The 72089-nt window shown below is 46.1% G+C and overlaps 2 protein-coding genes across 3 annotated transcripts in view; one reads left to right on the top strand and one right to left on the bottom strand.

Moving 5' to 3' along the window:
* The first annotated feature begins 4754 nt into the window (after positions 1–4754).
* On the top strand, positions 4755–42021 carry PDIA6 (protein disulfide isomerase family A member 6). The gene is made up of 13 exons (XM_040427465.1): positions 4755–4897; positions 6307–6448; positions 8083–8140; positions 9238–9364; positions 10268–10386; positions 22022–22149; positions 26915–27029; positions 36372–36512; positions 36814–36898; positions 37120–37192; positions 40435–40593; positions 40754–40850; positions 41419–42021. Exons 1-13 carry the CDS (start codon positions 4879–4881, stop codon positions 41485–41487), a joined length of 1332 nt encoding a protein of 443 aa, XP_040283399.1. The 5' UTR covers positions 4755–4878; the 3' UTR covers positions 41488–42021.
* A 6276-nt stretch (positions 42022–48297) lies between these two features.
* The window catches only part of ATP6V1C2 (ATPase H+ transporting V1 subunit C2), a 49056-nt gene continuing 25264 nt past the window's right edge, over positions 48298–72089 (bottom strand). For both annotated transcript variants that reach the window (XM_040430985.1, XM_040430986.1), the window contains exons 5-13: positions 66786–66880; positions 62677–62768; positions 59576–59674; positions 58234–58302; positions 56578–56670; positions 55240–55333; positions 53453–53550; positions 52074–52203; positions 48298–48673 (exon numbers count right to left, since the gene is read on the bottom strand). In XM_040430985.1, coding sequence (XP_040286919.1) covers positions 48575–48673; positions 52074–52203; positions 53453–53550; positions 55240–55333; positions 56578–56670; positions 58234–58302; positions 59576–59674; positions 62677–62768; positions 66786–66880 — 869 coding nt within the window. In that variant the 3' untranslated portion in view covers positions 48298–48574. The remainder of the gene's footprint in view (positions 48674–52073; positions 52204–53452; positions 53551–55239; positions 55334–56577; positions 56671–58233; positions 58303–59575; positions 59675–62676; positions 62769–66785; positions 66881–72089) is intronic.

Consider the following 72089-nt stretch of genomic DNA (forward strand, 5'->3'; position numbering starts at 1 on the left):
GCAAGTATTAAAAGTTCACAAGCAGCTCTGTATTGATCCATACAGACTGGAATGGAGAGGTAAGAGGAGGTCCTCCACTTTTCATCATTTACCCCCCCCCCCCTCCATGCCCTGTTTTTACTCATTGCTCACTCATGTATACTACTTCAGACAGTTACCACTACCTCATGTACCTCACAGTGACTATAATGCATAACTGACCACATATTTCTATAAACACTGCATCTACAGTATTATACCTTCTATGTGTCACATCAATACACTGCTCTGTATATATATATATATACACACACATACATGCACACACACTGCATATATTACACAGTATTATACATGCAATATGTACAGATATATAGTATATACCGCAGTGCACTGATATGTGAGGTATGAGGTATAATAGATGCTGTGTGTACAGATATCAGTACACTTCTGTATATACTATATATGTGAGGTACGAGGTATAATAGATGCAGTGTGTACAGATATATAGTATATACAGCAGTGTACTGATATGTAAGGTACGAGGTGTCAATACACTGCTGTATTTACTATATACCTGTACACACTGCATCTATTATACCTCGTACCTCACATATTACACTACTGTATATACTGTATACACTGCATATATTATACCCCGTACCTCACATATCAGTACACTGCTGTATATACTATATACCTGTACACACTGCATCTATTATACCCTGTACCTCACATATCAGAACACTAGGGAATATACTATATACCTGTACACACTGCATCTATTATACCGCGTACCTCACATAACTGTACACTGCTGTATATTATATACATCTGCATCTATTATAGCTCTTTTGTGTGCCAGGGCTGTTTTGTAATCCCATTCCGGCCCTGATGGCATAAATTATAAAACGCAGCAGCAAGAATAGTTCATGGAACAAAGGGAGGGGCTATAAAAGGGGAATGGGGGCCCAATTTAGATTCCTGCTATGGGGCCCAGTGATTTTTATGTACGCCCCTGGCTGCAGGCACTAGGCCGGCAGCCTATCAGAGGCCGGCGCAATGACATCATCGTGCCGCCTGAGCCTTACATTACAGCGTGGGACACAGGAAGAGGCTGCATCGCATCGCTGACACTTAGGTAAGTATAAGTGTTTTTTTTTTGTTTTTTTTTACAATAGTGTTACTGGCACATTGGGGGGGCTTATTACAAAACTGGCACATGATGATGGGGGGGACTTTATACTGGCACATGATGATGGGGGGGAACTTTATAGTGTCTGTGACTTTCAAAGTCCCACAGTCCTTTGTTCTATTGCTTTAAGTATATTCTTGTTTTGAAACAACATTGATTCTTTCTTAAAAACGGGGGGGGGGGGGGGGGGGGGCGCAGTTTGCCATCTTCGCCCTGGGCACCAAATGGCCTTGTCCCAGCCCTGCACCCACGGGATGGGGGCTACACAGAGTAAGCGTTCCTCTGAGAAGGGAGCAGAGAAATGGGTATCTACAATTGATATTATGCAATGCGCAAAGGGCACTGAAGCAACCAAAGACTGTAGACAAATGCTAAAGAGATTGGGAGCAGGTGTGAATGGAACATTGGATGAACCAGTATGGCAGAAATTTCAGCTTTTCTGAAAGTGGATATAAAATTCATTAGATGTTTTTCATTTTCTCTGTATATGTGATATAATGTGGTGACATTTGGAAAAGAACAAGCATAAGCCAAAAAACCTATAGAAGTGAACTGTGTGTGAAGATAAGATAAGATAAGGTTTGTACCTACTACTAACCAAAATCTGCATCTCTTGCTAAAACACCTAAACTCATCAGTTAACACATTTTTGCTAAAGTGAAACTGGTAAAATACTAACCAATCAATAGATGGATTCAAAAGCCATTATTTAAATGTCTGTAAACCAATCATGTTTTACTTTGAGGGGTTACACCCTTTGAACGGTGTATAAATAAAGGGTCCAGGACACTTTCATGTTGGGTTCCTGACAAGGTTTCGAACTAAACTCAGGCTTCTGTCATTTTCCTCCGTCTACGTCATTCACCTGAACACGAGGCAGCGATCATCACGTGGCTGACCCTTGGCCTGCCACAACAAGCGCCATTGTTTTGTGGCTGTGGACAGAAAATAATCTGGGAGTGCCCCTCCCGAGACCAGGCTCTGGATCCGCCACTGCACAGCTCCTGCGTTATTATACTTTCTGATAATGAATATGCCCCCCCCCCCCCTTCATTACATTCTCAGAAACAAGCAGAGCACGGATGTCCATAAAATTATGCCCCCCCTGGAAAAATTCTTGCGGACGCCCATGGTTACACATACAGTATGTTGCGCAGGATATGTTATTTTCTTTACAATGGAATCTATGGACAATGTATGTGGTACACAGGGATCTCAAGTCTCCCGGAAGTTCAGGGAGTCTCCCGCTATTAGATAGCGGCTCCCTGACACCCACATGTGAAAAATATATCCCGGAAAGGTTTACTGATAGCAGAGCAGAGAGATAAGGGCTCTTTCACACTTGCGTTCTTGTCTTCCGGCATAGAGTTCCGTCGTCGGGGCTCTATGCCGGAAGAATCCTGATCAGGATTATCCTAATGCATTCTGAATGGAGAGAAATCCGTTCAGGATGCATCAGGAGGTCTTCAGTTCCGGAACGGAACGTTTTTTTGGCCGGAGAAAATACCGCAGCATGCTGCGCTTTTTGCTCCGGCCAAAAATCCTGAACACTTGCCGCAAGGCCGGATCCGGAATTAATGCCCATTGAAAGGCATTGATCCGGATCCGGCCTTAAGCTAAACGTCGTTTCGGCGCATTACCGGATCCGACGTTTAGCTTTTTCTGAATGGTTACCATGGCTGCAAGGACGCTAAAGTCCTGTTTGCCATGGTAAAGTGTAGTGGGGAGCAGTATACTTACCGTCCGTGCGGCTCCCGGGGCGCTCCAGAGTGACGTCAGGGCGCCCCAAGCGCATGGATCACGTGATCGCATGGATCACGTCATCCATGCGCATGGGGCGCTCTGACGTCACTCTGGAGCGCCCCGGGAGCCGCACGGACTGTAAGTATACCGCTCCCCCGCTCCTACTATGGCAACCAGGACTTTAATAGCGTCCTGGGTGCCATAGTAACACTGAAAGCATTTTAAAGACGGATCCGTCTTCAAATGCTTTCAGTTCACTTGCGTTTTTCCGGATCCGGCGGGCACCTCCGGCAAATGGAGTACACGACGGATCCGGACAACGCAAGTGTGAAAGAGGCCTAAGAGAAGTGAAAGGACAGAGTTTAGATTACAGGTTGAATTAACCCTTTAGGGTCAAATTGGCTTCTCAAGGAGATATATATGTTAAAGGCATCCCTTCTGTCTCATTCAGTAGCTATAGAACTATTGAGAGAGATGCATTTTTTTTTAAATACATTTACACATTTAACCCTCCATTTTAATTATATTATTTACCCCAGTGTTAAATTCACCCCCCCCCCCCCCCCCCCCCCCCCCCCCACCGATGCTTGTTTTTTTCCTACAGTGGGGTAGATCATTACACACAGTTTTAAAGAATAAACTTCTGAATGGAAGCATCCGCGCATGCGCATTGTGCAACCTAAGCTTCGGTTCACTTGCTTCTTGTCAGCTCAGCGAATGAACCGAAGATTTGATTCATGATTCGGTTCATTTGAATGAACTGATTCAAATGAACCGATTCATGTGAAAGATCCGAACTTCCCATCTCTAGTTTACTCGCAGTAAACCTTTCCGGCAACCTGTAGCAGTGTCCGCTTCTCGACGTGTGCGCACAGTGCAAGAAGCCGATGCCAGCAGTCCGCAACGGCGCATCAGGCTGAGCCTGTGCGCGCGAGCGGGATCTCAAAGCGGGAGGAGGGGGAGAGGGAGAGGCGGCACTGAGGAGTAGAAGGTGGCGCTGGGCACGAACGGCGATGCGTGCGGCCGGGCACCATGCATCCACAGACCTCCCCTGCTTGGGCACCTTAATTCAGTGATTGACAGGTTAGTAAAACCTGTTTTTCCGCAGAATAAAGCCACAAATACCTTTTATAAGGCCACCTTAGAAATCAGAATGCTACCCTGGACATGAGCAGATGTTTAGCTCACAGGGCTTATAGGTGGTGACAGAATCCCTTTAATTATTTACATAAATAGGATAATTTGGGGCATGGTAATGAGCCCCGTCCTCCACACCATAGAGCAAAGTGTGCAGATACTGCAGATGTCTGGAAAATGTAATAAAAAGTTTGTGAAAGAAAAAAAAAGAAAACCTCCCTGAAATGAGTTTTTGCAGGTTGGGATGTCTGGGTACAGTACACCTTTATACGCCACAGCCTGAGGTATACATTCCAGGGTACATACACCAGCGCAGGGTGCAAGTGTGAACAGGCGCTTAGCCATGTCTCTGGCTTAGCCCCCAGTTTATCACCTCCCCGTATCTGCGGAGGCCATGTTTCTTTACACTAGGGCTGCCCTTTGCCAAGCAGCACACCCACAAGCCGATAAGAGGCTAATGACAGGTCTGAGATAAGAGGAAAGGGCAGGAGAACAACGCACAAAAGAAAAACGCAAGAAAACTTCTCAACTTCTGGCGCTCGGTGACGTCACGTTTCGTTCTGGAACATCACAAACCCCGCCCCCGCCCCAATCGGCCAGCCAATCAGATCCGCCCAGCTCGCCCCTGCTAGAGGAAGGCAGTGGGAGAGGCTCAAGCGGCTGCGCTACCCGGCCGCCGCTCATTGGCTATATTAACGGAGGAATCCTAGCAGCAGCCAATCGGCGGCGGACACGGCGGAAGGTGAGAGTGTAGCTCCGTAGTGCTGAGCCGAAGTCAGGCAGATAGTCCGCACACTGAGCCGAGGACGAGACGAGACGGGACCATGGCCAGGATTCTGCCGGGTAAGGACATCGGCGCTCGGCCGGTCGAGCCTGTCTTATCGATAGGTTATGTCTTGCGTTCTATGTGTAGACCTCTATTGTCTTCAGAGACCGTCTCCTGTGCCCCCTGTGACTGTCTCTATAGTGACATCTCCAGTGCATCTTCTCAGCCTTCCCCAGGCTCAGTCACGTGATCTGACTTCTGTGGGTTATAGACTTGGCAGGGGATCTGCAGCCACTGCTAACAACCATGCATGCCAACGACCTGGCACCTTCCAGGGTAGAATAGCAAATTTCTTCTGCTGTAATATGGATCCAGTCACCTAATTTAGATCTATGTAGACCCCTTGGGCTCCAGGTTCCGTTCACTACAACTGTTGGGGGTGGCTGGGTTGTGCAGATGGACGGAATTACTGCTCTGATGATTCGATCTTCTCCGCTCACCAGGGGGTGTTTACCCAAGGGCATGGAGGTCCAGAGTAGTCACCCGCTAGACACATTAGTCTTTAGTCAGCCGAACCTGCTGAGAACGGGTGCTCCCCCTCCTCACACATTAGGCTGTTGCCCAAACCCGCTGTTCTCGGTGGGTCTGATGTGTATGGGCAGCTTAGGACCTCAAACCTATTAGGAAGCTCTAAGAGCTCCTTTACACGAGTGACGTTCATAACCCGGGGTAGAGCGGACAGCACCGACCCATAATCTGAATGGGCTAGTCCACCGATGCGTACAGTGCATTGCCGGTTCTTGTTTCGCAGAGGACCTGCCCATTCAGGTCAATTCTAAGCGATTCCTGTGCGGTTTGGCAACCGAAATTTGGACCGGTTCTACGTTGCTCGGGTTTTGTGCACACAGGACGGATGCGCTGCAGGTTTTACACCAGGCGTTTGCAGGGAGTGAATCTGAAGTGTATTATAGCCGCTGTAAGGTGGGGGAGATGTTCGTAAGTCTCATCCACACACTGCAGGAAACGGATCTGGCGGCAGAAATTGACCCGCGGTGTGTGTTTTATCTCTGCAGCGCCTCGCTTTGTGCTGAGGATTTCATGGGCTGAAATCCGTGGCAGATCCACGTCGGGTCCCTGTATAACCCGCGTGGATTTGTTGCTAATTTTCCTACTCGATTTAGGCTTCGATCCGGCAGAGAGAGAGGGGATATGGCGTTACCGGATTCTGTAGTTCGTCTCCAAATCCCTATTGCTTTCCAGCATAAATGTCAGGTTTCGGCTGGAGTAAACAATTGATACGGTTGCTGTGACCTGTCAATCCGAATTCTCCACCCGCCATGTTTACTTTACACGGTGCCAGATGTGACACTTCCAAATGATGCAATGTCACAGGCACAGCCCCATATCTATCACATCATCGCGTGTGTCAGGATTTATCTTGCCCCTTTTTTCGTCCATTGTATTTACGTGAAATCTCCTTTTTCAGTTGCAGTCGTTTGCGCGCTCTTCGCCGCAGCGCAGGGCGTCTACTCTCCCAGCGATGATGTCGTGACGTTAACGCCCTCAAATTTCAACAAAGAAGTTTTGCAGAGCGATAGCTTGTGGCTGGTGGAGTTCTACGCTCCCTGGTGAGTACGACGTAGAGTTGTGTATCTCCGGCTTTTGTAGAACTACAACTCCCTGTAGGATGGGAGTTGTCATTCCACAACAGCTAGGTTGCAGGCCGCTGGGGTAACGCTAGTATCAGCGAAGCAATACTGTGAAGTATCCCTCTCCATTACTTAGCCATTTCTGCTCCCTTTGCATGTAAAGATTGGGGGGGCAGAGGTCGGGATCCCCAGGCAGTGGTCATTTTAACAAATCGGGTAGCCGGTAAGATCTAGTTCTTGTATTCACACGGGGCAGGTTTGTCACTGGTAATCTGTTCCCTACATCTGAATGGGGTTGTTTTTACAAGTCTCATTTAGATGAACAGGACAATTGCAAAAAAAAAGGAACAACTTGAGCATCTACTGACTCTGTACCCGGATGGTTTGGTAGAGGACCAAGATATGAGTCCTCCATGATCTCCTCTACCCCGTCCACAGGATCTGATCAGTGGAGATCCTGTTCCCCCATCTGAATGCTGCCAGTTCATCCATTCTGTATGGGTCTGCTGGAGATGCCGAGCGATGTGCGCCGCTGTCTCCAACCGTCCCATAGAGAATAATTGGAGAGGCAGCGTGCATGCTGAGCCTATCGGTTGGTAGGGGGTCCCAACGCTCAGACCCCCACCAATCAGATAGTTAGCCCCTATCCTGTGGGTTAAGTATTAAAGGGCTTGTGCAGGATAAGGGAAGATGTTTTTATCTTTAGGATATATCTGGTATTGCATTTTCTTTGTAGGCATTAGAAGTGTCAATGTAGTGGGCAACTTTAACCCCTTAAGGCCTGGGCCATTTTTCACCTTTAAGGACCAGACTGATTTTTGCAAATCTGACCAGTGTCACTTTATGTGGTGTTAACTTTAAAACGCTTTAACTTATCCCAGCCATTCTGAGATTATTTTCTCGTCACATATTGTACTTCATGACACTGGTAAATTTGAGTCAAAATATTTCATTTTTATTTATAAAAAAAAATACCAAATTTACCAAAAATTTGGAAAAATACAGATAGTGATACCTCCTATAATAGTTATTACTTTACATTCCCCATATGTCTACTTCATGTCTGGAACACTTTGTGAATGTGTGTTTTTTTTTTTTTTTTTGGGACGTTAGAAGGCTTAGAAGTTTAGAAGCAAGTCTTGAAATCTTTCAGAAAATATCCAAAACCCACTTTTTAAAGAGAACCTGTCATCAACTTCATGCTGACCTCACTAAGGACAGCATAAAGTAGTGACACTCATGAGCTAATAGTAAGTGGTTACCGAGAACCAGCATCATAATCATTGGAGCCCAGGCCTTGAAAAGAGTCAGATCTACCTGAGAAGAGTCCTGGTTCTTCCTAATCTCCTGCTCTCTCCCCCACCTGCTGATGATTGGCAGTTCTCTCCTAGAGATAAAGGGAGACAACTAGGTAGAAGACGGTCAGTCCATGGTTACGACCACCCTGCATACCTTTTTTTTTTTTTTTTAAATGCAATCACGGTCACCACTGCTGGATTGCAGGGTGGTCATAACCGTGGAAACGAGCAGTGTATAATGTGATGGAAAATGAATCCCCTTTAAGGAACTAGTTCAGTTCAGAGAAAATAACATATTGTGGTTTCCTTTGACAGGTGCGGCCATTGTCAGAGACTGACCCCCGAATGGAAGAAAGCTGCGACTGCTTTGAAGGTAAATGTCTGTGTGCGAGACAGTGTCTGATGGTTAAATGGGGAATATTCATAAGCCGTGCATTTCAAGCATTCTTGTGTAAAGCTTTGAAGGTGACTGGATGGGGTCCCACTGATCAATCTTGAGAACAAGGGTCCCCTTCCCCTGGTCTGATGGAGCCATAGGGTGATCATGCGCTCTGCCTGTCCATTCATTCTCTGAGACTGCTGAGGGTAGCTGAGTACAGCGCTTGGCTGTTTCCAGCAGTCCCATAGAGAATGAATGGGGGGCAGAGCACATGATCAACCTGCTGCTCCATCAGATCAGAGAAATGGGACCCCTGTTCTCCTGATCAGTGGGATTCCCTGAGGTCGGACCCAGTGATCAGTTATCTCCATCCTGTGGATAGGGGATAACGTCAAAGCTTGTTTTATTCAGGTGTTTTTGACGTCCTGTCCAGTAGCCTATGGGACAAACAGCAGAAAATCGCCATACCCAGACCATGCTGCATTTTAAAATAACGGATCGACCCAAAGAAATGCCAAAAAGCAAAGCGCTGTGCATGTAGACTTGACAATATTTTGCTATAGACTTTAAAGCGTCACTGAGCGTTCACAAAACTTTTGATAATGACTTATCAAAGGTTTTGGTTGGTGGGGTCTGAATGCTGAGACCCCTGAAGATCACTTGAACGAGGAGAGAGAAGCCCTCACATAGACTTTATATTGCTGTGAGCCCGTCTCCTGCAGTGAGGTGAGAGAGCGCCATGTGAGTGAGTGTTTCTCTCTCCTCGTTCTAACTATCGGTGAGGGTCTCAGCACTCAGACCCGCACCAACCAAAACCTTTTGATATATCACTATTTTATAAAGTTTAGTGAAGGCTCAGTGACCCTTTAAAGTTACATCTGGATGCAGAATGTAGAAACTAAAAAAAAAAAAAAAAAATGCCAAGAGATCCCAGTACTGAACCCTTGACTGGTTTTGCTGGATGATCTTTTGGGTCGATGTTGGGTTTTATCTTATGGGAACAGTCTGCTATTCACCACTTCTGTACAGGCACTTATACAAGCACTATAGATGCCACCTCTTACCTAGTGTCCATGCTTGTCGATTTTCAGGGAATAGTGAAGGTGGGAGCCGTGGACTGCGATCAGCACAAGGCGTTGGGTGGTCAGTTTGAGATACGAGGGTACCCTACAATCAAGGTATTTGGAGCAAACAAGAACAAGCCGGAGGAATATCAAGGCAAGTGTCTGCGTTTCCAGCTGAAGCCTCTGTTGCCAAATCTTTACCAGGGCTCAACACTGATTTTATATATGTATGTATGTGTATGTCTGGATGTTCTTTATGTGCGACCAAACGACTGTACCGATCTTTACCATATTTGGCACACAGGTACATCAGGTGTCTGGGAAGGCTCTCTAGGACGTACCGTTCCTGAGATTTCCCGAAAAATTACCCAGATTAGCCAATACAAGCCTGCAAGTCTTTCTTTTCAAATCCCAACTGCCATAAACCGTTTTACTCCAGTTTTCCATAACAACCCAGCCGTTTTTCTTTACTGCTTAAAGGGGCGGGCACAGTAGAGGTCAATGTTAAAGGGGCGGGTGCTGTAGAGTTCACTGTTATGGGGGATACTGTCGGTATCTTTTAACAACACATAGAAACTTTAAATGAAATAGATGAAATATACCCGTGCGAAGCCGGATCCTACTGCTAGTATATATATATACACCCCCACACCCTTATTCACTCACTGCCCTGGGACATGTGCATCTTCACTGGAATTGGTCCGCAATCAGAGATGCGGAACGGAGGCACGACTCGGAAGCGCACAGATGCTCTACGGAGTGCTTCCGTCGGTTAATGGGTTCAAGTTAATGGGTCCGCGATCCGCATGCGGCTGCCCCACGGTCGGTGCCCATGCATTGCGGACCGCAATTTGCAGTCCGCTGCACGGGCCCGGCCAGCACACGGTCGTGTGCATGAGCCCTAAGTATGATTCTCTTTTCAAAAGATGTAGATCTTCTCAGAAGGACAACTTTAAAGTAAACCTCTGAAGATTTCCGATCGGTAGCTGCAGACTTGGACAGGGAGCCACTTGTTTCATTGGTTTTGCTGAATGCATGTTCCTGTGATCTTTTGCAGGAGGAAGAACGAGTGAATCCATAGTTGATTCTGCATTAAATTCTATCCGGTCTCTGGTGAAGGACAGGCTTGGTGGAAGAGGAGGAGGAGGTGGTGGCGGCAGTGATTCCGGAAGAGAGGTAGGTATCCAAGCACCCACATGAGGAGTCCTCTTTGTTGCACTTGCTCAGCTAACATCATGCTTAAAGGTGAAGGCCTATCTCCTACATTGTGGGCATATTGCTAGGATATATCCCCAATATCCGATAGGTGCCGAACGGAGCCTGAAAAGTGAAGGCGAGTGGACTGCACATGTGCGGCCGCCCTCCATTCATTTCTATTGAACTGCTTAAATGACTGGAGCGCACTGCTCAACTGTGTTCGTCAGTCCCATAGAATTGAATGGAGGGCGGCCACGCATGGGCTCCGTTAGAGAGGTGGTTGCGGGTCCCACCTCTGGATATTGAGGACATATCCTAGCGATATGCCCCCTAGTGTATGAGATGGGCCAACCCCTAATACTGAGCGCTAGGTTGTGGTCCAGCCACTAAAGAGAACCCAGAATCACCAGTATGGGATGTTTCTCCTTGCAGACTCCTTTTTAAAGGGTTTTCTGCTTTTATGTAAATGAAAGTGATTGCATAACCGTTCATTATGTCCTGACCTCGTCCTTCAGAGACGATACACCAGCAATGTAAATCTCTTACTGTCCTGCTTGCTGCAAGGTATTTAGCCAACAAAGCAATCCTTGGACTGGACATCATTATAGCAAAACTTGAAGGATGTGTTTGATCTATTCTGGGTCTTTTTAAGCCAGACCAGCCCTGCTCTCCTGCCCTGCGCTATGGCAAAATGCACTATACTTGTTTGCACATAGTGTCCTTTTAAGCTTTATTTCCATAAAACCTGGAAACCCCTATTAAATGCATTGCTGCATTCATTGTAAAGCTGCAGCATCCAGAAACCTGCATACTCGTAGCGCTCAGATTACATCTGCTGGCGGTATTAGGCTGAGTTCACACGGGCGTGACGGATTTGTTCAGGATGCGTCCCGGGTGTACTGCGGCAAACCCGCGCGAGTAGGTACCCAATTGCAGTCAGTTTTGACTGCGATTGCCTTCCGTTGTTCAGTTTTTATCGCGCGGGTGCAATGCGTTTTTTGCACGCGCGTGATAAAAAAACTGACTGTGGTACCCAGACCCGAACTTCTTCACTGAAGTTCAGGTTTGGGTTAGGTGGTGTGTAGATGTTATTATTTTCCCTTATAACATGGTTATAAGGGAAAATAATAGCATTCTTTAATACAGAATGCATAGTAGGTGGTCAGTTCAGGGTTAAAAAATTAAAAATAATTAACTTACCTTCTCCTCTTGATCGCGTAGCTGGCGGTCTCTTCTTACTTCTTTAATCATGAGCTGCCGGCTAAAGGACCTGTGGTGACATCACATCACATGGTCCATCACCACGATGATGGACCATGTGATGTGATGTCACCACAGGTCCTTTAGCCGGCAGATCATGATTAAAGAAGTAAGAAGAGACCGCCAGCTACGCGATCAAGAGGAGAAGGTAAGTTAATTATTTTTAATTTTTTAACCCTGAATTGACCACCTACTAAGCATTCTGTATTAAAGAATGCTATTATTTTCCCTTATAACCATGTTATAAGGGAAAATAATACAGTGAATAGACTGTCATCTTGGCAACCATGCGTGAAAATCGCACCGCATCCGCACTTGATTGCAGATGCTTGCGATTTTCACTCAGCCCCATTCACTTCTATGGGGCCTGCGTTGCGTGATAAACGCACAATATAGACCATGCTACGATTTTCACGCAACGCACAAGTGATGTGTGAAAATCACCGCTCATGTGCACAGCCCCATAGAAGTGAAAGGGTCCGGATTCAGTGCGGGTGCAATGCGTTCACCTCACGCATTGCACCCGCACGGAAATCTCGCCCGTGTGAACTAAGCCTTAGACAAAGCCTCTCACTCATGGCAATACATATACAGTTGAAGGCTTAAAAGCTATGTACACCTTTTTGGGGGCTTTTTTTTTATTGCATTTCTCTGCAGCCTTGAGATTTTCTAGTAGCAGGCTCTGTATTGATGCTCTTTCCATCAGGCAGCTCAGCTGATGGCACCTGATCTCTGACCTGATAAGCACTCGTTGTAGCTCACTGATCTTATCTTGCTGATAAGAATGTGGCTTAAATAAGTGTAATTTAGAGATGAGGTTTATTAGATGACCCCCACAATTCACACAGCTAGATAAACAGGTAACCCTTTGTGACAGAATGGCTGAAAATGTTTTATAAGGACGAATTGAGAAAAAAAAAGTTAATTTTTTTTTTAGTTTTTTTATCTATATTGATTCTACTCCTTTTTGGAGAAAAATAATTTTTTCTATTGGTCTTTATTAAAAATGGTCAACAATTATTTATTTTTTTGTACAGCTTTCAGTTTTAGTGTATCTGCAGACTGCTTGCTTTCTGTTTTTAAAAGAACTGATTGAGCAGAACGGCTCTTGTGTAGCCCATATCTCTGAACTCCTGACAGCTCATAAACACTCATTCTAGCTAAATTCTTATCAAACTGAAAAGGATTTGATTTAAATGAGTGTTTGTCAGGAGTTCAGACATAAGGGCTACACATGAGCCGTTCTGCTCTGTTGGATCAGTGTGAAGCAAGGTCACCTGCAGATACACTGTAAGGCTGTAGAACGAAAACTGTTGACCACTTTTTAATAAAAAAAGGTAATTGAAAAAAAATTATTTTCAGCCCAAAATGAGTAGAATGTAATGATAAAAAAAAAAAAATTTGCCCCAAAGGGTGTTCTTGGCCTTTAATGACTATTCTGTTCATACACACAAAACATACTCCTGCGCATGTATTAATACTGATCTATCGCATGGAGCTCAATATGGCTTCATTCACATCTGAGTTGAAGGCCTCATTATATGTATTACGTAAAAAAAATAAAAAAAATAGTGACTGGCCAGGCTTCCTGGGGGAAACCTGCCAAATTCTGTTATAGTGAATGAGTTCTATCGGGTGCAATTTGGAGAAACTTGGCACAGGCGTGAACGAACCTCAAGTAAGGCTGGTTTCACACTAATGTTTAGCATCCCCAGCCGGCTGTTCTGGCAGGGAGCAACCTGTCGGATAGGGCTGCAGCTATCGATTATTTTAGTAATCAAGTATTCTACCGATTTTAATCCAGCAATTAATTGAGTACTCTAATAAGAAAAAGCTCATTAAAAGAACTTTTTCTATAAAAACTCATTAGCTCCCCTGCCATCAGTTCCCCCTTCAATGCAATTAGTTCCTCCAACACTGCCATAATTTCCCCCTCCAATGCCTCCAGATCCTCCCCCAGTGCCACCAGCTTCCCCGTATCATCAGTTGCTTCCCCCACTCTCCCTCCTAGCCATCAATGCCCAGCCGTAGCGCCAGTAAACTAAAATACTTACCTTTCCAGTAGGGGCGCTGCCGACACTCCAGAGATCTTCCACCCTCTTCACGCGCTGTACTAGGACCTGACTATGTGTGTACGTCAGGATCCAGTGCAGCACTGTGCGGGCAGGCGGGGGACCACGGAGAGTGAGTAATGGCAAGCTCTTCGCTCACATTCCATGGTCACATGGCACAAACGAATCATCAATGCAAAAAATTTGCATCGAGGATTTTCTGTGTGTCGAGTTAATCGATTAATTCGTTTCAGCCCTACTGCCGGAGATGTCTGGATCTGGAACTGCCAGATACAACCTGACACCCGCCGGCCCATTTACTACAATGGGGACTGGCGGAGATCCTGCCGCAACCCAGCAAACATGGCGAGAATCGGTCAGACGACAACCGCTCCAGGCATATTTGCAGGATCTCTGCCGGTCCCCGGACAAAACAACCTGCTGGATCTGTCAAATGCATATGTGAAAGAGGCCTAAGGTGTTCAGTAAAAACTCTCATTCCTTTCAATGCAGGTACACTAGAAAACTAAATGTGCCCCCAGATCTATAGGTGGCCATACACCTTAGAGAGCCATCAGCTGAATGAGTACTCGACCAAGAGCACTGTACAGCTACGTGCAAATATTATCTTCCTCCCATTCTCAAATCCCTAAAATCGCACCAGTACACACTTCTGTTCAGCAGTAGCCTCTTGCCTAGCCCGTGCCTCAGTCTCTGCGCCTACAAGTCTTCTCAGCCACCCGATGGGTAGTTTCTTAGGCTACTTTCACACCAGCGTTTTTTACTGGATCCAGCAGGGTTCAGCAAAACGCTTCCATTACTGATCATACAACCGTCTGCATCCGTTATGAACAGATCCGGTTGTATTATCTGTAACATTGCCAAGACGGATCCGTCATGAACTCCATTATAGTCAATGGGAGACGGATCCGTTTTCTATTGTGGCAGAGAAAACGGATCTGTCCCCATTGACTTGAATTGGGGGTCATGTCGGATCCGTCTTGCTCCGAATCCCACGACTGAAAGCAAACTACAACATGTTGCGGTTTGCTCTCTGGTATGGGAACGCAACTAAACGGAACGGAATGCATTTTGTTGGGGACAAAACTGAAGCCTTTCTTTTCTGGTATTGAGCCCCCTATGACGGATATCAATACCGTAAAAATAAAACGCTAGTGCAGCCAGTGTACTGTGCCATGTGCAGGAAGGGGGGGGCGGCTAGGAGCCCACCCTGGCTCAGGGGCTCACTAGGGGATTCCCCTGTTCCCTTTTGGGTCAGTCCAAGCCTGCTCTCCACTTGCAGCAAGTATCCCATGGACAGACGTTCTGGTCCCTAATACAAATCATGAATGTAAAACTTAGATGCCACATTAGTCGGTTACGTCTGCTCACACCAAATATCAGATCGGCCGGGGTCCCAGGAATCCTGACCCACCACCACCGATCTGATATTGATGTTCTGTCCTGAGGATAGGTCATCCATATTATGGTCTCTGAAAGCCTCTTTAATTTCCTCCTGATCCTTTGTGGCTGTCAGATGAGAGGATGGAGCTTCGTGTGCATGATTTCCCATTACAGGAGGCAGTGGGGCGGGGCTGCTGCTGCGCCAATTACAGGAGGCAGTGGGGCGGGGCTGCTGCGCCAATTACAGGAAGCAGTGGGGCGGGGCTGCTGCTGCGCCAATTACAGGAAGCAGTGGGGCGGGGCTGCTGCTGCGCCAATTACAGGAGGCAGTGGGGCAGGGCTGCTGCGCCAATTACAGGAGGCAGTGGGGCAGGGCTGCTGCTGCGCCAAATTGCCTCTGATCATAAGTTTGTGCAATCAATGGGGGAAATGACTGACTCTTAGGTACTCATGTGGAAGAAATGCTGAGACAGGATAGAAACAAAGGCACGGTGGATAATCAGTTCTGTTCAGTACCCAAATGGTGCCACCTACTAAACAAGTGAGGGAAGACAAAGCTGTTATTGCTACAGGTGGCTCATCATAGCAAATGAAAGGTTGATACTCTCACCACCTCTTTGAAGTTTTTTTGTTCCATCATTCCATCACATAAGACCCTTTTTAGCAATAGGGCTCCCTATCCAAGCTCCGACTGTTTCACATCACATGTGGCGCTTCATCCAGGTGCCCAGAATGGTTCCCCACAAACGCACACACAGACTGGTCTAAATCCATGTTTTACAGTCTGCATTACCACCACACATAGAACTGAATCCTTGGAGAGGGCAGTAGAGAAAATAGCAATGTCTAGATGGGCAATACAGCCATCTGAAAAGCCCACAGTGAAGTCTAGGAGGTATGAATGGGTGCCCACAAAGTTGGTAATGAAATGATGTCTCCCGATGTGACGAGGGTGTTGTAGGGTGCTGGTTGCTTAGCCCACCTTTCTGTGATGGGGTTATCATTGTGCAGCAAGAATACCGGCAGTACCTTCTAAGACAGCAGCAGATAATTCAGCAGCAGCAGCAGCAACAGCAACAAGAAGAACTACTACAACAGGACGGCTACCACCAGCACCGCAATCCACAGGATGAGCAGCAACGACCACGTAGAAAGCAAAAGCAGCAGCGTAATCCTTCTAAACAACGCGGGCAGCAGCAGGGGCAGCGGCGCCAACCGAACCGCCAGAAATGTCCCTTCCGGCAACAACAAGAAGACGAAGAATAAGAAGCAATATGGCCTCGACTCTAAACTTCTCTTAATTGATTGGCCTCTCGCCTGTGTGCTCTATCTATTACTTGAAGCGCCTGATCTAGTTGAATTATCCTCTAAAGATCATGTAACCTAGTAATCCACGTGACTACCCTATGTATTCTGTACTTCCACAACCCTGTCATGGTAAAATATAAATCACACTACACTTCTGCTCTTAAACTACGCGTTCTGGTATTCAGTCTTTGCGGTTGGATGGCGGCACTAGAGGTGGCTATGAAGTTTGGTGTGACTTCAAGATGAGCTTGAGGGCCAGGTTTACACCTATATGTCAGTGATTTATGTGTTTGGTGTTCAACCAAGTGGTGAAGAATTTAGGTCTGTGCAACGCAATCTCCCCTTGTGCACACTGTCTTTTCCATCATCTTAGGGAGCTCATTACCACAAAGCCAATGGATGTAGTATATAGAGCATTAATGATATGAATGGATGAAGCGATTACACCCATGAAGAACCCATTCTCTTGATCAAAAGAAGATGGCTGTCTAGAGGAACATAACGGTTCACCATATTAGTGATATAATCTTGAAGGTTTTATAAAAAAAAATAAAAAGCCAAGTGTCCATGGAACCAGATGACCTTTACATTTCTGTTGGATTGGATCCTTTTGCCCGCCTCCATATTCAGAGGCTAGACCCATGCTGCCCTTGTATATAATCCAGTCCTGCCCTCTATGGTGAGATTACACCGTTGGCCACAGTAGATTTATTTGGAGATAACCGTTGATATTGATACTGGATAACCAGTTTGCCAGTCAACTCTCTCAATAACCTACAGCCTGAAAAGGCCTCTGAACTTAAAAAGTGAAAGATTCATATATCAAAGTTGAGTTGGTGGGAATAATTTATGGAAAGGAAGGCTACATTTGGGAAAATCCTTCTCTACGTTGTCCGATGAGACGATTACCCTATAACCTGATCCTTGGATTTGCTGACCCCTTTTCCCTGTACTTCCATTTTTTTTAATGGATTGGATAAGCATAGCACTGGAGGAATGTTTCTGGTGTTACCTTGGCAGCTCTATTTTGGGCAGGCATGGTCGCTGCTCCACTCACCCTGTGTTTCTTCATTGACCCTCACCTCATAATGCAGTACTGCAAGGGTTAACCGCCTCCTTGGCCCTGTGTGCTGCTAGGCCTTTTCCAGTTTGCAAATTAGCTCCTCCTATATATGCTGTGCTGTTTGTTTCCCTCCTCGCCTGAGCAGTCTGGTTCCTAGCTTGCTAGTTCCTCGCTAAGGTGTTCTCTGTTGTGTGCCGACATCTGTCTGATTTCCGCACTCTGACCCTGCTTGACCCGACCTGTACACGTTTACCGTTGTGATTCTCTGCTGCCAGCCCTGAGTTTGGATCTGTTCCACGTATTCACATAACCTCTGCTTGTCAGTTAACAGGCCAAGGTCAGGACTATGAGTTTTGCCTGATCTTTTGGTGCTTCACATCAGAGTGTCTGACTCCTGTCGGTCAGCTGTTAACATTACCGGGACAACTCCAAGAGGTAGCGGCCTGGTTGCTCCCCTGCATCAAAGTCCAGATCCCTGTACAGGGGTTAGAGGGTGAATACCAGGGGACTGCCAGGATAACACCCTTAGGTTTAGCCCAGAGTCAAACCAGTTGGTTGACACCGCAGTTCCGCACCCACTGCCATAACATCTAGCACTGTAGGGTGGGTCAAATTTAGCTCTATAACTGATTTGTCACAATAACCTGGTCCTGCTGCTTGGTGAACTTATTCACAATTCAGATTGAAGATCCTGGCGCATGAATTTCCTTCGAGCAATGCTGTCCATGATTGGTCTCTTCTACCCAGTTGAGTTCAGTGCACCATGTAAAAATGCTGGGACAGGCCAGAAGTACTGTCGATCTCCTAATGGCTTTTGATCACTTAGACGTAGATTAGACTACCTACAATATTCTTCTCGCCCACGAGCAATGGAATAAGTTGATATATTATAATTTTTTATCTACAGTACAGACCAAAAGTTTGGACACCTTTTCATTCAAAGAGTTTTCTTAGTTTTGATGCCTTCATAGTCATGAAAATAATGAATTAACACATGTGGAATTATATACATAACAAACAAGTGTGAAACAACTGAAAATATGTCATATTCTAGGTTCTTCAAAGTAGCCACCTTTTGCTTTGATTACTGCTTTGCACACTCTTGGCATTCTCTTGATGAGCTTCAAGAGGTAGTCCCCTGAAATGGTCTTCCAACAGTCTTGAAGGAGTTCCCAGAGATGCTTAGCACTTGTTGGCCCTTTTGCCTTCACTCTGCGGTCCAGCTCACCCCAAACCATCTCGATTGGGTTCAGGTCCGGTGACTGTGGAGGCCAGGTCATCTGGCGCAGCACCCCATCACTCTCCTTCATGGTCAAATAGCCCTTACTTTCAAAGTTTTCCCAATTTTTCGGCTGACTGAATGACCTTTATTTCTTAAAGTAATGATGGCCACTCGTTTTTCTTTACTTAGCTGCTTTTTTCTTGCCCTAATACAAATTCTAACAGTCTATTCAGTAGGACTATCAGCTGTGTATCCACCTGACTTCTCCTCAACGCAACTGATGGTCCCAACCCCATTTATAAGGCAAGAAATCCCACTTATTAAACCTGACAGGGCACACCTGTGAAGTGAAAACCATTTCAGGGGACTACCTCTTGAAGCTCATCAAGAGAATGCCAAGAGTGTGCAAAGCAGTAATCAAAGCAAAAAGTGGCTACTTTGAAGAACCTAGAATATTACATATTTTCAGTTGTTTCACACTTGTTTGTTATGTATATAATTCCACATGTGTTAATTCATAGTTTTGATGCCTTCATAATCGTGAAAATAAAGAAAACTCTTTGAATGAGAAGGTGTGTCCAAACTTTTGGTCTGTACTGTATATATTTTTTTTTAAAGATGAGTCATCTGAAGAATACAACTTTTTGTATTAGTTCCTTTGATAGCGGATCGAAATGACGTCTTCAGACAAATGACATCACCTACCGATTTATTGGCCACAATATATCATGAGGCTAATATTGGAAATCAGTTTAGTCTGCGTTGGTGTGCTTTGTACCAAATTTATCAAAGGATGCAATGATACTGCACTCCCCTCCCGGTGGCTTTGGGCCCTTTTTTAATTTCTTTTTTTGTGACAAAAACTCAATGAACTTGAAATACAGCTAACCACACTCAATTCCCCACCCACTTTGCAAAACTAGAATGAGTGTTGTAAAAATGCAAAATTTTTGTGCAAGTGACCTCAAAAAGTCAACCTTTTTTATGGCTTTTTGAAGGTGTAATTCAGGAGTTGAAAGGGTGATTAATTCCCCTCGTAGAGTCTTGTCTCCTAAAGGCTCATGCACACAACTGTTGGATGTTTTGCAGTCCATAAATTGCGGATCCGCAAAACACGGATACCGGCCATGTGCATTCCATATTTTGCAGAGCAGAACAACCGGCCCCTATTAGAACAGCCCTATTCTTGTCTGTAACACGGACAATAATTGGACATGTTCTATTTAATTATTTTTTTTCCGGAACGGAAATACGGAAACGAAATGCACACAGAGTCATTTACATTTTTTGCGTCCCCGTTGAAGTGAATGGTTCTGCATACAACCGCAAAAAAAACAAAACGGAATGGACACCGAGAAAAAATAAAAAACACCTTCGTGTGCATGAGCTTTAACAGAGGGAACTGTAGTGGCTCCGGACAGTAATTTATAGGGGTCTGTTACAAAGTTTGCAAATGGACCTGTCAATCGAACCAAGGCAAACCACGCCCCAAAAGACTCCAGCAAATCGTGGTGCAGACATATGTGGACTCGGTATGTCTTGCCCATCCGCATAAAACAAATATGGTCGAAAAATTAGTCAAGCGGAACCTGCAAGAGGAGCCATAGGCTCCCCAACGCCGTATCCAGTACTGAACACGAGCAGCTGCCTGAAGAAGGGCGTATTACCACCTGAAACGTTGTGATGTGTTCATTTTAGGTGATGCCTGCATTAAAGGGAGTCTGTCACCTCCTTATGGCTATATACAGTGCTTACATGGCTCTGTAGCACACCTATACAGGATTGTAACGGTAACTTTGTTCTTTTCTTTAGACTTGCACAAGCAGGAAAAACGAAGTTTAATTCATATGCAAATGAGCGCTCGCAAGTGCCCAGGGGCGGCGTTCAGTGTGTAGGTGCCCAGGGGCGGCGTTCAGTGTGTAGGTGCCCAGGGGCGGCGTTCAGTGTGTAAGTGCCCAGGCTGCTCTGCCTCCTTTTCACTTTACTCCTCCCCAGCCTCTTCCTTTGCCCTATCGATGAGGCAAGAGACTTGGAGGGTGGGCAAAGGCAGAGACTAGGGAGGAGTAAAGTGAAAAGAAGGCAGGGCAGCCTTGGCACCTACACACTGAACGCCGCCCCTGGGCACCTACACACTGAACGCCGCCCCTGGGCACCTACACACTGAACGCCGCCCCTGGGCACCTACACACTGAACGCCGCCCCTGGGCACCTACACACTGAACGCCGCCCCTGGGCACCTACACACTGAACGCCGCCCCTGGGCACCTACACACTGAACGCTGCCCCTGGGCACTTGCGAGTGCTCATTTGCATATGAATTTAAACTTCATTTTTCCTGCTTGTGCAAGTCTAAAGAAAAGAACAAAGGTACCGTTACAATCCTGTATAGGTGGGCTACAGAGCCATGTAAGCACTGTATATGGCCATATGAAGGGGACAGACTCCCTTTAACTTCCTGAATTTTGCGAGGGAGCCATGCACATGCTGTCTGTAATTTTGGATTTACATGGTAGAAGACCCATGGCAGAGGGGTTAATGGAAGACTTTCCCTTAAGTATAGAGATTGTGCTGTCGTCCAGCCTCCTGAAGGGTTTATAAGTTGGGAGCTGCCAAGCGGACACTTCTCCCTGTCTGTATGACCGTATATTGTGGGTTTCAGCAGCAGGTACGGCTGGTTTATTGTATATTCACAGGGTCCATAAAGTAAAATAATCTTAATAATGTGCTTTTGTGGTGGGGGGCAGCTTTTTTACCTTTTTGATTGATCTGGACATCTTTCTGCCATTTTGGTTTTGAAACAATATGGGGCTAGTGCTCTGGGTTGCCCTACCTGTCCACCTGCATAATGACTTTTGAATTGCTGATCTACGAGGGTTATGAGCCCGATCTCGGAGGTATGCTTTCTCTAGTCCGTGTCGGCAAAATAAACTTTTTCAAGGGCTTTTCAATTTAGGCCACAAATTAGGTAAATTGTATTATTTTTATTTTTTGCAAATACTCTTTTAGGAATTCTCAGTTAGCCAGAGAGGAGAGGATTATGAAAAGCCTCTCTTGCTGTGGAGGACCATTCACATCCATTAGTTTCACGTGGAAACTCTGTAATGCTTTGTTTCTCCTGTGGTGGCGCTGCAGAGAAATCAAATACTTCCTCCCAAGTTTCATCTTGTCATGTGTGACTAAACTGCCGCCTACATCCATGCTACAGAGAAGTGCGGGATTTTTTTTTTTTTTAAAGTGAAATGAATGGACATATTTTTGGAAGAGGTGTGGCATTATTATTAATATTCATCTTAACTTTTCTTCCAGCAAAGGACAACTGGCAGCAAGAAGGAGGTCATTGAACTGACCGATGACAATTTCGACAAACTAGTATTGGACAGTGATGATGTTTGGTTTGTTGAGTTCTTCGCTCCATGGTGCGGCCACTGTAAGAAGTAAGTATATACTGGTGGGTCCGGTATAGGGTTGGGCGATATCAAAAATATTCCCACGATAACGATATTAATAAATTTATTGCGATACTGATATATATCACGATAAATACCCATTTAAAAAAAAAAACTTGTGGCCACAAGGTGATATTATGCAGTATGGGGGCCACAAGGAGACATTATACTGTATGGGGGCCACAAGGAGACCTTATATACTGCATGGGCTGGCTACTGAGCAGGCAGCGGGGCACAGGGAGACATTATATATTGTATGGTTTGGCCGCTGGGCAGACAGCGGGCTACAAGGAGACATTATATGCTGTATGGGCAGGCAGCGGGGCACAAGGAGACATTATATGCTGTATGGGCAGGCATCGGGGCACAAGGAGACATTATATACTGTATGGGCAGGCATCGGGGCACAAGGAGACATATACTGTATGGGCTGGCCGCTGGCAGACAGCAGACCACAAGGAGACATTATATACGGTATGGGCAGACAGCGGGCCACAAGGAGACATTATATACGATATGGGCTGGGCAGGCAGCGGGCCACAGGGAGACATTATATATTGTATGGTTTGGCCGCTGGGCAGACAGCGGGCTACAAGGAGACATATGCTGTATGCGCTGGCCGCTAGGCAGGCCGTGGGCTACAAGAGTCACTATACTGCATGGGGCCACCAGGAGACATTATACTGTCTGGACTCAGGAACTATACTGTAAGGGGGCCATAAGGTGACATTATACTGTATGGGACAACAGTTTGTAACCCCCCCATCAGTATAATAATGTCTTCTTGCTGCTCCTGTATGGGGGCAACAGGGAGACATTATACTGTATGAGGCTATTATACTGATGGGACTCATGATGACCTGTATATTATTCCCTAATGCCTGCTATGAGAGATCGAGTGCCATCACCATGTGCAGTGCGGCTTGCAGGCAGGGCCAGGGCCGTAGAAGACATAGACATAGACCGTATCTTCTCCCATCTTGGCTTGGACACGGACTGCAGACTGACTTTGCCCGCCTCACTCCTGTGCTGGACCAGTGGGTGGAGACTTGAATATGGGAGCGAGGAGGAGCCGGGGGCGGCCGCTGCAGGATTTAATATGTTATGTATGGTACGCATATGTGCGATGTAGGGGCTGGCTGACACAGATTTAGGAGCGGTCAGCGCGCATATGACCGCTCCTATGACGTCACAAAATACCACGGTTATTTGGAAACGGCAATATCACCATATCGCTGTTTCTTAATACTGCAGTATATCGTTGACACCGGTTTACCGCTCAACCCTACTCTGGTATGTAGGTTACCTTAAAGGGGTTTTCTCATTTCAGTAAGTTGCATTTATCATGTAGAGAAAGTTAATACAAGGCATTTACTAATGTACTGTGATTGTCCATATTGCCTCCTTTGCCAGATGGATTCATTTTTCCATCACATTATACACTGCTCGTTTCCATGGTTACGACCACCCTGCAATCCATCAGTGGTGGTCGTGCTTGCACACTATAGGAAAAAGCATCGGCCTCTCTGGCAGCCGGACCATGAGAGCTCACATAGGCTAGTGCTTTTTCCTATATTGTGCAAGTACGGCCACCACTGATGGATTGCAGGGTGGTCGTAACCATGGAAACGAGCAGTGTATAATGTGATGGAAAAATGAATCTAGCCAGCAAAGGAGGCAATATGGACATTCACAATACATTAGTAAGTGCCTCGTATTAACTTTCTCTACATGATAAATGCTATTTGCTGAAGTGAGACAACCCCTTTAATGCTGATGGTATTATGACCAGACATAACTGGTAATCGTGGGGTACTGAGGGATTGTCAAGTGATCGCATGTTCAAGTTCTACTAGAGAACTTAAATAATTAAAAAGAAAAAAGTATTTTAGAAACTTGTTAAAAATTTATAATAAATGTAATATATAATAGCTATGTATCATTGTAAAAAAAATATATATTAAAATTAAGCAAAATTAGTTTCGCCATGCCCATAAAAGTCCAACATGGTGACCACGATAAAAAATAAAAATAAAATTCAGCAGTTCTAAGAAAAACAGAAAAATGCAATCGAGTAATTGTATGTACCCCAAAAAAATTATTTTAAACTTTTTATTTCAACAGAACAATCTATATAATATACGGTAGTATATATTATTTGGTATCGGTGTAATCACACTGTCGCACAGTTTAAAATGAACATTTTTACCGAACTGTGAATGCAATAAAAATGAAACCCAAGAAAAAATGATAGGATTGCTGTTTTTTATTTTTTTGTTTTTTATTACTACCCCATAAAGTTTTTCAGGGAATCATATGGTACATTAATGGAAATGTGTTGCCCAATTATTTTTTTTTCTACCAGATACCCAAACACATCCTTTTTTCAGTTTTTTATTTTCAGTTTTTTTTTTGGTGGTTCCTGCATTGAGTTCCAGAATTTTGCAATCCACAGTAAATGGGGCTGAGCGGCAGTCCCAGGTACATACAGCCTATATGGACAGTGTTTGTTCTGCTGATCAATGGAGGTCCAAGTGGTGGGATCTTGGAAGATTACACACTGATAATGTGTCCTAAGAATACCGTATATACTCGAGTATAAGCCGACCCGAGTATAAGCCGAGCCCCTAATTTTACCCCAAAAAAATGGGAAAAATTATTGACTCGAGTATAAGACTAGGGTGGGAAATGCAGCTATAATGCAGAGTGTATGTGTATATAATGCACACACTCTACATTATATACACACATCTGCAAGAGGGTGACTCCCTGTATTTAATGCAGAGTGTGTGCATTATATACACACACACTCTGCATTAAATACAGGGAGCCATCCACAGATCTCCCCCCTAAACAGTGCCATCCACAGATCTCCCCCCTAAACAGTGCCATCCACAGATCTCCCCCCTAAACAGTGCCATCCACAGATCTCCCCCCTAAACAGTGCCATCCACAGATCTCCCCCCTAAACAGTGCCATCCACAGATCTCCCCCCTAAACAGTGCCATCCACAGATCTCCCCCCTAAACAGTGCCATCCACAGATCTCCCCCCTAAACAGTGCCATCCACAGATCTCCCCCCTAAACAGTGCCATCCACAGATCTCCCCCCTAAACAGTGCCATCCACAGATCTCCCCCCTAAACAGTGCCATCCACAGATCTCCCCCCTAAACAGTGCCATCCACAGATCTCCCCCCTAAACAGTGCCATCCACAGATCTCCCCCCTAAACAGTGCCATCCACAGATCTCCCCCCTAAACAGTGCCATCCACAGATCTCCCCCCTAAACAGTGCCATCCACAGATCTCCCCCCTAAACAGTGCCATCCACAGATCTCCCCCCTAAACAGTGCCATCCACAGATCTCCCCCCTAAACAGTGCCATCCACAGATCTCCCCCCTAAACAGTGCCATCCACAGATCTCCCCCCTAAACAGTGCCATCCACAGATCTCCCCCCTAAACAGTGCCATCCACAGATCTCCCCCCTAAACAGTGCCATCCACAGATCTCCCCCCTAAACAGTGCCATCCACAGATCTCCCCCCTAAACAGTGCCATCCACAGATCTCCCCCCTAAACAGTGCCATCCACAGATCTCCCCCCTAAACAGTGCCATCCACAGATCTCCCCCCTAAACAGTGCCATCCACAGATCTCCCCCCTAAACAGTGCCATCCACAGATCTCCCCCCTAAACAGTGCCATCCACAGATCTCCCCCCTAAACAGTGCCATCCACAGATCTCCCCCCTAAACAGTGCCATCCACAGATCTCCCCCCTAAACAGTGCCATCCACAGATCTCCCCCCTAAACAGTGCCATCCACAGATCTCCCCCCTAAACAGTGCCATCCACAGATCTCCCCCCTAAACAGTGCCATCCACAGATCCCCCCCTCCCCTAAACAGTGCAATGATGGCACTGTTTAGGGGAGGGGGGATCTGTGGATGGCACTGCCATCCACAGATCCCCCTACAGTGCCATCCACAGATCCCCCTACAGTGCCATCCACAGATCCCCCTACAGTGCCATCCACAGATCCCCCTACAGTGCCATCCACAGATCCCCCTACAGTGCCATCCACAGATCCCCCTACAGTGCCATCCACAGATCCCCCTCCCCGGCGCTCACAGCAGTATATTTAAACTAATTAATAACCTTTAACTGTGGTTATCTTACTTTGTCTTAGCTCCGGTAATAGCAGTCAGTGCGGGGAGCGGCGCTCGCTCACTGACGTCACGCGCCTTCTCCCACTAGGCGGTGCAGGCGCGTGACGTCAGTGAGTGAGCGCCGCCCCCCGCACTGCCTGTATTACCGGAGCTAAGACCTAGACTCGAGTATAAGACGAGGAGGCTTTTTGAGCACAAAAATATGTGCCAAAAAACTTGTCTTGTACTCGAGTATATACGGTAGGTGACAAGTGCCTGACCACTGGGAATGTCTCTGTGTTTGAATGGAGTGGTGGTGGAGCAAACTCCCATAGGATTACAGAAGATGGCAGAGTACAGCGCCCGTCTCTATCTACATCAGTCCCGTATAGTTAGAATGGAGCAGATTCTCAGCCATCACTGTATTCAAGCGGGGATACCTGGGACTGGTGGGGGGTCAAAGAAGCTTGAAAACCCGTCCTGTTGTTTATAGGAAAAATCTCCTTTAAGAGGTTATTGGAAAATAAATCAAAAGTAGTTTATGGAAGTCTGTGATCAGTGCAATTCTGTGCTTTATTCATGATGTCTCGTGTCCTGTCTGTCTTCAGCCTCGAGCCCGAGTGGGCAGCGGCCGCCAATGAAGTTGCTGAACAAACCAAAGGCAAAGTTAAACTGGGTGCAGTTGATGCCACCGTGCACCAAGGACTGTCCAGCCGTTACGGGGTGAGTAGTGACTGAAATGAACAGTATAGTAATAGGACAAAGGGATGGGCATGGAGACTGGTGTGATGTCCCGTTATGTACATCTGATCACCTCTCTTGTATTCTGTCTGGTCCCTTTCAATTGAATATACAGTCAGGTCAATAAATATTGGGACATCGACACAATTCTAACATTTCTGGCTCTATACACCACCACAATGGATTTGAAATGAAACGAACAGGATGTGCTTTACCTGCAGACTGTCAGCTTTAATTTCAGGGTATTTACATCCAAATCAGGTGAACGGTGTAGGAATTACAACAGTTTGCATATGTGCCTCCCACTTGTTAAGGGACCAAAAGTAATGGGACAATTGGCTTCTCAGCTGTTCCATGGCCAGGTGTGTGTTATTCCCTCATTATCCCAATTACAATGAGCAGATAAAAGGTCCAGAGTTAATTTCCAGTGTGCTATTTGCATTTGGAATCTGTTGCTGTCAACTCTCAAGATGAGATCCAAAGAGCTGTCGCTATCAGTGAAGCAAGCCATCATTAGGCTGAAAAAACACAACAAACCCATCAGAGAGATAGCAAAAACATTAGGCGTGGCCAAAACAACTGTTTGGAACATTCTTAAAAAGAAGGAACGCACCGGTGAGCTCAGCAACACCAAAAGACCCAGAAGACCACGGAAAACAACTGTGGTGGATGACCGAAGAATTCTTTCCCTGGTGAAGAAAACACCCTTCACAACAGTTGGCCCGATCAAGAACACTCTCCAGGAGGTAGGTGTATGTGTGTCAAAGTCAACAATCAAGAGAAGACTTCACCAGAGTGAATACAGAGGGTTCACCACAAAATGTAAACCATTGGTGAGTCTCAAAAACAGGAAGGCCAGATTAGAGTTTGCCAAACGACATCTAAAAAAGCCTTCACAGTTCTGGAACAACATCCTATGGACAGATGAGACCAAGATCAACTTGTACCAGAGTGATGGGAAGAGAAGAGTATGGAGAAGGAAAGGAACTGCTCATGATCCTAATCATACCACCTCATCAGTGAAGCATGGTGGTTGTAGTGTCATGGCGTGGGCATGTATGGCTGCCAATGGAACTGGTTCTCTTGTATTTATTGATGATGTGACTGCTGACAAAAGCAGCAGGATGAATTCTGAAGTGTTTCTGGCAATATTATCTGCTCATATTCAGCCAAATGCTTCAGAACTGACTGGACGGCGCTCCACAGTGCAGATGGACAATGACCCAAAGCATACTGCAAAAGCAACCAAAGAGTTTTTTAAGGGAAAGAAGTGGAATGTTATGCAATGGCCAAGTCAATCACCTGTCCTGAATCCGATTGAGCATGCATTTCACTTGCTGAAGACAAAACTGAAGGGAAAATGCCCCAAGAACAAGCAGGAACTGAAGACAGTTGCAGTAGAGGCCTGGCAGAGCCTCACCAGGGATGAAACCCAGAGTCTGGTGATGTCTATGCGTTCCAGACTTCAGGCTGTAATTGACTGCAAAGGATTTGCAACCAAGTATTAAAAAGTGAAAGTTTGATTTGTGATTATTATTCTGTCCTATTACTTTTGGTCCCTTAACAAGTGGGAGGCACATATGCAAACTGTTGTAATTCCTACACCGTTCACCTGATTTGGATGTAAATACCCTCAAATTAAAGCTGACAGTCTGCAGGTAAAGCACATCTTGTTTGTTTCATTTCAAATCCATTGTGGTGGTGTATAGAGCCAAAAATGTTAGATTTGTGTCAATGTCCCAATATTTATGGACCTGACTGTATACATCGATTTTAATGAACTCACTATTAGGTCACATTAAGCTACTTATCTAATAGCGAACGGCATTGAGGGTTATAATTAATCTAATGATTAGGCTACATTCATACGACACCCTGTCCGTTTTTCATGGCCATTCTGCTTCCACGTGTGCATCCATTTTTAATGGATATTTGACATCCGTTTTTTATGAGCGTTAAAAGCAGCTGTGAAAACATGGATGTTTTTTTTTTTTTTTTTGTTGTTTTTTTGGGAACATCGCAACCCCGGAAGTGTCCTCAACATATATTATACACCCCACACACACACAGGGCACCCAAAATAAAAAAAATAGCCACCGTATTGGCCCCAGTATTTATAATGGCTCCTTGTAGTGCCCCCTGTATATAAAATGTCCCCCCGGTATAAATAGTGCCCTCCATTCTACTGGTTCTAAAAATAACAAAAAAAAGAATTCCTTGTCCACTTGGAAGGGAGGGAACACTCGCTCTGCAATAAAGGGAGCAGGACCTGATGCTCCCAGCGTTATGACGTCACACGTTAGACGGGTGCACTCCTGTGTAAACGGCTGTTACAATACAGGCCCATTGATTTCAGTAGGGTCTGTCTGGCCATGAGAACGGGCAAAAATAGGACGTTTGTATTTTTTGACGGCTGCTATTCACTGGCCGTTAAATAAATGACTAGCCCCATAGACTTCTACTGGTTGTGTTTGTTTGAATGTAGCCTAAATGTGTATAATGTGTTCATCTGAGAACGGTTGAACTAATGTACCTTTTTCCTTTTCTCGCCCATATTCCTTGGGGGACACAGGAAACCATGGGTATAGCTCTGCTCCCTAGGAGGCGTGACACTAAGCGAAAGCTGTAAGCCCCTCCTCCATCAGCTATACCCTTCAGCCTGGAGAAGAGACTGCCAGTTTTTGCTTAGTGTCCAAGGAGGCAAGACACCCTCTGCTTATGCAGGGTTGTTATCCTATGATTTTTATTTTTACGTATTTGTTGTTTTTAACTCGGTTTTTTTCTACCTACAGGGACAACAGAGGCGCATTAGACCCCTCTGTTTCTCCCGGGGTTGAGTTGCGCCAGTGCCGGTAATTCCGCACTGCCGCCTCCCCCACAGAAGACAAGGTGGACCAGGGCAGCCTCGCTCCCCTGCGTCCCGCCAGCTCAGGGTCGCCCGCACGCCAAGTCCCTCCCCCGGCTTCCTGCCACCGCGGTGCCAGGAGCTGAAGGGGCGACCCCCGCTGGATGGACTGAGGGCGAAGACAGCGTATGGTGAGAGTGGCTGCTCCAGCCTCCCCTTCCTCCCTCCCACCGCTGCTACCAACATGGCCACTGTTACATGGCCACTGCTACAATCCCGGACAACCCACCCGGCCCCCGCCCCCCGCCACGGAATATCGGGACGTTACCGGGCTTAGTTGGAGGGCAGTCCTAGAACGCTGCCTTACAGGGACGGCTGCAGACATGCAAGCCGTCTGCTACATCTAGGCGCGGTGGGAGCCGTTTTTTCCTGGCATGAACGGCGCCATGTCATGGCCGGCACTTCAACATCCTTGGGGGTTAAAATCATTTTGCCGCGCGCGCGGCTCTGCTTCGGCTTCAGCGCGGCAGAGGGGGGGCGGAGCTTCCTTACACATTCAGCTCCGTGCTGCTGCGCTCCGCTACTTCCGGGTTCATCTCTCTGCCGTGCGATCCTGAAGCCATTCAGCTCCGTGCTGCTGCCTCTCCTCCACAGCCTCCTCAGTCTGTTCCCCTTACAGCTGCCGCTTGTATCTCCGGGTCTGGTAGGACTGTTTAACCCCATCCGTGCCACAGTACTGTTGCTTGGTTCTCACTTTTAAGTGCAACATCTTTCCACCATGTCAGACCCTTCTGCAGCCGCCAAGCCATGGTACCATGCCTGTACTGCTTGTAGGGAACCCTTTCCCCGGGGGCAGTCTGATCCGCACTGTACTGCATGCCGAGCTCCACCGCAGCCTCACTCGCCCGCTGTGTCGCTCCCTGCTTCCTCTGACCCGCCTGACTGGGCTAGATCCCTGTCCCAGGCCGTGGAAAGCCTCACTCATGTCGTGGGCCGCCTAATAGACAGGCCACCTACCCCGCAGGACGCCACTCTGACTGTCGCGCCCTCCGGGTCCACTGCTTCTGCCGCTGCAGCGGGTTCACCCTCTCCTAGTGACCCCTCCCGAGCTAGGCACTCTCAGAAGCGTATTAGAGTAGAGCGAGCCTCCTCCTCGGATGCCTCCCTCTCCCCGCCACGCGTGCGCACCCAGACGAGCCTCTCCTCTCCAAAGGATTCGCTCTCTGAAGGTGAATTGGCGGCTTCAGATTTGGAAATGGACTCGGCCCTGCCGTCCAAGCTAGCCTCAGCGATGGGTCAACTCATCTCTGATATACGTGACACCTTTAAGGTGCAGGATGACCCCCCTAGCTCGGACGCAGCTAGCGTCTCCTTTATCAGACCCAGGCAGGCCTCAAAAGTCTTTCCAATCCACTCTGATTTCTCCTCCGTGGTGTCTAAGGCTTGGGCTCGCCCGGACGCCCGTTTTGTCAACCCAAAGAAGCTGGACATTTGCTATCCTTTTCCAGCCGATGTCGTGGCCACCTGGTCTTCCCCACCCAAGGTGGACCCCCCTGTGGCCCGGCTGTCAAAGAACACGGCCATCCCTGTTCCCGACGGGTCCTCTCTTCAGTCAGCGGAGGACCGTCGCATGGAGACCCTGTCCAAGGGCATTTTTGCTGCCTCCGGTTCTGCCCTCAGACCGGTTTTTGCCTCTGCTTGGGCAGGGAAAGCAATCTCTGCTTGGGGTACGCAGCTGGAGCAGGAGTTGGACTCGGACATCCCCATCCAGGACCTACGTTCCTTGGCCCAGCTTATTATTCGGGCCGGGAATTTTGTCTGTGAGGCCTCCCTTGATGCGGGAGCCCTTATTGCACGCTCCTCCGCCCTGGCAGTTGCCGTCAGGAGGGAGCTCTGGCTGAAGGTCTGGAAAGCGGACGCTGCCTCCAAACGTTCCTTGGCGGGGCTACCGTTTGCGGGTTCCCGCCTTTTCGGGGTCCGCTTAGACGAACTTATTTCAGAGGCCACGGGTGGTAAAAGCACCCATCTTCCTCAACCCCAAGCCAGGGGCGCCCCCCGCGGACGCCCTGGTGCGTCTCGTTTTCGGTCCTCCCGCAGGGCCTCTGGGGCTCCCACCACAGCTGCCGCTTCGGCTCCTCCCCAGGACAAGCGTAGGAAGCCGTTTTTTCGGGCGCAGCCCTCCTGGCGCAAGCCGCAGGCTGCCCGCACACCCGCAGCAAAACAGTCCTCTGCCTGAAGGCGCGCCCCCACCCACCCGGGTGGGGGGCCGGCTCCTCCTTTTCAAGGACGTCTGGATGGCTCACGTCTCCGACGCCTGGGCCCTCGAAATTGTGTCCTCCGGATACAAAATCGAATTTGCATCCTTCCCTCCGGATCGGTTCTTTCGCTCCCGCCCCACGCGAGACCCGAAAGACGCGGCTGCGTTCTCCGCGGCCGTTCAAGCCTTACTGGACAGGGGGGTGATTACCCCCGTTCCTCTAGAGGAAAGATTCCAAGGGTTCTACTCGAACCTCTTTGTAGTTCCCAAGAAGGGAGGTTCGGTGCGGCCCATTTTGGACCTCAAAAAGCTCAACCGTTTTCTCCTCCTTCGACGGTTTCGGATGGAGTCCCTCCGCTCCGCGGTGGCTTCCCTGGAGCAGGGAGATTTCATGTCTTCCATCGATATACAGGATGCCTACCTCCATGTTCCGGTAGCCCAGTGTCACCATCGCTTCCTTCGATTCGCCGTGGGGGACCTCCACTTCCAATTTGTCGCCCTTCCCTTTGGACTGGCAACAGCCCCCCGGGTGTTCACCAAGGTCCTGGCCCCGGTTTTAGCCTTACTCCGTTCCAGGGGTGTTTTTCTGCTACCGTACTTGGACGATATCCTCATCAAGGCTCCGTCCCTTTCTCAAGCGGTTGCCAGCGTGGATCTCACTCTAGAGACTCTGGCGAGGTTCGGTTGGGTCATCAACTTCCCCAAGTCCTCTCTTCCCCCCTCCAGACAACTCGTCTTCCTGGGAATGCTTTTAGACACGGGAGCGGCGGAGGTACGTCTTCCCTCGGAAAAACGTCTGATCCTCCGTGGGGCGGTTCGGGGTCTCCTTCTCCACCGTCGACCGTCCTTCCGCTTCTGCATGCGGGTATTGGGGCAGATGGTTGCCTGCTTCGAGGCGATCCCATTTGCGCAGTTTCACTCCCGCCCTCTCCAACGGGCGATCCTCTCCTCCTGGGACAAATCGCCGCAGTCTCTGGATCATACCTTCCATCTTTCGCCTCCGGTGCGGTCATCTCTCCGCTGGTGGTTACAGTCCCCTCTTCTGGGCAGGTCCTTTCTGCCACTCAACTGGTTGGTGGTTACAACCGATGCCAGTCTCTCGGGCTGGGGAGGCGTGTTTCCTCCCCGATCCGTCCAGGGCATTTGGTCTCCATCGGAGTCCAAACTCTCGATCAATGTCCTGGAACTGAGAGCGGCCCTTCTGTCTCTACGACACTGGACTCATCTGCTGAAGGGTCATCCAGTTCGTGTACAATCAGACAACGCCACGGCCGTGGCGTACATAAACCACCAGGGGGGCACTCGCAGCGCTGCAGCGATGCGAGAGGTCACCAGCATTCTCCGTTGGGCGGAAGCCCACGTCCCGGCCCTATCTGCAATTTTTATTCCAGGGGTGGACAATTGGGCGGCGGACTTCCTCAGTCGCACCACCGTCGAACCCGGCGAGTGGTCTCTTCACCCGGAGGTATTCGAGGCCATTTGCCTTCGTTGGGGCATTCCGGACGTGGACCTCATGGCCTCAAAATTCAATCACAAGGTCCCCGCCTTTCTGTCCAGGGCCAGGGATCCGGGAGCTTGCGGAGCCGACGCCCTCGTTCTTCCTTGGCGAGGCTTCGCGCGCCCATACATATTCCCTCCCATCCCTCTCCTGCCCAAGGTCCTTCGGAAGATCGCGGCGGAAGGCGTCTCGGTGATTCTGGTCGCTCCGGACTGGCCCCGCCGGTCTTGGTATGCCGACCTCATGCTGCTCCTGGCAGACGCGCCCTGGCCACTGCCCGCCAGGGAGGATCTTCTCTCTCAGGGACCGATCTTCCACCCGCGTTTAGGGTCCCTACGTTTGACGGCGTGGTTGTTGAGACCACCGTCCTGACACGTAGGGGCTTTTCTGCGGACGTCGTCCGCACCATGATCCGCGCCCCTAAGCCGTCCTCTTCTAGGATCTATTATAGGACCTGGAGGACCTTTTTGGGGTTCTGTGCCGAGCTGGGGATTCCTCCGCTCCGCTTTTCTCTCCCCACCGTTTTGTCCTTCCTGCAGAGCGGACTGGCCCAAGGTCTAGGCCTTAGTTCTTTGAAGGGTCAGGTATCTGCGCTGTCCATTTTGTTTCAGCGCCCACTGGCCCCCCTTGGTCCTGTCAAGACCTTCCTTCAGGGCGTGGCTCACGCGGTTCCCCCGTATCGCCCTCCGGTACCGCCCTGGGACCTGAACCTGGTTCTCTCAGCGCTCCAGGCTTCTCCTTTCGAGCCTCTGCGGACGGTTTCCTTGCGACTTCTGTCCTGCAAGGTTATTTTCCTTGTAGCCATCACCTCTCTTCGGAGGGTGTCCGAATTGGCTGCACTCTCCTGTCTGGAACCTTTCCTAGTGTTCCACCAGGACAAGGTGGTTCTTCGTCCGGTCCCTTCCTTCCTTCCTAAGGTGGTCTCCGCCTTTCATCTGAACGAGGACATCGTTCTCCCCTCTTTGTGTCCTTCCCCTTCCCATCCGCGGGAGAGGAAGCTTCATCGCCTGGACGTTGTCAGGGCGCTCAAGATTTACCTGGAAGTAACCAGCTCTTTCAGGCATACTGACTCGCTCTTTGTGGTCCCGGAAGGGTCGCGCAGAGGGATGGCGGCATCCAAAGTTGCTATCGCTCGTTTTGTCAAGATGGCTGTTACTGAGGCTTATCTCGCCAAGGGCAGGGTTCCTCCCCTTGGTGTTACCGCTCACTCCACTAGAGCGGTCGGGGCTTCCTGGGCTCAGAGAAATCGGGCTTCTTCGGAGCAGATTTGCAAGGCGGCCACTTGGTCCTCCTTGCACACCTTCACCAAGTTCTACAGGGTGCATACTCATGCGTCGGCTGACGCTGCTTTAGGCCGTCTGGTGTTGCAGGCGGCAGTTGATTGATGCCTCTGGTGTTGGTTGAGTTTGTTCTGGTCCCTCCCTTCTGGGACTGCTCTGGAACGTCCCATGGTTTCCTGTGTCCCCCAAGGAATATGGGCGAGAAAAGGAGACTTTTGTATTACTTACCAGTAAAGTCTCTTTCTCGCTCTTCCTTGGGGGACACAGCACCCGCCCTTCATTGGGTTACAGTTGTGGTTCCGGCTTGGTTGCCCCCGTTGGGGCTCGACAGTTCTTTTTCCGGTTGGTGGTTATCTTTCACTACTTGGACACGCAACTGGCAGTCTCTTCTCCAGGCTGAAGGGTATAGCTGATGGAGGAGGGGCTTACAGCTTTCGCTTAGTGTCACGCCTCCTAGGGAGCAGAGCTATACCCATGGTTTCCTGTGTCCCCCAAGGAAGAGCGAGAAAGAGACTTTACTGGTAAGTAATACAAAAGTCTCCTTTTTTTTGTCTTTTTATTTTTATATATTTTTTTTTTTTTGGAGACAAATTTCCTTTGGCTGGCTTAAGGCTTAACACAACAAAAACACCGCAGTAATACAACAAATTTCATTAAAGTGACCACCCTGGAGCAGCTGGCGTCAATAACGCTGGCTACATCTGTATGTAAGGAGATGGTGTGCAGATAGATGGCCCTGTGACTGCAGTGCTCACATGAGCTCCACAGTCTCTCCAAACAGCTGATCGGCGGGGGTGCCGGGAGTCAGACCCCCCAATGATCTAATATAGGCCCCTAATATCCTTAGCCTGGAGACCCCTTTTTAAAGGGTTTTAACAGTTATTCCTATCTGGGACATTGATGGCATATTGCTAGTGTTTTCGGCGTTCTCCAGAACAGTGAACAGAGTGTCCGTGCATGCACAGCACCCTCCTCTCACTGTTATGCGAGTTTTGAAAATGGCCAAGAGCGCAGGTCTGCGATTTTAGGAACTCCCAAAGCAATGAATGGCGAGCATGCAGCACATGAACAGCCTGTTCTCTTCCACTTCCTGGGACCCTGTTCTCTATATAGGAGCAGGTCCCAGACATGGGATTCCCAACTATCTCACACTGATGGCATATCCTATGGAATACCCCCTTTTATTCCACAATTTCAGTCTACATAAAAAGTTGAGTATCTTTTTATTTAGTTTGCTTCACTTCTTTTGTATTTTATAGCCAGCCATGCATCTGAATAGCCACATGTGATACTGCATTTTCCCTGCTTGTTACATTAAACAGGTTCTACCATACTAGTGTGTATAGCCGTCAATGGGAAAGCAGAGAGGAGGCAAAGCCCCCTCCACAATCGCCCGTCTGCTTCAGAAACCACACTTTCTAAACTAGAATTCTACTTCTTTCAGGTCAGAGGATTTCCCACCATTAAAATCTTCCAGAAGGGAGAGAGCCCTGTTGACTATGAAGGTGGACGGACAAAGGCTGACATTGTGGCTCGGGCTCTTGACATGTTCTCGGCGAACGCACCTCCTCCCGAGATCCTTGAGGTTGGTTGGTCTTTATTTCTTGTTCTTATGATTACTGTATCTGCAGTGCCATCAAGTGTGTGTCTGGCCGAGCGAGTTTGTGAGGAACTAAGGTACAATCCCGCTTCCGAGAGACAGGTGATGGCAGCCACTTATTCTGCTGTGGCTGTGTCAGAGCAGAACTAAACCAGCGCTGCACCCCAAAAGTTGGACCCTAGTGATATGTCATCACTTTACAAGATGAGGTGGGGGTGACTCTCACCTTCCTTTACATCCTATTCTCAGACACGAATAACGAGTCTTTTATTCTGTCTCTTGACAGGTCCTGAATGAAGACGTTGTGAAGAAGACCTGCGAGGAACACCAGCTCTGCATAGTGGCCGTCCTGCCTCATATCCTCGACACAGGTAATAATATGTTCCCTCAGGCTCCTGGTAAAGGCACAATCAATGGCGTGTACGGTATTCTTCTAGGCATGTTAGTTCCGTTTTCCTCTTTTTTTATCTTTATCTGATATTCGGGCAAACTCTAGCAGACCACAATTTTTGACTAATCGCAGGAGCTTTGTTTTGCCCTATGTGTTGTGACTGCAATGACAGTGTCTCATTTGCTCTGGGATCTATTGCAGGGGCATCTGGAAGGAACGCCTATCTGGACGTCATGCTAAAAATGGCCGACAAGTACAAGAAGAAGATGTGGGGGTAAGTTTGTCCACAGGCATGGTGGAGCCTCATCGTTTTAAAAGAAACGCATGGATGCCTGAAAATGTTCTTTAACCCCACCCTGACATCTGATGCAACATGTCCTAAGCAGGATGTCATTCCTGAACGGTGCTGTTTGTGCATGTTGTGGTGTCTCTTGGGGAACAGCAGGGGTGTGGTTGTAATTAAAGGGGTTATCCAGTTTCCTATATTGAAGACTAGTGTGTGTAGTTTCAAGTTCGGCGTACAAGGTTCGGGTTATCCAAGAGTTCCGTTATGGATTCTGCTACCACGGACCATAGCTTATGGTCCGCGGTAGTGGAATCCATAATAAAATTCTTATATAACCCGAACCTTGTACGCCGAACTTGAAAACACAAGTTTGCTCAACACTATTGATGACCTGTCCTCGGGATAGGTCATCGATATCGGCGCCTCTGCCGATCAGTTGTTTGAAGAGAATGCAGCTCTCGTACAAGCACTGTGTTCTCCTCACTGTTTACCTGCTCGCTGTTGACATTGCAGCGACGAGCAGTGTAATTACAGGTCCTTCGGCTCATTCACCTTAATGGGACGGAGTGTAACTACAAGTGCACCTTCCCATTCAACTACATCGGACGGAGGAGCTGTAATTACACTTGTTCACCATCGACATTGCACTGCGGTCTCTTCAAACAGCAGATTGGCTGGGATGCCGGACCCCCATCGATCTGATATCTGTGACCTATCCTGAGGATTAGTCATCGGTATTGGAAACCCGGACAACCCCTTTAACAACCACACTCATGAACTGTAAGCCAATTCGTTACCCCATACTGATCTTAGCTGATAGAGAGGCAGCAGAAGGTTTATGGGGACAACCCCTTTTAGCATGCATTCAGCTAATGAACCCCGGGTCCCGCTAATAACACCCCTGGCAAACAGCTGACGGGGCAAGCCACAGCTAGCTATACATTTGACCTGCAGTAAATCTTGTAATACAAGAACGTCTTGAATCTTCCAGAATAGGATCCTATGGCTCATACAGGGGGGGTCTCTAATATGGCATATAGACAGGAATTATCATCATGGGACAACCCCTTCACTACTCATAGCCTTTGCCTTGCTGTGGCCCGAGAACTGTAAAAAAAATTCTGAATTGTTAATGCTTTCTTCAATTTATAGAAAATTAATGGAAAGCCATATACAAACCTCAAAAATGATGCCTAAAAATGTTGGCTCCTTCCCCAATAGTGCTTGCACATTATAAGAAAAAGCGCCGGCCCCTTTGGTGGATGGGACCGTGGGAGCACACATCGGCTATTGCTCTTTCCTATAGTGTGCAAGCATGACCACCGCTGCTGGATTGTAGGGTGGTCGTAACCATGGAAACGAGCAGTGTATAATGTATCTAGCCAGCAAAGGAGGCAATATGGACAATCACAGTACATTACAGGGAGTGCAGAATTATTAGGCAAGTTGTATTTTTGAGGATTAATTTTATTATTGAACAACAACCATGTTCTCAATGAACCCAAAAAACTCATTAATATCAAAGCTGAATATTTTTGGAAGTAGTTTTTAGTTTGTTTTTAGTTTTAGCTATTTTAGGGGGATATCTGTGTGTGCAGGTGACTATTACTGTGCATAATTATTAGGCAACTTAACAAAAAACAAATATATACCCATTTCAATTATTTATTTTTACCAGTGAAACCAATATAACATCTCAACATTCACAAATATACATTTCTGACATTCAAAAACAAATCAGTGACCAATATAGCCACCTTTCTTTGCAAGGACACTCAAAAGCCTGCCATCCATGGATTCTGTCAGTGTTTTGATCTGTTCACCATCAACATTGCGTGCAGCAGCAACCACAGCCTCCCAGACACTGTTCAGAGAGGTGTACTCTTTTCCCTCCTTGTAAATCTCACATTTGATGATGGACCACAGGTTCTCAATGGGGTTCAGATCAGGTGAACAAGGAGGCCATGTCATTAGATTTTCTTCTTTTATACCCTTTCTTGCCAGCCACGCTGTGGAGTACTTGGACGCGTGTGATGGAGCATTGTCCTGCATGAAAATCATGTTTTTCTTGAAGGATGCAGACTTCTTCCTGTACCACTGCTTGAAGAAGGTGTCTTCCAGAAACTGGCAGTAGGACTGGGAGTTGAGCTTGACTCCATCCTCAACCCGAAAAGGCCCCACAAGCTCATCTTTGATGATACCAGCCCAAACCAGTACTCCACCTCCACCTTGCTGGCGTCTGAGTCGGACTGGAGCTCTCTGCCCTTTACCAATCCAGCCACGGGCCCATCCATCTGGCCCATCAAGACTCACTCTCATTTCATCAGTCCATAAATCCTTAGAAAAATCAGTCTTGAGATATTTCTTGGCCCAGTCTTGACGTTTCAGCTTGTGTGTCTTGTTCAGTGGTGGTCGTCTTTCAGCCTTTCTTACCTTGGCCATGTCTCTGAGTATTGCACACCTTGTGCTTTTGGGCACTCCAGTGATGTTGCAGCTCTGAAATATGGCCGAACTGGTGGCAAGTGGCATCTTGGCAGCTGCACGCTTGACTTTTCTCAGTTCATGGGCAGTTATTTTGCGCCTTGGTTTTTCCACACGCTTCTTGCGACCCTGTTGACTATTTTGAATGAAACGCTTGATTGTTCGATGATCACGCTTCAGAAGCTTTGCAATTTTAAGAGTGCTGCATCCCTCTGCAAGATATCTCACTATTTTTGACTTTTCTGAGCCTGTCAAGTCCTTCTTTTGACCCATTTTGCCAAAGGAAAGGAAGTTGCCTAATAATTATGCACACCTAATATAGGGTGTTGATGTCATTAGACCACACCCCTTCTCATTACAGAGATGCACATCACCTAATATGCTTAATTGGTAGTAGGCTTTCGAGCCTATACAGCTTGGAGTAAGACAACATGCATAAAGAGGATGATGTGGTCAAAATACTCATTTGCCTAATAATTCTGCACGCAGTGTAGTAAGTGGCTTGTATAAACTTCTACATAATAAATGCTATTTACTGAAGTGAGACAACCCCTTTAAAAACACTGCAGTGGATGGGAATGTGAGGAGGCAAAATAAAAAAAATAAAAATCCCTGGTTCTTAGGGTGTTAGAAAGGAATATTTCATGTGAACTATAGCAGAAGGTCTCCCAACATTCCCACAGAGCCCCAGCTTGCAGACTACAGCCATAGGTTTTTAGATTTAGTAATTACTGCATGTTCTGTTACAGGTGGCTCTGGACTGAGGCCGGTGCACAGCTGGATCTGGAGACCTCCCTTGGTATCGGTGGCTTCGGTTACCCAGCCATGGCTGCTGTGAATGCACGGAAGATGAAGTTTGCACTACTGAAGGGCTCTTTTAGTGAGCAGGGAATCAATGAGTTCTTACGGTAAGGGTTAATTGCGTCAGTAGATCTGTACATCCGCACACAATTCTGCACTGTTCTTGATAAAGAACAGTAAATTGTAACTGCTTAATTTGCTCTGGAATTGTGACCTGCATCTTCCAGAAGATATCTGAATCACTTGGCTTTTCCTGTGTAATTCCAGAGAGTTGTCATTTGGCCGCGGTTCCACCTCACCCGTTGCTGGTGCCGTTATTCCCAAGATTAACACAGTTGAGGCTTGGGATGGCAAGGATGGAGAGGTAAGAATACATATGATTTTAGTTTCCATTAATAATTTTAAAGGAGTTGTCTGGTTCCTGACATCCCACCCCTGTGGATAAGGACTAACTTTGCATAACCGAAATCTGTCATCAGTTTTGACCATGCAAAACCTTTTTTGGAGCTGTTATAATCAGGAGTAGTGTGAATATGAACTTTTATTCTGTTATCCTCTGGCAAGTGCCCAGGAGGTGGAGCTTCACTGTGAAGTGCTCTCTGCATTGAGCTGCTTCACCTACCCCCTTATGCTCTGAGTGACGGCGGTCGTGGGCTATTGGTTGGATGCTAAAGCTGTCACTCAAACAAATCCACCACAAAAGGCATGTTTGTGCTGCTCTCCCCGGACACTACCTAGTGCTGTCAGCAGTTTTGCATGGTCAGAACTGCTGATGGACTCCTTTTTTTAATTTGTCCATTCAATGCTGAAAGTATCACTGTAGGGGTGCATCCTACTGACAGGCTTATTGATAACTGTCAATGTATTGATTTCCAAGAGGAGTAACGCCGATTCCTTACTAGTTCCATTCTGAATTTCTGTTACTTCTACAGCTGCCGGTAGAAGACGACATTGATCTCAGCGATGTGGAACTTGATGACATTGGAAAGGACGAACTGTGAAAAGAAGAAGCACATACCTCCTTGTTGTATTGTTACATCCTTCTTCTTGGAGGAACTTTTCAGCTGGTGGACATCCACTTGTCCAGAATGCCGGGGTGGTGGTAGCAATGACTTGTTTATCTGTAATCTGAGGCATACATGTGCATCTTAAGAGAAGGATTTCAATGACACAATGGACAGTTCCTCCCGGGAGAACTCTAAAAAAAATTCTATGAATTGTTGTAACCGTGATGAGTTCTATTGTTTGCTCTTTAGATTTTGCTGGAAACTGATGTTTTTGGGTTTTTCCTCCTTTTTTTTTTTTTTTTTTTTTTTTTTTTTTTTTTTTTTTGGTCTGGGGTTGGGAGAGCATACTGAAGGAGTTACTGGTAATGCCCCATTTTGGCTTTTTGGCCAGTCCGAAGCTGTCCCCGGAATGTTTTCTTGGCCGACACTGCGAATATTATTTTGTTTAATGTATTTTACGTTTTTGGCATTTTCATTGGCAAATTGATCAGCTCAATTCAAGTTCTGAATAAAATATTTTTTGACATATTTGTTTGTTCGACACGTGCTTAATTATCTGCAAAAGTGACTCTGGTTTCACAAGGTTTACATTTTTTATTTATTTTGGTAAAATATTTTATTTACAGTTTTGTGGTTATGGAGGCACAAACGCAATATATTTAAATTTTCCCAATGTGATTAGAATTTGTGTCACAACCGGTTCATTTTGTACCACTGGTTATGATGGTTTCTCTGAATATAAATTCTAGTTTACTGGCTCACCCCTAAGACACTTTGTCAGATAAAATGTCACATAAGCTGTAGTAATGGTTTCTACACAGTCAAGTCACATTATTATGACCACACCAGCTAATATCCAGAGTGACCGCCGTGTGCGGCATAGACAGTAGATAGACGTGCTGGGAGTGACTCAGTAAGGTCCTGGTAGGTTGTCACAGGTATCTGGAGCCATGCTGACTGCAGTGCATGGAGGAAGAGAAGAGGTCTGAGAACACAGACATTGAAATTCTGCCACCGGTATTGTTAATTCTAATGGTTGGTCCTTAAAGGGTTAAGGTTGTTTTCTTAGATATCGGTATATGTTTTCTCTATAGATGGCGCCTAAGAAGGTGGTGGCCAAGAGAAAAAATAAAGAATGCGCTATCTGCAAATGTCCGCTGTCATCTTCGTATACAAAGAAGCTCTGTCAGCAGTGTATTGAGAAAACAGTGGCGGAAGAAACACTGAGTTTTTTGAAGGATTTAAAATCCCTTATAAGATCCGAGGCCAAAGGGTCCCTAAAAGCTTGTAAAAAGCAGAAAAAAACAGTAGAGCAGGAGTCTGAAATGGAGTCATCTAATGATAGCGAGACTCCCTGTAGAGATGGGGACTCTGACGATTCCTCCTCTTCTGAGGAAGAAGGAAAAGAAGGGAAGTTTTTGTTCCTTGCAGAGGATACGGATAAATTATTGAAGGTTATTAGATCCACCCTAGAATTGGAGGACGTCAGGGAGGATAGATCAGTGGCGGACTCAGTATTTGAAAGTCTGCGAGAGAAAAACCGCTGATGTTTTCCGTTGCATAAAACTATTGCAACGGCAATCGAGAATGAATGGAAAAAACCTGATAAAAAGACGTTTATATCTAAAACCTTTAAAACAAAAGACCCGTTTGAGGAAGAGGCATTGACTTCCTGGGATAAAGCCCCAAGACTGGACGTGGCGATTTCGAAAATTTCCAAGAAGTCTTCTTTACCCTTTTGAGGACATGGGGTTCCTTTAAAGATCCCTTAGACAAAAGGATAGACTCTTCCCTTAAGACTACTTGGGAGGCTTCAGCTGCTTCTTTCAGGCCCAGTATTGCAGCCACCGTAGCCGCCAGATCCATGTCAGTGTGGTTGGATAGACTGGAAGGACAGATCAGAGACAAGTGTCCTAGGGAACAGTTGTTGGCCTCTATTCCTACCTTCCATAAGGCAGCGGATTTCATTGCAGATGCCTCCATGGATGCTGTAAGACTGGAGGACAGAGCAGCCTCCCTTTTCTAATTCTGCGCGCCGTGCTCTATGGCTGAAGAATTGGAGAGGTGCCCTCAAAATTAAGATTATGCAGCATTCCCTGTGAGGGTCAGTTTCTATTCGGGTCAGAGCTAGACACGTTGCTTGAAAAAGCTGCAGATAAGAAGAAAAAATTTCAACAAGAAACTTTTGTTCAATTTAAGCGGCCCTTTCGGACATCGTCCAGGTTCCAAAGTAAAAGGCAATCGGGAGTTAGAGAACAGGGAGCAAGGGCTAGACTTTGGAATAAAGTTTTTTTGTTCGGATCAGCCTCCGCGCGTCCGGATAAAAAATCCAAACAATGACGCCATGATCCCAGTAGGAGGAAGATTAAAATTCTTCCAACCTGCTTGGGAAAAAATTGCAGGAACATGGCTGGTAGGACTCCTGCGGGATGGAGTAAGGCTAGAGTTCAAGAGATATCCACCAGAAAGATTCATAATTTCAAACTCCTCTCATGTGTTAATGGAAGAAATAAAAAAATTGACAAGAAACAATGTGTTGATTCCAGTTCCGGGTTTAGAGAAAGAGAAGGGTTTCTATTCAACCCTGTTCCTGGTAAAGAAGCCGGATGGTTCGTATCGAACAATTCTAAATCTAAAGCATTTTAACAAATTTCTGAAGGTCAGGAGATTCAAGATGGAGACGATCAGGTCTGCAATTCATCTTTTGTCTCCAGGCTGTCATATGGCGGTTCTGGATCTAAAGGATGCTTATCACCATATTCCGATATATCCAGACCACCAGAAATTTCTCAGAGTAGCGATGAGGACAGAGTCCGGGATCATTCACCTTCAGTTTCAGGCATTGCCGTTCGGCCTCTCTATGGCACCGCACTTTTTTACCAAGGTGGTGGTGGAGATGGCCTCCTTCATCCGGAAGGAGGATGTAATGTTCCTACCTTACCTGGACGATTTCCTGGTAGTAGCCCAGTCTTCGGAAGCGTGTGTCAGAGGGGTAGAACATGTAGTGAAGATACTGAAGAAGCTGGGATGGTTATTGAATATTCAAAAGTCCAGAATGCAACCAGACAGGTGTTCTTAGGTCTAGTGCTGGATTCCATAGAGGAGAGGACTTTCCTTACACAGGAGAAGATGGTCCGGATTCAGCAGTGTATACACAGGGTGCAGTCAGGAGAATCCTTAACTATAAGAAAAGGGATGTCCCTGTTAGGAGTCCTAACGTCCTGTATACCAGCAGTACAGTGGGCTCAGAGGCACTCTCGCCAACTACAGATGGAGATTTTGACCACAATGAGACGGATAGGAACATCCCTAGAGTCAGTCTTGAACTTGTCGGGTCAAACATTGTTATCCCTGAGTTGGTGGAAGGACGCAAAGAATCTAGTTCAGGGAGTGCCCTGGTCCTATCCGGATCTAGTGATAGTGACTATGGACGCCAGTCCCTGGGGTTGGGGGGCTCACGTAGAAGACCAGATTTTTCAGGGAGAATGGTCCCAGGGTCAGAGATGGTTTTTCTTCCAACCGGAAAGAATTGTGAGCGGTCCTGATGGCACTAAGGGCAGTTTTACCAGAGGTCCAGAACAAACATGTCAGGATAATGTCCGACAATCTAACAGTAGTCTCGTACCTCAATCACCAAGGGGGTACCAGGTCAAGTTCCTTACTAAAAGAGACGGAGTGGATTTTCAAGGAGATAGAAGAGAAAATATTACATCTGTCAGCTCTCCACATAAAAGGAGTTGAGAATACTCGGGCGGATTTTTTGAGTCGACACAGGTTACGACAAGGAGAATGGACACTAAAATCCAGACATTTTTTCCCAGATAGTGGATCTGTGGGATGGCCCCACAGATCCACTATCTGTAGACCTGTTCGCCACAAGTGAGAACAGGAAAGTCGAGAAATTATTTTCCCTCAACCCAAGGGAGTGCCTATCTGGGGGTGGATGCATTTCTTCAGAAGTGGGACTTTCCTCTGGGGTATGCATTTCCCCCACTGGAGTTAATACCGCTAGTTTTAAAAAAGATCACGTACAAAGGGGCGAGGGTAATCCTGATAGCGCCTTTTTGGCTGAAAAGGGCATGGTTTTCACTGTTGAGAGACATGTCCATTTTGGACCCCTGGATTCTGCCAGAGATCCCAAACCTGTTATCGCAGGGTCCAGTGTTTCACCCGACAGTGAAATCCCTACATCTTTCGGCGTGGAGTTTGAGAGGTCATTTCTAGCCAGCCAGGGGTTTTCAAAAGAATTAGTTTCCACATTGATGAAAAGTAGGAAGGAAGTGACTAATGTCATTTATGCCAGAGTGTGGAGAGAGTTTCCTGGCCCTTGGAATTCTCAACGATGCAGGTGTTGGAATTCCTCCAGAGAGGATTATCCTTGGGGGTTGGCAGAAAGCACACTGAAGGTGCAAGTATCTGCACTTTTGGTATTGGGGGGGGGGGGGGAATTTGCTATGGACCCATGGATAATAAGATTCTTTAAAGCGGTTCGCAGGATGGTACCAGTGAAGGGCCCCAGATTCCCTCCTTGGGATCTGAACTTAGTTTTGAACGCCTTGACTAAACACCCCTTCGAGCCTTTGGAGTCCTGTTCAGGTAAACTGCTTACTCTAAGGCTGGTTTTGTTGGTGGCCTTAACATCAGCCAGGAGAGTTAGTGAGATCCAGGCTATCTCCATTAATCCTCCTTTCATGTCAATCAGAGAGGATAGAGTAGTATTGAGGCCAGATCCAGGGTTTTTGCCGAAAGTTTCATCTAGAGCAAAGAGGTCGCAGGAGATAGTTCTTCCAGCTTTCTTTCCAGATCCAAAGAATGAGAGAGAGGAGGAACTACATTCTCTTGACGTCAAAAGATGTATCCTACAGTATTTAGAGGTCACTAAAGACTGGAGAAAATCTTCTGCTCTATTTGTGCTCTTTGGTGGGGCTAAAAGAACTAATACGGCCTCAAAGGCATCTATTGCCCGCTCGATTAGAGAAGTCATTTCTTTGGCATATTCAGCGTCTGGTGTTTCTCCACCTGTCTCTTTGAGAGCCCATTCCACAAGAGCGGTGTCAACTTCCTGGGCTGAGAGAGCCAGTGTATCCAACAGATTTGTCGTGCGGCTACCTGGTCTTCTCCCTCTACTTTCTATAAGCACTACAGGCTTCAACTCGATTCTGTTTCTGATCTACTTTTTGGCACAAAGGTTTTGGAAGCTGTTTCCCACCCTTGAGTTATCTCTGTAATCTCTCTCTCTAAGGTGCTGTCGTGGGGAAAAATTATGATTACACTTACTGGTAATCGGATTTTCCTGACCCCACGACAGCACCTCTTTATTCCCTCCCTATGATGGTGGTTCTGTGTGTTCACGGGTGTCGCAAAAAAAATAAAAAAATATATGTATATATGCTTGTGAAATTAAAGGGAACCTGTCACCGGGATTTTGTGTATAGAGCTGAGGACATGGGTTGCTAGATGGCCGCTAGCGCATCCGCAATAACCAGTCCCCATAGCTCTGTGTGCTTTTATTGTGTGAAAAAACAGATTCGATACATATGCAAATTAACCTGAGATGAGTCCTGTATGTGAGATGAGTCAGGGACAGGACTCATCTCAGGTTAATTTGCATATGTATCAAATCAGTTTTTTTACACAATAAAAGCACACAGAGCTATGGGGACTGGGTATTGCGGATGTGCTAGCAGCCATCTAGCAACCCATGTTCTCAGCTCTATACACAAAATCCCGGTGACAGGTTCCCTTTAACCTAATATAAAGGGGAGTCCCTCTCATGCTCTGAAAACTCACTGAGGTGGGAGAGTGGCTCCACCTTTTTTTAAAGCTGCAGGTTTCCTGTCCTGGAGGCGGAGCCATCTCTCTAAGGTGCTGTCGTTGGGTTAGGAAAATCTGATTACCGGCAAGTGTAATCATCATTTTCATAGCAAAAGTCCCGAAGTCTATTATAAAGTAATTCACAGTATTTATAGCCTAAAAATATCATTGTCATCATGTGTGGAGGAGTGCTCTGAGCTGAATCAGTTTCCTTCCCCCTCTGGCAGCTAGGTCCTTTTCTTACTTCCAGTGGGGTCTTTTCCACTGTACTGCCATCCTTCTTTAGAGGTCCGGCGCCTGGCCTAACAAGCAGGGTAGAAAACGATTCCTATTGGCTGCTCTGCAGTGAACAGAGGATCACTGTGCATAGACCTCGCTGTAAGGCTACATGCACACGTCCGTATGTGTATTGCTGATCCGCAAACAAAAATGACATCCGTATGCCATCCGTTTTTTGTTTTGTTTTTTGCGGATCCATTGTAACAATGCCTAAAACGGACAAGAATAGGACATGTTCTATTTTTTTTTGTTGGGCTACGGAACGGACATACTGATGCAAACACACGGTGTGCTGTCCGCATTTTTTGCGGACCCATTGAAATGAATGGGTCCGCATCCTATCCACCAAAAAAACAGAGCGGACACGGAAACAAACAACGTTCGTGTGCATGTAGCCTAAGGAGAATGACAAAGTCTGACCACCAGCAGCTCATTATGTGGACATTGCTATATACTAACAGATGGTGGCGCCATACCATGTAAGCATATGTCAACTTCACTCGATTTTTCTGTTTATCAGCATCCAAATGGCAGATATTCTTTCTTTTTTTATGATTGATAAATATGAATATGAATATGATATTTGATGGTGGGACAACCCCTTAAAACAATAGACGTGGTTGAAATGGCCGAAGCAGCGTTCACATACTTTTGGGGCATGCATTGTATTTGAAGAGGGTACGACACACACAGAAAAGCGCTGCACCGATCTACATATATATATAATCTTTTATTGTAGGTGGTCTCTGGCCACCAGGCACAGGTCTATGATATAATTTACAAATATTACATCCTTCTGTGTGACATCCTCTTAGGACAGCGGCTCTGCTTTTAGCATGCACATTACTGGCTCATTCCATGGAGTTGCTTCTAGATACATATTAAGACGGCATCTGGTGTCTCTAGAAAAGACTAGGCAGCAATATCAGCACAGTGTTAAAGGACCGTTGGTCACTCTAGATTTCGCTATACGGTCTGTCTCTTACACCTAAGACTGAAAGTCTAAGCTATTCAGGTCAATCTTGAAGAAGACATATGGGTAATAGTCTTGGTTGTTCAGTTGTAAACCAGGAATATCCATACCAACCTACGATAGCAAGAAAAGTATGGTCAGCACAAGAAGAAATACCAGTATTACATGGTGATGTCAATTAAAAGGGGTCTTCCGGTTAGAACAAGGTATCCCCTATCCACTAGGTGCCCTCTCTGTGGGCACCCACACCCTGGAAAAAGTCTACGGTGTACTAATATGCCCAAGGCTACTTTCACACTGGTTTTTGGCTATCCACTAGGTAGGGGGATAAATGTTAGATTTGCTGCGGTTTCTGAACGCTGGGACCCTCACTGATCATGAGAAAGGGGATCTGATGTCCACGTTTAAATGGAGCAATGGTCGTGCATGCACGCAACCGCTCAATTCAAAATATATGGGACTGGCAGAGACAGCTGAGCATTGTACTCTGGTACATCTGGCAGCACCATAGAAAGGGCTGGAGCAGCAGTGCGCATGCTCGACCTTGCACACCATTGAAACAAGGGGCCTTACCAGTCTAGCAGTTATCCCCTAGCGCAGTGGTGGCGAACCTATGGCACTCAGAGCCCTCTCTGTGGGCACCCACACCCTGGAAAAAGTCTACGGTGTACTAATATGCCTAAGGCTGCTTTCACACTCGCGTTTTGGCTTTCTGTTTGTGAGATCCGTTCAGGGCTCTCACACGCGATCCAAAACGGATCAGTTTTGCCCTAATGCATTCTGAATGGAAAAGGATCCGCTCACAATGCATCAGTTTGCCTCCGTTCTGTCTCCATTCCGCTGCCTGCAGCGTTTTGCTGTCCGCTTGATGAAACTGAGACCAAACGGTCAATGGGGACGGATCCGTTTTCTCTGACACAATCTGGCACAATAGAAAACGGATCCGCCTCTCATGGACTTTCAATGGAGTTCATGACGGATCTGTCTTGGCTATGTTACAGATAATACAAATAGATGGATGGATGCATGCCGTTGTATTATTGTAACTGATCCGTTTTTGCAGATCCATGAGGGATCCGCCCAAAACGCGAGTGTGAAAGTAGCCTAATACTTTTCCTGCCATTCATCAGCGCAGGGCACGCTATGAAAATCGCACTGAATGTAGGCAGGCTGTTATAGCTAAATGATAAAGTACATCGAAGACATACTACATTGGACTGTAGTGTTCAGGGTAAAGGGGTTGTCTCACCACTGATGGATTGCAGTATGGTCTGTAACCATGGAAACGAGCAGTGTATAATGCCATGGAAAAATGAATCCAGCCAGCAAAGGAAGCAATGTGGACAATCACAATACATTAGTAAGTGTCTTGTATTAATTTTCTCTACATGATAAATGCCACTTACTGAAATGAGACCACGCCTTTAAATTGCCGTGTTGGCACTTCGCGATAAATAAGTGTTTTTTTGGGTTGCAGTTTGGCCACTCGGTCTCTCAAGGTTCACCCTCACTGCCCTAGCGGGTGGACAGGGGACAACTGGTTCTAACCATTATACCCCTTTTGAACAATTAAAGAGACATTCCAGCAGCCACATGAAATCATTCCCACTAACCTAGTCCTCCTGTATCATATCATTGTTCTTTCCCTCTTGCTAACTTGCTGTTTTGGAGTAGCACAGGCCTGCTATATTGACTGTAGAAATCACTATCTGCAGGCAGCAGCCCTGGTAACTGCATATCTCTCGATGCCTTCCACAGGCATCACATAGAGAAGTGTGGTCCGATCACATCTATCAGAAGCTATGGATAGACAGAGCATGCTGGAGAGCCATGGATGCAGGTCTAAGGCACACGAGAGGCTGCAGACTGTGCCGTATGCAGCAGCACGCATGTCGCAGGCCATGTGCGAACTGCATCCTTCTGCAGGGAATTGCGGAGATGATTAATGGACAGGAGCCTTACATCATCTACAGCAGGGATGCTCAACCTGCGGCCCTCCAGCTGTTGTAAAACTACAACTCCCACCATGCCCTGCTGTAGGCTGTCCGGAAATGATGGGAGTTGCAGTTTTGCAACAGCTGGAGGGCCACAGGTTGAGCATGCCTGATCTACAGGAAGCGGTCTGGAGGAGAGCGAAACAAAACTGCAGAATTCACAGGGCTGAGAAGATCTGAGGATGTCGCCTTATGGCTTATCTCTATGTGACAGCATGATGGGGGACCTGCTAGGATGGTGCAGAAAGGACAACCCCTTTAAGCCTACACTGACTTTGTGTTTCCTTTTTAGGGTGCAGCCACATGTTCAGGTTTTCTAATGAAGCCCAAATCTGGAGTGGATCATAAAAGCAGAGAAACTACTAAAGGGCATCTGTCGGCACATCATTTGCTATGGAACCATCTCACATGCCAAAAGCGTGCTTGTCAATACATTCTAATTGTGTTTGTCCTATTTCCATCGGTGGCCCCGTTGTGGAGAAATTAGTTTATTTTATTTTATGCCAATTAGCCACTGGGTGCAACAAGGGTGGTGCCGTTGCATCTAGAGGCTCCTTTTCCTTCTCGGCCGCACTCCGACCCCTTTGGCTCACAGGGCCAGGCAGACATACTTAAAGGGAACCTGTCACCAGGATTTTGTGTATAGAGCGGAGGACATGGGCTGCTAGATGGCCGCGAGCACATCCGCAATACCCAGTCCCCATAGCTCTGTGTGCTTATATTGTGTAAAAAAACCGATTTGATACATATGCAAATTAACATAAAAGAGTCATATCTTACTTGTGTGACCAGAGAAGAGTCATATTTTCAAGCTCTGACTCATCTCAGGTTAATTTGCATATGTATCAAATCGGTTTTTATACACAATAAAAGCACACAGAGCTATGGGGACTGGATATTGCGGATGTGCTAGCGGCCATCTAGCAACCCATGTCATCAGCTCTATACACAAAATCCCGGTGACAGGTTCCCTTTAAGCCTGACCCTGAAATCACCCGAAGGTTCACGATTGCTCCTTCACTTCACTGTTCAGCGCAGGCGCAGTACAGTACAGAAGCTCGATGGCTTCTGTACTGTGCTTTGCCAAACAGTGAAGCGAACGAGCAAATGCGAGACTTCAGGGTCAGGCGTGAGTGCGTCTTTACTGCCTGGCACGGTCAGTCAAAGTGGCGGCTGCGTGGCCAGGAAGAAAAGAGGCAGAGCCTTGAGTGCCACAGCACCACCCTGGTTGCACCCAGGGGCTAATTAGCATAAAATAAAAAGCCTAATTTCTCCACAACGGGGCCACCAATGGAAATAGGACAAACACCGTTAGAATGTATTGACAAGCACGCATCTGGCATGTAAGATAGTTTAATAGCGAGCTATGTGCTCACTGGTTCCCAGATATTACTTCTCTGTTTTTGAATCCACTCCTGGTTTTGGCTTCAAAAACAGCATCAAAGAACCTGAGTGTGTGACCATAGACTTATGGGAAGCACGATGAGAGCGGCTACGTGTTGCCTGTGCTTTGTACATACATCCTTCATGTTCGCAGCTGCAGCCTCATCCAGGTGTCTGAATATGGCATTCAACACATCTCGTAGTCTCTTCATAGACTTCTTGTAGGGGTGCAGAATCACTGCCTGGAAGTTCACCGGCAAGCCGTACCTAAAATAGAAAGGATATTAACTGCGCGGTATAAAATGTTTTGGCAATCTTTAAATAATAAATGTCTAAACTACTAATACAACTGGCTCCAGGGACCATGAGACCACGTCCAATGAAAATTGCAACAGAAAACTGAGATTTTTCTGAGATCAATATACCCTAGAATGATCACGAGAAATTTAGAATGTGGCCAATAGGGGGCGCTAATGCACACTTCGCATAGGCGTCTCTTCAGATCACACACACTCCACATGTGCCTATTTACAGGTCTTATGCTGTGTACACATCAGATTTTTGACCTAGTGATCCCTCAAGATACAATGGCCTTAGGATACAATATTTTCAACATACAATGCCTAAGACTCAGATCCAACCAATCATTTTCTCTTATCTTGGATGACATTTTGGGGCTTTGGAACCAATTACTAAACTTACAATGGTTTCAACATACAACGGTCATCCCGGAACCAATTAATATTGTAACTTGAGGGACCATTGTACATTAAACGGATGCATAAGACCAGGGATCAGCAACCTCTGGAACTCGAGCTGTTTTGAAACTACAACTCCCAGCATGCTCCATTCACTTCTATGGGAGATACAAGAACAGCCAAGCAAGCGTGCATGCTGGGAGTTGTAGTTTCACAGCAGCTGGAGTGCCGAAGGTTGCTGACCCCTGCATTAGACGGTCCCATACAGTGGCAGCCGTCACAATACGGTTCCATTGTAAAAAAAAAAAAAAAAAATACATACTTTTGTTAAACTCTGCAGGATTGAAAAGCGTAGTGTATTACGCTTTTGCATCTTATTTTTTTCCCCAAAGTATATGTTAAATGTCGGACAAAAAGTGAACAGCCCCTTACTTGCATTAGTCTGGCTGGACTTTACACAGTATCTTGACCAAGCTCCTCTGCTGCTTCAGGGTGCAGGTGCTAGAAAGTGCTACGCAGCTACCCCTCTCCACTGAGGTCCTCAGCTGCTTGATCCTCTCTAGGCCCTGTGCCAGTTTGCAAGCATCACCCACCTTTACTTGCTAGCTAGCTAGCTATCACCCAGAAGTTGTCTGGTTTCCATTTCATTTACGGAGCACACTGCCTTCCTGCATCCTCCTAGAGGATCCGCCCAGAGGTTGTATGTGGCCATATTATGCCTGTGTGCATGCGCCCTTCTTCACAGACATGCCTCGGACTTCTAGGGGCACCATTCCACCTAGGAGGAACTATTCTCACAAACTGGAACAACTACTCACCTTAGAACAGACTCCACGAAAACTCGCAAGGCTTTTATGTGAATCCAGGCAATGAATGCTTCACTGAAGTTCACTTTCAACCAGCGCAGGAGAGGCCCCTGTAGGATAAAACAGTACAGATGAACTTTTTATAGGAGAGTACAAGTTCTCTTCATGCATCATATGTACTGAACGTTTGTCATGGACGTTCCCACGACAGGTGGCAGGAGATCGGTGAGACTGGCAACACGTGGTTTGATCTGACATGTCTTCCGTTTGGATCAAATGACGTCTGTGTTGTTTCTGGTGCTTGTCACATCTTCTTTCCCCAGGTGTGGCTATTATGGTCATTTAACCTTCTCTATTTATTGTTGTTTCTCCCACTCTATGCTATGCGGTTTATAGCTTCAGTTGGAGTTGTGGATAGCTGGTGTGTGGATCTTGGCTGAGTTCCTGGTGGTGCCATAGCCACTTGAAGTTAAGTGTTTTCTTTCCCTTTTGTATTTTCTTTGGGTTCTGTGTGTTGCATTTCCCTGTCATTTGTATTAAGGCCTGAGGGAGACTCCTGTTCGTCCTTCTTGGAGGAACAGGTTGTCTCAGTCCTGACATTAGTACCAGGGTCCGATAGGGTGAGTTAGGACATTAGGTATTTCTGCGTATGAATTCACCTACCTCTGGGGTCTGTTCATACTGGTAGTTAGTCAGGACTTTGATTAGGGTTTTACTAGGAGGTGTCTTATTCCCTCACCCCTTTCCCTCCTATGTTCGGTATGGTGTTTCCCTCCCATACCCGAACGTGATGTTATTATTTACTTTCAGTGGTGTAACCCTTTCAACCATTCCACTATATGAATCATGAACCCCTCCATCAAAGGTTTTAATAGAAAATACATATGGAGTTTAAAGTTACAGTTTCTCTTAAAGTGAATGTCCACCTTTTAAGATCATGTCACTTTATATACAACATGTTGTGCCGGTTTATTTCTTAATATATCTTTATAGTGGAATAGAAGCTCTATTTTTTCTGAAATAAAGCTCTAAATAGAAAATTCTTGCTCTATGAAGCCACCACTAGAAAGAGTTTGGGAGCTTCTGTTTTATTACTGAGCTTATAGGAGCCGTATAATTGTGTATACTGTAAGCTCCCCCTAGTGGTAGCTTTAGGCAGCCAGAATATTACCAGATTAATTCTTGGTTATACAGGAGATTTGGAGCTCTTTTTCTGAAAAGGAAGCACCAAGCATTGTACAGACATATTATATAGAATATTACAAATTAAAGTCATGGGCTAAAGTTCTATGACTCGTATTATTTTTGCAAATGAAACCCTTATTTCCAAAGTGTCTATGATAAGGCTAGAAAATTACCTGACTTCATTGAATAAGGACATAGGGGGTCATTTATTAAGACCGTCGTTTTAGACGCCAGTCTTAATATCCCCTATTCCTGGCGATGGATTCATCAGAGTTTTATCCCTGAGCTCATTTGTGCCACTTAATGATACCTGGGTGCCCCTTTATAGTAGTATCTGTATATACAGTTAGCTCCATATATATTTGGACAGAGACAACATTTTTGTTCTGTACATTACCACAATAGATTTTGAACAAAACAATTCAGATGACGTTGAAGTTCAGACTTTCAGCTTTAATTCAGTGATTGCATAAAAATGTGAGGAACTAAAGCATTTTTTTAAACCCAATCTCTTCATTTCAAAATTTGCGTCAGTGTCCAAATATATATGGACCTAATTGTAGGACAGCATTTCTATGTGTTCAAACTTCATGAATGTCGTATTAAAGACTTACATACTGCTGCTTCTTATCTGCCTCCAGTTTAATCATTTCGTCTTTTTCTGACTGCAGCTCTTTCTCATTGAAGTAAAACTCTCGAACTATGAACCTAAAATGTACAGAAATGTCATCGTTACTCAGTACAGTACATGGCAGGCAGCGCTCATCTGTCTAAAGCTCTGTTCTCACTGCACATTCTCCCAACATATACCCCAAATGTATGGCCCGGACTCACGTAGCCGTGTGCCATAAAGTTCTATATGTCATAAATTGTATATCTCTACGTTTGACTGCCATTGTGGAGACTGTTCATAAAAGCTTTTGAAGACCCCACACTCCTCCATGTCCTTCAAGTTTCCCATAATCCAGAAAGGAACGCCTGCTAATTATACACTGATACATCCTGCCGCATAGGTAACTTTAGGAAAGCTGTGTGACCATCAACCCCGGTCTTTCAGAAACAGATGTAAATTAATTGAAAAAGGAAATTACCTATATTATTTTTTGCTCTTTGATATTTTATATGTATTATATACATTTCAGTTTTATTGCAGCCCAATGGGATAACAATGGAGGTTGCAGTTGCAACTTTTGCCGACATGTTCAAGCCCACTGTCTACACAGCTATAGAGAAGTATTAGAAAGTGGTGACCTGGTGTAATGATGTCTTCTTAAAGAGGATGTGCAGGCTCTGGATATTGATCACCTGTAATCAGATTGATGAGGATCCAACATCCAGCACCCTATCCGATTGGCTGTTCTCAACAGCCGCCAGCGCCGACAAAAACATAGTGGACTGAACCGGAAGCAGAAAGCTCAATACACCACGTAGTGGTTTTCAGACTATGAAATTGAATATATTTTATTATGTATACAGATTCTTACAGAGCCTGCCATCATTATATACAAAGGCATGTGAAGTCATTGCCTGTAGGTGGAGGGTGAAAACATGGGTAGCATTTGGTGTGTCAAGGCATGGCACCTTGCACTACTGAAGGGGGTGCTACTGGCTCTAGCAGTTATGTTACACGATGCTTGAAGCCCTGATCCCACATTTTATATAGGCAGCAGTCTGGCTATGTAATGTGGGCAACTTAAAGAGGACCTGTCACAGAACTAAAACTGGGTGAACTGCACACCCTTTTTCTTCTGCTCCTAGAAGCCCCCATTTGCCCAGAGTCGGTGATGTTACTTCCGTTGCCTGTTATCAGTGAATTGTCAGGTAAGTAATCACCAAGTGCCTAAACCATAAAAGGGTGGGCATCGATAGATGGTAGAAGGACCTCCTGGCCTCTTCTGTGAACCTCTCATTGGTATGGTCCATTTGACTACAGTGATATGTACAACTCTTACTTGATTTCCCGAGCTTTAGCTTTAAATTCATCGATCACTTTTCTGAACAGTGTGACTGTAAATAATCCTCCTTCTGAGTCCTCTGCGATCATCCTGCAAAGAAGCAACCAGACAACACAATGAACAAGGGTGCCCGTTCATGCCAGTCCCTGCCGACCGGGAGTGACACTGCCCTGCTTGTCTCTACAGCCGTTGGTGTCACTAAATATGTCCCTTCTCTGAATTCATCAGTGGTTCCTGGATTATGTATCCATTAATTTTCTCCTGCCTATTCCAATAGGTCTACTATCTGTCTTCTGTCGTTCTTGTTTGGGTATGGTTTTGTTTTGTATCGGTTGTGTATTATCAGTGAACGGTTGCATCAGTGCTCTCTAGAGCAGGGTGACTCCTGTCTCACCCGCTGTGGGCTTCTTGTCTCTCATCTGTGACTCCCTTGTGCATTTTCTATTACTATCAGGTCCTATTCTTCTGGTGGGCACCTGGCATAGACCCACCCTCTTTCAGGTTACCATTTAGGCTCAGGTGACTCTGTGGGGTCTCTGTATCACTTGCCCTCTTCTCTAGCAATTTCCACAGTCTAGACCCAATCTGCAGTACTTTCCTTCTGGGGAAGGCCCTGGACTAATAGTTTTGCCCTCCCTTGGTCATGATGCCCAAGGACGTTCTTCCCTGTCGTCATACCAAGGTGGAATGATAGCCAACTGCTACCTAGTCAACTAAGGGAAATCCCCATGTGCCCGCCAACTTAAACATGTATTCCTATCTAAGACATTGATGTGATCGCTAGGATGTGCCACAGATATCAGATAGGTGCGGATCCCACCTCTGAGACCTGCTACTATTTTCAGAACAGGGCCCCAAAGTGAAGGAGAGTGCACCATGCATGCATGGCTTGCTCTCTATTCACTGCTATAGGACTTCTGAAAATAGCCGAGCAAGCGCACTCTGCTATTATCAGGACTCCCATAATGGTGAACTGAGGGTAACCGCTCATGCTCGGCTGTTCTCCCTTAACTTTGAGAGGCTCCACCTGTTGATAGGAGTGGGTCCCAGAGGTGTGATCTGCACCTATCTGACATTGATGGCATATCCTAGCGATATGTCACTAGTGACAAAAATGGGGATACCCCTTTAAAATACAGCAACCATATTAATAGAACTATATACAATAAAGTCCTAAGCTGAAGAGAAGTTACAGGCATACTTGCCAACTCTCCAAGAAAAAGAGAAGACTTTCCAGATGGGCTAGCAAATCTCTCATGCAGTCTTCCATGAGCTTTAACTGCATGAGATGCTGCAGCCCTAGCACCCATACATGCTCTGAGGGGGGTGTGATGTATCATGAAAGGGGATGCAGCCTACATCAAAGGGGCAAGGTCTTCAAAAAGAGGTGTTTTCATGCGCAAACATTTTGGAGACGTGCTATACATGCTGCACTCTGCATTGTCCTGCAGGCCAGCAAGACACAGCAGTACAACAGCTCTGCCATGGGGATAAAAGCAGATCCACTATCTTAGAGCAGGTCCCACATGTACGTTTGTCAAGTCCTCCAACCATTCTAGTCACCCAAGTCCCACATCAAACAAAATGTATGTTTCTTCGTTCAGTTACCCTTCCCCTCTGAATTTCCAACCATTTTTACCCACTGAATCTTACTTGGTTGATCGAGGTACAACCATATCGGACAGTGATTCATAGGTCTTTTGCCAAGCGGTATAACTGGTCCTGTATGTGGAAAAATATAAAAGAATTATGGACCAGATGTGAGGACCACGTGCTATCATTCGTTCGTTCAGTACTAGTAAAACACATTATGCCTCCATAATCCCTCTTACTGAGGTTGAGTCCACGCCGTGATGCAGAGTTCACACAGCTGGTACACATGTTTAATGGATCGGTGGTTTGCGGTTGACGGGCACAACGGCACCACGGCCAAGTGAATGTAGCCTTCTAGATGCCATGAAAAGTTATAGAATTCTCCAATAACCTTTCTGTACCAATTCCTGGCAGTTTCAAGGTATCTGCCTATAGTAATTGAATTGAAACCTTTAATATTAATTTCCGGAAAATGAAAATCTGTCCTGGTGATGTGACAGACACACAGGCATACGGCTCGGTATAGGTGTCCTGTAACCTTAAAGGGGTTGGCCACTTTCTGGCTACTGTTGACCAGTGTATATGTAAGATGACTATATAACACTTACTAATATAGTATGTGTTGATATTCTGCTCTATATTTCATGAGGTATGTCCCCTTGGTAACCAAGTCTTTTGTGCTGTCCACACGGAGGTCCTGTCCATAAAATGGCTGCTGATGGTGGGTCATGTGACCAGGCAAAAATAACTCCAGACATAGCACTCAGCCTTCTCCATTCAGATACACTGCACCTGCCATCTGCACTTGTTCCACGTGTTGGAAGTTTATTGCGGTTGCAGTGCGTGTGAATAGAGAAGGCGGAGTAATGTATCTGGTCACATGACCCTCTATCAGCAGCCATCTTCTGGACAGGCCTCAATGCGGACAGTACAGAACATTTGCCCAACAAGGGCGCATGGCTTATGAAATATTGAAAACAGCACAGAATATCCACAAAGGCTATATTAGTGCTATATCGTCATCTTACACACACGTTGATCAACAGTAGCCAAGAAGTGGACAACCCCTTTAACAAACCATGCGCCTGTGTGTCTGCCCCATGTCACTTTAATCCTAGTAAACAATTAAAGGGGTTGTTGAGCCTTTTTCACGTAATGGCCTATCCTCAAGATAGGCCATCACTAGCTGATTGGCGGGGCTCCGGCACCGCGCAACTCAGCCGATCAGCTGTTCTGCATAGCTACGTTGTGGGAAGTCGGCAACGGTACTACACTCCAGCGCCAACATTGTAGTGGACAGCGCTCATCAACGCAGGGATGGTCCGATAGGCCTCCAATATTAAAATCTTGGACAACTCCTTTGCTTCTGGTGCAGCATGCTAGAAGTGTATTTTCTGCTTACTTTGGGACAACCACCAGAAGTGTGATGAGATATTCTGAGTTCAGCACAAAGTCTTCTTTATTCACAATGTCAGCTAAGGTTCTGGTCAGTAAGTTGCCCCTGTGGAATAAAGGAGAGGTCTATTACTGAATACTCTGGGGGAAGAGTTATCAAACTGGTGTAAAATAGAATTGTCTTAGTTGCCCATAGCAACCAATCAGAATCCACCTTTCATTTTTCACAACTCTTGTGTGAAATGAAAGGTGGAATCTGATTGGTTGCCATGGGCAACCAAGCCAGTTCTACTTTACACCAGTTTGATATTAATCTCCCCCTCTGTGTGCAGTCATTTTTATTATGGGCATTTTTATTATAAAGGAGACACAGGCAAACAATTGGTTTAAACATGTATTGTCCCCACACATGATTTTGGCACTTTTCTTTTACCAGTGCATGATTTTTTTTTTTCTTACACTTTTTTGTGGTGAACTTTGTGCGTTTTTTTGCATGCAATGTACCTTACCACTAGCCTTTCCTTCATGGCAATTTTTCCCCTATAGAGAAGGTGATGTGAAAAGGCCTGAAAAAAAAACTCAGAGCACTACAGCCTTAAAGGTGTGGTCTCATCACAGACAATGGGGGCATATCGCTAGGATATGCCCCCATTGTCTTATAGGTGCGGGTCCCACTGCACACCTATATCGAGAATGGAGCCCCGAAAGTGGTGGAGGACACACTGCGCACAGGTGCAGCCGCCCTCCATTCATTTTCTACGGGGCGCTGAAAATAGCCGGGCTCATAGAAGTGAATAGGAGTGTTGGCCGGTCATGTGCGGTGCGCTCCCTTTCACTTCTATGGACCCGCACCTATAAGACAATGGGGGCATATCCTAGTGATATGCCCCCATTGCCTGTGATGAGACAACCTCTTTAAAAAAATATTTTTTATCAAATGTCCGCAGCATGACCATGAAACAAAATATTTACTCTTACCTGCTCCATGCCACTCCGGTTCTCCGCTCTTCCGTTTTCGCCACTGTTAACATCCAGCTTTGTCACATGCACTGCTCCAGCCAATGACTGGCTTCAGAGGTGGAATTTTTTAATGGCGCTTTTCTGCACTGCTTTTTTGCACCTGATTTTTTTGGCGCATTTTTTTGCGGTAAAAACACCAAGCTCCAGATGTTAGCTGAAGGACTATAGGAAATATGAAACGCAGGACACACACGTTTCTGTTCTCCTGCCATTTATGTTCATTAGCTTGTTTTTGTTTTTTGTTTTTTGTCTTTCTGGCTTCTTTTCAAAAAACAGCTCCGTTTTTTTCAGGCATTTCTCTCTTCACCTTCTCTATAGGAGAAAAGCGCCATGAAGAAGTCGCTAGTGGTAATACACCTTGGGGAGATGTACTAAGACTGGTATTAAAAACACCATCCTTAGCATGAAGGCCTCTTAATAAACTCGGCACCTTGCCAGGAAGTTAATGCGCCAGATTTGCTATGAGCTGGTGTTGATTTGAACTATCATTTGTGCTGCTTTCTGTCGTAAATTATAGTACATCTGGCAAAAAACCCCAGCAAGAAATGCAGGTGGTAAAAAACTGGTGTTTTTTTGCCTCCTGCATTAAAAAAATAAAAAATCAGAGCTAAATTACCACCCTGAACCTCTACAAAGTGGTCACATAAAACACTACTTGCTGAAAAGCCCACTCTCCAGCATTGGGAACCAGGGTCAGATCTTCATCACTTGGAGTTCTGGTGGATGTGTGTTGGTGTACATCAAAAGGTGCCACCATCCCTTCTGTAGTATAGTGGGTGACACAACTAGTTCTCCACATACACAAGCACAGCCGATCCTGTCATGGATCGCTGCAATGCCTGTTGCTAAGCAACAGAATATAGGAAACTCTTTTCTTGTCAGTTTCTCAGTAAAATCTACCTCTAGTGATAAAGAAGTTTTCAGAAATGAATAGTACAGGTGAATATAGGAAACTTTGTAATATATCTTATTAAAGAATTATGCCTCCTCCTGGGCTGCTTTCCTCCTCTTTCCCTTTACTCAGCCTTTTATCGCTATGAGCTCAGCATGACGCACAAACGTCTATGGAGAGGGGAGGAGGCTGCTGCAGTTTGTGTGTAACATAGTAACATAGTACATAAGACAGAAAAAAGCCCTCTGTCCATCCAGTTCGGCCTGTTATCCTGCAAGTTGATCCAGGGAAATTTTATGGTGGGCCGATGCCCAGAGGGCCACTTGAGCCCTCCTCACTGCCGGCCAGTGGAAGTTTTTGGGGATGTACTTTGTGCTGCTCGCAGTATTTTGTGATGGACTGTGGTATTTGGCTCTGTTGAGGTGGTATAATGTGCCACAATATGGTATTGCTGGCCCTGCCTTCCATCAATTTGTACCCAACTACAAAACGGGGCCACTTTTAGTATTTTTTCTAGGGCCACTTTAAGCTCCCAGTCTGCCCCTGCCTTCCATCAATTTGGACCCAACTACAAAACGGGGCCAATTTTAGTATTTTTTCTAGGGCCACTTTAAGCTCCCAGTCTGCCCCTTCCTCCATAGACGTCATTGTTAAAAGCATGAAGCATTTTTCTTTAACAAAATATATTACAAAGTTTCTTATAGTCACCTGTACTATTCATTTATGGAAAGCTGCTTTCTAACTGGAGGTACGTAGATAATATGCAACTCTGATAGACATGACTTACTTTTTTTTTTTAGACCATTTCAGGTTTATTTCAGATAACCTGTCACCATGACTGTTCCACTTATGAAAATTGTGGGAACATCTGGTAGACACCTGAGAACAGACAAGTGGCCACTTGTGGGCAGAATCCTACAGATCACAAAGATACAGCCTTTGAGAGTCCTACCACTGATTCCCCACAGGTATGCACGTACCCATGGGCACACTTCGTGCCACTGTAAGCCATTGTCTTGCGGAGTACCTACGTATATATAATGTGCACTGAAGAAGGCCACAATTTTCTCTCTCAGATATGTGAAAATAAACGCCTCCATATAATACCAGAGGCACATAGAGGTAATATGGGCATGTGCCTAATGCTATTATTATTATCAGTAGTTAAATGCACTCACATAAGCCTCTATACATACACAGTTTTCCTCTCCAGACTCTGCAGATTGCTTTTAATGTTGTTATACGTAAGTGCTCTTGACTTCAGGTCCGTATCTATTTGTGACATTTGCTGAAAAAAATGTGGAAAATGATAACACGTCAGTAGCTTCACCTAGATCATATTCACAAAAATGAAAAAGATGAAAAAAAGTCTGTTTTTTTTTTTTGCTAGAAACAGCGCCACCCTTGTTTATGTGCTGTTTCTGGTATTACAACTCAGCCCCATTTAAGTAACATTATCGTTTAAAGAGGAGCTGTCGCCTTTCCTGACATGCCTGTTTTTAGTAACCACTTGTATTCCCCGTGTAATAACAATTCTGGAGCATCTATTCTTATGACTCTATGTTGTGCCATTGCTTTATTATTCCTACTAGAAATTGTAAATTAATTACTAGCAGTTTACAATGGAGGTCCAGATGGCTGTTACCAGTAGGGGGTGTTTCCCTACACAGTTTGACACTATCAGCACTGATTGCATAGTGTCAGACTATGCAAGGACACCCCCCCCCCCCAACTGTTAACTCCCATCTGGACCTTCACTGTAAACTGCTAGCGATTCATAACTTCTAGTAGGAATAATAAAGGAATGGCACAACATAGAGTCATAAGAATAGATGTTCCAGAATTGTTATTACATGGGGAATGCATGAAGCTATTAAAGCAGACATGTCTGGAGAGGAGACAGCTCCTCTTTAACGGTATCAGAACAGTGTGTACCTATAGGGATTGAAGAAGTTGCAATCTTACCTGGGCCCTGGTGCCTTGGGGGCCCAATTGACCCTCTGCCCATAAGAGGCCACCATGTCATGGTTGGGGGCCCCGTTCTAAATTCTGCACTGGGGTTCTGGAGTGATGTACCAGATGATAAACTGTATAATAAAGTAAGTGTGGACACATGTATGTGATGAGTATGTGCGTTAATACATAGTGGATGTAGATATGTATGCATGTATGTAGTGAGCATAGACAGTATGTGTGTGTATGTATCTATACTTAGAAATAAAACAAGTTTACCATCCCTTGTGTAGTATAGTGGGTGACAGAACTAGTTTTCCACATACGCAAGGACAGCCGATCCTGTCATGGACCTCTGCAATGCCTGTTGCTAAGAAAGAGAATATAGGAAACTCTTTTCTTGCCAGTTTCTCAGTAAAATCTACCGTACTTCCAGTGATAAAGAAGTTTTTTCAGAAATGAATAGTACAGGTGAATATAGGAAACTTTGTAATATATCTTATTAAAGAATTATGCTTTCTCCTGGGCTGCTTTCCTCCTCTTTCCCTTCACTCAGCCTCTTATCTCTATGAGTTCAGCATGACGCACAAACGTCTATGGAGAGGGGAGGAAGCCGCTGCAGTTTGTGTGTAACATAGTAACATAGTACATAAGACAGAAAAAAGCCCTCTGTCCATCCAGTTCGGCCTGTCATCCTGCAAGTTGATCCAGAGAAAGGCAAAAAAAAAAGTGAGGTAGAAGACTATTTTCCCCACTTAAGGGGAAAAAAATTCCTTCCCGACTCCAATCAGGCATCAGAATAACTCCCTGGATCAACGACCCCTCTCTAGTAGTTATAGCCAGAAATACATCCAGGCCCCTCTAGTAGCTATAGCCTGTAATATTATTACACTCCAGAAATACATCCAGGCCCCTCTTGAACTCTTTTAGTGAATTCACCATCACCACCTCCTCAGGCAGAGAGTTCCACAGTCTCACTGCTCTTACCGTAAAGAATCCTCTTCTATGTTTGTGTACAAACCTTCTTTCCTCCAGACGCAGAGGATGTCCCCTCGTCACAGTCCTGGGGATAAATAGATGATGGGATAGATCTCTGTACTGACCCCTGATATATTTATACATATTAAAAAGATCTCCCCTCAGTCGTCTTTTTTCTAAAGTGAATAACCCTAATTTTGATAATCTTTCAGGGTACTGTAGTTGCCCCATTCCAGTTATTACTTTAGTTGCCCTCTGAAACCTCTCCAGCTCTGCTATGTCTGCCTTGTTCACAGGAGCCCAGAACTGTACACAGTACTCCATGTGTGGTCTGACTAGTGATTTGTAAAGTGGTAGGACTATGTTCTCATCACGGGCATCTATGCCCCTTTTGATGCAACCCATTATCTTATTGGCCTTGGCGGCAGCTGCCTGACACTGGTTTCTACAGCTTAGTTTGCTGTTCACTAAAATTCCTAGGTCTCTCATCCAACACCCTCCTCCTCCATACAGGGGCGGATTGGCCATAGACCTTACAGGGACATTTCCCGGTGGGCCGTTGCCCAGGGGGCCACCTGGGCCCTCCTCAATGCCGGCCAGTGGAAGTTTTTGGGGATGTATTTTGTGCTGCTGGCAGTATTTTGTGGTGGACTGTGGTATTTGGCTCTGTTGAGGTGGTATATTGTGCCACAAAATGGTATTGCTGCCCCTGCCTTCCATCAATTTGGACCCAACGACAAAACAGGGCCACTTTTTTTTTTTTTTCTAGGGCCACTTTAAGCTCCCATTCCGCCCCTTCCGCCATAGACGTCATTGTTAAAAGCAGTAAAGAGCTTGATAAAAGCAGATAGAAGCATTTTTCTTTAAGAAAATATATTACAAAGTTTCTTATAGTCACCTGTACTATTCATTTACGGAAAGCTGCTTTCTAACTGGAGGTACGTAGATAATATGCAACTCTGATAGACATGACTTACTTTTTTTTTTACACCATTTCAGGTTTATTTCAGATAACCTGTCACCATGACTGTTTCACTTATGAAAGTTGTGGGAACATCTGGTAGACAGCGATGTGAGTATGCAGCGATTATGTATATACAGTATGTATGCATGCAGCGACTACTCATGTGAAGTGCCGTAACTTCAATGGAGTCAGACCATGGGACTGCTATGGGTTCTGTTGGTGGGCGGGGGGTGGTAGGAGAGGCCCTGCACTAAACTTTCTCTCTTTCCAACAATAAAGCACTGCATTGTCATATAGCTGCTACTAAGGGGAGCCCAGTGCAAAGAAATTATTACAGTAATTGTATAAATTCCTATGCACTGAGCTCCCCCTAGTGGTGGCTTAAGGCAGCCAGTTTTGTAATATATTATGTAAAGGGAAGCAATATGGGGGATATTTATCAGTGTATTTATGCAAGTTGTCTGGTGTATATACATTGAGAAATATGCTGATCACACTGAGCATAGGAGCATTGAAGTCGGATAAAGTGGGTAAGAAGAAGGGGGACTTTTTTTTTTTATTGAGCAGAAGAAATTTTTATAAAAACTAATTCTATCAGAAATCTGGGGCATTATGCTCTGCATTCGGCATTACCTGGGATCGACTGACACATAGGTACTGGTTAGCTGGGTGCGGCAGAGCGGCCCATGATATGTTTTCCTATGGAGCCCCATGAGATCTGTGTACTCCCCTGCCCCTGGGTGATTGTATGTACAATATGGGGGAGATTTATCAAAACTGCCGTAAAGGAAAACTGGCTTAGTTTCCCATAGCAACCAATCAGATTCCAACTTTCATTTTCCAAAGGATCTGTGAGAAATGAAAGGTGGAATCTGATTGCTAAAGGCAACTAAGCCAGTTTTGATAAATTTCTCCTTTTCGGGGTCATTTATCAAACTGGTGTAAAGTAGAACTGGCTTAGTTGCCCATAGCAACCAATCAGATCCCACCTTTCATTTTTGACAGTTCCTTTGGAAAATGAAAGGTGGAAGCCGATTGGTTGCTATGGGCAACTAAGCCAGTTCTACTTTACACCAGTTTGATAAATGACCCCAAAAAGTACTACATATAGGGGGGAAATTATCAATTGGTGTAAAGAAAAACTGGCTTAGTTGCCCCAGTTTGATCAATGACCCCATTATGCTTATATTCTGGTACTGTTCTGAGGCAATGTATGCTCCTCTCGGGCGTTGGGTGACCATATTGTATACAGCAGAGTTGGGGGACCCTCTGAGACATTCACGAGGGGATCACACCCCAGGTTTTCTGTTATTCATCACTGGATTCTTAGGCTTTTACAAACCTAATGCTCAATACATCTAATTTAATTTGATTAATTTTTTAGAAAAAGATAATAATCCATAACTTCACCTTGCTGAGAGAGTCCATTAAATTATTCAGTGGCTGCTTCACGGGATATTTAGCCATGTCCCACTCAAAACGGGACATATAGCTGACCAAGTCAACTGCAAGAACAGAGACAGACTAGTTACACATCATAGACAAGTAGCGAGACATGTCCAGCATACAACTGCCGATTTCTGAGGAATTTCACAAGACTAGAAAACAGAGCAGAAAGGAAAATAAATTGTTCCCCCCCCCCCCCCCCCCCCCCCATAGAAATGAATAGAGCTGTGGTCACACATGTGCACTGCCGCTCCCTTCACGTGGGGCACTTGGCGGCACTTGAGGAATCCCGTTTTGGTGGACTCTGAGGGTCCTAGGGGGATACGTGTTATTAGTGGGATAACCCCTTTAACATTTTATTTGGCTTTTTTTCCCGAAGGTTCTCTACCCTAAGGAAGAATTCACATGACCGTATGTATTTAATGGTCCGCAAAATATGGATGTCGTCCGTGTGACGTCCATGTTGCATCCACTTTTTTAGCAGACTCATTGACTTCGATGGGTCCGTCAACAGCATTTCGTGGGCCAAGTATAGAACATGTTCTATCCTTTGCAGAACAGACATAGAGATGCAGAAAACACACTGATGTCTTTTTTGGGTCCGCCAAAAAAATGGATGCAATATGGAAGTCACACGGACGTCATTCTGCAGACCACAAAATACAGACGGTCGTGTGAATGCACCCTTAGGCCTCATGCAAACAGCGGTGCCCGTATTGCGGCCCGCAAACAGCGGGCCCGCAATATACGGGCACCGGCCGTGTGCAACTCGCATCATGGATGCGGACCCATTCACTTAAAAGGGTCCGCAATCCAGAAGGTCCAGTGCGGAAAGGAGGCACGGAACCCCACGGAAGCATCATGGAGTGCTTCCATGGGGTTTCTGTCCGTGACTGCGTACCGCAAAAAAGTAGTGCATGCAAGTTAATTGGGTCTCGATCCATTTACAGACTCCGCATGGATGTCACTGTCCCCAATGCACAAAAGGGCCAATCAACGGCCGTGTGCATGAGGCCTAAGGCTAAGTTCACACGAACGTGCGTGACCCGTGGCCGTATTGCGGCCCGCAAATCGCGGGCCGCAATACACGGCCACAGTTCCGTGTGAATTCCGCATCACGGATGCGGACCCATTCACTTCAATGGGTCCGCTAATCCGGAATCGCGGAACGGCCGCACGGGACGGGACCCCTCGGAAGCACTACGGAGTGCCTCCTGGGGTTACGTCCCGTTGTTCCGTTCCGCTAAAAGATAGAACAAGTCCTATCTTTTCGCGGAACAGCCGGATCGCGGACCCATTAAAGTGAATGGGTCCGCGATCCGATGCGGCTGACCTACGGCCGGCGAACAAGCATTGCGGCCCGCTATTTGCGGGCCGCTTCACAGGCACGGGTCACACACGTTCGTGTGAACCCGGCCTTAGAGTGAGTTCAGAATATCTGATAATCCAGCACCTAGCAGTACCCATTGATGCCGAATTAAAGGAGTTTCACTGTGTATGATGACTATACTATAATATAAAGATCATTACCAGCATATTATTCTAGAACCTTGTGAAATATTATTCTGACACAAGTGCATGAAATAAAAAAAATGGGTTTGCATCTACCAACAGCGCCACCCTCATTCATCGTCTGTACTTGGTATTGCAGATCACTTCTGTTCACTTGAGCTGCAATACCAGATGCAGCCTATGCCCAAGAGTGGTGCTGTTCCTGAAAAAAAAAAAATTTGATCTTAATGGTGCAGTTCCACATGAATTTCTCTACAAATCAAAGGTTCCGGATGAAGCAATTATTTGCCTAATAGATAGTAGTACATAAAAGCGTAACATCCATTGCTGATCCCAGAGCTAGACGCTGCAGTACGGCATGTATAAAGTAACCTGTTAGCACGTTCATAGGGAATTTCATGCGGCTTGCAGGAAATGTAAATCCCCTTGGCACATGGCTGCCCGGGTGTCTATAGGCTTTAGGTCCTGGGGGACTAGGGCTATAAAACCTGGAAAGTCAAAAGTCACAAAAGTAGTTTCTGTGTGTGTAGTCAGGAGATCATGCATGCCACTGTCACACCCTGTTGGCACCGGAGTGATCCAGGGTTTAAAGGTTTAGGCTGCGACAAGTCCTCAAGTGGGTTACGTGCAGCTTTGGGACATGCCACCGCTAGTCATTGGCTGCAGTGATGTACATGACCCTGTCCCTGCGGATAGTGAGAGACGGGGACTGAGGGTCCAATGAAGAAAGCCCAGAGCCTGGGAGCCGGAACCAAATAGCAGGGATCAGGTAAGTATGGATTTCTCCACAAGTCCCGATGGGCAGATAAAAAAATAAAGAACAAAAGGCTGAGGATTTATAAATTTAACATAATAATTCTTTGCTCCCCAATATCATGTTTTGGGGGAGAGTCGGGATACTCCATGCAACTTATCTAAAGTGTATGGGCTCCTTTAGGCTCAGTTTACACCTGAGCGTTTTACAGCGCGTTCCTACGCGCTGTAAAACGCTCAACAAGGAGAAACCAATGCTTCCCTATGGGAATGGTTCTCACCTGGGCGTTTTACAGCGCGTACGATCGCGCTGTAAAACGCCCGACGCTCACACAAGTACAGGAGCGTTTTGTTGGGCGCTTGTCGCGCGTTCCCGTACATAGACTTTCGGGAACGCGCGACACTGTGTGTACACTTGTCTCCTTATGCGCGCTTGTAAACGCCCGTACAATCGCGCATACAGAGCGCTCCTTTCAGAACGCTCAGGTGTGAACTGAGCCTTAAAGTATTTGCTTTGGATATTCTCTTTTTGTTAGGCCTCTTGCACACGAACGTGTGACCCCCGTGGCCGTATTGCAGCCCGCATACGGTGGGCCCGCAATACACAGGACACCGGCTGTGTGCATTCCGCTTCACTTCAATGGGTCCGCAAATCCGGAGATGCAGTGTGGAACGGAAGCACTACTGAGTGCCTTCGTGGGGTTCTGTTCCGTGCTTCTGTTCCGCAAAAAGATAAAACTTGTCCTATCTTTTTGCGGAACGGACGGATCGCGGACCCCGATCAAGTGAATTGGGTCACGATCCGCATGCGGCTGGCCCACGGTTGGTGCCCGTGCATTGGTCCGCAGCACGGGCAACACACGTTCGTGTACAAGAGGCCTTAGAAGGGTCTCACAAAAATCAGCACCACCACTGGGAAAATGAAGCATTACAGAGTAGCCACTGAAATCAATGGGCTGTCTGTGTAACACATGGATGGCTGGGTCCTCCAGAAAGAGACGGCTCCTGTCTGCTCTGGAGGTCCTAACTGAATATGGGTTTTCTACAAACGATGACCACTTGAGATGCTTCAGAGGCTGCACCCCTTTGACATAGTGATCTTTAGATTCCTGAGCTTGTTGACTGGTCCCCCCTTGAAATGAATGGGACCATAATTCTAGAAACCAGTAGAGTCCCAGTTCACAAATCTGGGGTTTTTCTATAATTAATATATCAACGTCTGAACGGCTAGTAATAGGTCCTGGTGACATCAAAGAGCACTGCAGGATACGAGCTGTACATAGGTTGTCTTCTCACTGATAGCTGACTCCAACTATTGCTTTTCCATCTCAGATACTAGAAGCCCGGAAACTGATACGCCCAGAAAAGAGCATGAACTGTGCAATGTTTCCATTCCTCTAGAAGTAAGGTATATTGCAGGTATCTTGCATCTGGCCCTCTGAAACTAAACTACAACTCCCATTATGCTTTCCAAACCACTGCAGTATATTGAGGTTGTTCTAGAATCCCAATTCCAATGACTATCGACATGTAAACGGAAGATAAAAGCATGGCCGCTACTTATATTTTCTAGGACTGTGCATTAAAGGGGTTTTCCGGGACATCTGATCACTTAGTTAAGAAGGCACCAACGCTTACAGTAGCGCTGTGGCCTTTTCTCAGCTCACCAAGCACAGCGCCATCCATTGTATAGTGGCTGTGCTAGGTATTGCAGCTCAGCCCCATTCATTTCAATCGGGCTGAGCTGCACCTAGGCCCTGTGACTGATGAACGTGACGTCACATGAACTGAACTGAGAAAAGGCAGCGGCACTTTCAAGTATGGTATGCGTATTGAATATATGAAGTCCAAAGTTCTTTGCCGATTAATTTCTTCCCTCCACATCCCCTGCTTTCCTCCAAGCACTTAAAGTGATAAAGTAAAATGATACATTTCAGGCTGTCGGCAGCCACCACTAGATGGTGCTCACTGCATACGGATTTATACAGCTTCCTTTTGAATTCCTTATGAGCTGTATCCATTTGTATACAGTGTGCTCCCCCTAGTGGTGACTGTAGTACACAAAATGTTGTCATGAAGGGTAGCTGCCAGAGCAATTCAGTGGGGACATTAAAGTAAGGCTTCATGCATGAGACTGTATTTTTTCATCCATGTGCTATCCAAATTTTTCGTGGACACCAAACTGACTCATTTATATCTCTGGGGCCATGCACACATCCATATTTTTTGCTGATCTATGTGGCCGTTTGGCAAATTATCATACATGAATACTCCTCTCCATTGATGGGAGTGAGAAAGATTCAGAATGCACATGGAAGGTATCCGTATTTTATGGATCTATTGTTTATGGGCTAAAATGCGGACACACGGCGGGTTTGCCATAGGCATGAGATAATTATACTATATACTGTAGTATACCTATGTTTTTTTCATGCTGTTGAAGGGCTCTCATGAATGCATTAGTGATTACAATTATTTACTCCTATATTACTGTGGCACTAAGCAAGGGAGAAATGGCATCCATCGAGAATTTTAATGCAGTTTTAAACCGCAAGTGAAGCGGCTGCCATCATTGTTTCTTCACTACAAATATATACAATGTATAGAAACCAATGATATCTACAAGTTTTGCTTTTGGATCATTGGCACTTGCTACTCTTCCAGATGCCATTTCTATATCTAGGATAAGATAAGGATCAGCTAGCAGAGTCAGAAGATGTAGCAGACTCAGAAGAACCTGAAGAACCTAAGGAACAGAGATGGAACCGTCAGCTGTAACAGAAGAAAAGAAGAAACTCATAACACGGGGCAGGGATGTTATCTGAGTCATACGGATATGGTGACCAGGCTACGAGGCCAATATGTCACACATCCATCGTAACCTGATCACTGTACCCCTACAACTAGAGCAGTAGTCTCCGGAGCATCGGACAATCCATGCTGGAATAAAACACACAACACACGAGAGCAGTTTACATACTGTGCACGCAATTCATTTTCTTC

Source organism: Bufo bufo, chromosome 4, assembly GCF_905171765.1.
Source record: "Bufo bufo chromosome 4, aBufBuf1.1, whole genome shotgun sequence".
In the NCBI taxonomy this organism is placed as follows: domain Eukaryota; kingdom Metazoa; phylum Chordata; class Amphibia; order Anura; family Bufonidae; genus Bufo; species Bufo bufo.

Excerpts from the sequence above, each read along its gene's own strand:
- PDIA6 (XM_040427465.1), top strand. Across the intron at positions 27,030-36,371 it reads GACTGTCCAGCCGTTACGGG|GTCAGAGGATTTCCCACCAT; the intron begins GTGAGTAGTGAC and ends TACTTCTTTCAG. Across the intron at positions 36,513-36,813 it reads CTCCTCCCGAGATCCTTGAG|GTCCTGAATGAAGACGTTGT; the intron begins GTTGGTTGGTCT and ends GTCTCTTGACAG.